The 71724-nt window shown below is 39.2% G+C and overlaps 4 protein-coding genes across 7 annotated transcripts in view; 2 read left to right on the top strand and 2 right to left on the bottom strand.

The window, feature by feature from the left end:
• NDHO (NAD(P)H:plastoquinone dehydrogenase complex subunit O) overlaps nucleotides 1-8466 on the top strand; it is a 16329-nt gene extending 7863 nt beyond the window's left edge. Inside the window, exons 5-7 of one of the 2 annotated variants that reach the window (XM_089162810.1) lie at nucleotides 6430-6471; nucleotides 6744-6803; nucleotides 7780-8465. In XM_089162810.1, the coding sequence (XP_089018936.1) occupies nucleotides 6430-6471; nucleotides 6744-6803; nucleotides 7780-7809 (132 nt within the window). In that variant the 3' untranslated portion in view covers nucleotides 7810-8465. Of the gene's footprint in view, nucleotides 1-6429; nucleotides 6472-6743; nucleotides 6804-7779 lie in introns of both variants that reach the window. The other variant, XM_089162812.1, reaches the window with a different exon arrangement.
• Nucleotides 8467-14400: 5934 nt separating this feature from the next.
• Nucleotides 14401-25425, bottom strand: LOC149027472 (mitogen-activated protein kinase kinase kinase 3-like). 2 transcript variants are annotated; one of them, XM_089162772.1, is made up of 11 exons: nucleotides 24831-25425; nucleotides 23608-23943; nucleotides 23339-23426; nucleotides 23080-23142; nucleotides 22567-22727; nucleotides 22350-22425; nucleotides 21938-21997; nucleotides 21741-21848; nucleotides 21406-21642; nucleotides 15553-15656; nucleotides 14402-15446 (listed from the first exon to the last, which is right to left on the bottom strand). In XM_089162772.1, exons 1-11 carry the CDS (start codon nucleotides 25265-25267, stop codon nucleotides 15182-15184), a joined length of 1935 nt encoding a protein of 644 aa, XP_089018898.1. In that variant the 5' UTR covers nucleotides 25268-25425; the 3' UTR covers nucleotides 14402-15181. The 2 variants fall into 2 exon arrangements, with proteins under 2 accessions (XP_089018901.1, XP_089018898.1); XM_089162775.1 differs by lacking the exon at nucleotides 23608-23943 and having other exon boundaries at nucleotides 14401-15446.
• An 8466-nt stretch (nucleotides 25426-33891) lies between these two features.
• Nucleotides 33892-35760, top strand: LOC149027471 (thioredoxin-like). Its single transcript, XM_089162765.1, has 2 exons — nucleotides 33892-34431; nucleotides 35252-35760. The coding sequence occupies exons 1-2, from the start codon at nucleotides 34158-34160 to the stop codon at nucleotides 35569-35571; spliced, it is 594 nt and encodes a 197-aa protein (XP_089018891.1). The 5' UTR covers nucleotides 33892-34157; the 3' UTR covers nucleotides 35572-35760.
• Nucleotides 35761-35993: 233 nt separating this feature from the next.
• Nucleotides 35994-66020, bottom strand: LOC149027470 (transcriptional corepressor SEUSS-like). Of its 2 annotated transcripts, none has more exons than XM_089162753.1 (10): nucleotides 65659-66020; nucleotides 63496-65109; nucleotides 63289-63408; nucleotides 62721-62769; nucleotides 62320-62534; nucleotides 61906-61974; nucleotides 54908-55005; nucleotides 44332-44425; nucleotides 41910-41979; nucleotides 35994-38184 (listed from the first exon to the last, which is right to left on the bottom strand). In XM_089162753.1, exons 2-10 carry the CDS (start codon nucleotides 64588-64590, stop codon nucleotides 37190-37192), a joined length of 2805 nt encoding a protein of 934 aa, XP_089018879.1. In that variant the 5' UTR covers nucleotides 64591-65109; nucleotides 65659-66020; the 3' UTR covers nucleotides 35994-37189. The 2 variants fall into 2 exon arrangements, with proteins under 2 accessions (XP_089018879.1, XP_089018886.1); XM_089162760.1 differs by having other exon boundaries at nucleotides 65682-66020.
• Nucleotides 66021-71724: the final 5704 nt, after the last annotated feature.

Here is a 71724-nt window from a genome sequence, read left to right as displayed (position 1 = left end):
AATGAATTAGGAACAAGGACAAGGATAGGGCCAATCAGGGCTAGGGATAGGGCTAATCAAGGCCAATCAGGGTGAGAATGGGGTTGGCTTGGTTTTGTAGGGCTTAGGTCCTTTGGCCTTGAATTAGGGTCGGGGCAAAATGGGCTTAGATTAGAATATATAGGGCCTTGGGATTGCAAAAGCCCGGCCCATCCTGACCCTGTTGCAGCCTTACCCACCCCTAAAGAGTTGATGACCACCTTCCTTTTTAAAGAGGAGGAGATGCAGCAATATATAGACAATATAAGACCCTTCTAGGATACATATGGATGGACCATTCCAGCTAGAAAGTCCATCAACTTTATGGTGTACTGTGGTAGGAGGACCATTTTATTGAAATCCATGGATGCTACTGGTCATACAAAATAACATAAATATATATTGGGTCTCCTACAGAATATGATAGATGAGATTAGGATGAAGAATGTGGTGCAAATTTTCATCGACAATGGCTCCAACTTTAAGAAGGTCGGTGAGGTGTTGATGAGTTCACCAGACTATCATCTTTTTCGGACACCCTGCGCAGCTCATTAAAGGACATTGAGAAAATCGACATTGTCCAAAACACAGTGGAAATGGCTAAACATGTAACTAATTTCATCTATAATCATAACATTGCTGGATATGATGAGGAGATCATGTAGAGGTGAGTTGTTGCAACTTGGTCTGACAAGGTTTGCAATGAATTGCATCACCTTGAGCAGTATCTGAGAGAAGTGGGGCTTCAGATCTATGTTTGCATCCTAGTAGTGGTTTGATTGGGTTGGATCCAAGTAAGATAACTATCTACTATTTCATTTTACAAATTATATTATGACTATCTTGTATATGTGCTATCTATTGACTTAATGTGTCTGTGATAATTCAATACGAACAATGGGCGCGAGGCACATAGCACAATATCATCTGATGAGTTTTGGAGAAATGTGATTGTGGTATTGTAGACCTATGAGCCCATTATATAGGTTTTGCGTATGGTGGACTCCTTTAGGGGACCCACTATGCCCCACCTACATGCAACCCTTGAGTGTATAAAGGTTGCCATAAAAAGAGCAAACCCTGAAGGGAGCTGGGATTTATTGGATATTGTGCATGAACGATGGACTGCTCATCTAATGCATCCCCTACATAGGGTTGGTAAGTAAATATGGTAGGTTGTTGACTTGTAGGTATTGGTAATTTATTCAATCCTCACTCTTAACTTCTAATTGTAAACTTTTTTAATTATACAACCTATTTTCTAAACCCTAGATATCAGTATAGTGATCATTTGGGGTTGGATACAAACTTGTTAGATGCCCTATTGCAGGTGATTTATGGGTTGGAGCTGGATCCAATGGTCCAATCATTTTGCCACAATGAGTTGAGATATCAAGGATTTTGAACGGTTAGAACTTGTATTTATTCTTTACAGAATTTAGTTAACCATCAATACAAATGATTGTAGATCAAGTTGTTTAGGGATGCATTTGGGTCCTTCAGTTCAGATGTTGCTAAACGGGGCAGAGAAAACTCTTATCCAGGTTAGATCTTAGATGCATAAATGCATCATTATTACAGGTAAGTTGATTTATGTTAAGTATTAAATTTCTAACTTAATGTATTTGTAATAATGCAGTTGAGTGGTGATATGTTAATGAGAATAGTGCATCCAACCTCCGGATCCTATCTCAGACTTGCTCTATCTCTAGGTGTGAGAGGAATTGGAGTACATTTAATATGATCCACTCTAAGAGGAGGAATTGGTTAGGAAGCCAACATTTAAATGATCTAGTGTTTTACCACAACAATATGACGTTGAAGATACAACACGTCAAAGAATAGACTAAGAGTAGTTGGCAGGATAGTAACATCAATGATATATTCGAGGTGGGTGCAAATGAGCAAGATCCCCTCACTTAGTGGATGTTGGATAGGGGTGAGCCGGTGTTGGACCAGCCAAGAGGGAGGCTTGACCCAGAGCTAGCTCGAGCTGCAAGGGTTGATGTGGATGAGTTTATGGCCTCTCAAGATGGGCAAGCACATGCACGTACACCAGAGGCAACTACTACTGTTGATGAGAATTGGATGGTGGCACCTGGCACACAGTACGACGATCTAGATGACACTCTCTCCCAGTCCGACTCAGAGGGCTGATGATGGTGGAGGACTTGAGGAGCATTTATAGGTTCCACTACCAGAGACATAGCAGTCCCCACTGAGATAGAGAGAAACAATTCATACATGCCACCCAGGATTAGAATCATGGTGGTGAGTAGTATCGTGGTCCTGATATGACCTACAACCGGAAGGGGAAGGGCCATAGGAAGTAGCACCACATAGAGGTGGTTATGATGATGTCACCTTTTTACACTAATCTCATGGATCTTACGAATCGTATGGTTCTTACATAAATCCTTTAGCTCTAGATCTGGCAGACGGCTTAGCGGGAGCGATGGGATATATGAGCTTGGATAAGTCTGTAGGCTCCACATCTGCTTATGGGTCTATTGGTCTTTGTGGTCCCTCTCCAACTTATAGACATTATGGTATAGGTATGAGTATCCCCTTCCAGTGGTTCGTATTATGGGCATGCACACAACGATAGTTATTATGAGTGTGGTCTCTCGAGGTCAAACTTAGTTGTGGAGTCCATATTTTGCTTATGGCAGATAGGCCACCATCTACACAGTCACTGGCACCAATAGTATCATCGCCACCCCTGCAGCACCTTCCTTGGTCCTATTCTCGCTTTCTTCACATGGGAGTTCTTTTGGAGGCAAACAATGATCACTATAGAACTACAGTTCAGGACTATCTGGACAACTATCAGTATCAAATGAGATGGGATCAGTATGTAGAATGGTTTGGGAACAGGATGCTTGCCACTATGGTTATGACGTCAAAGACTCAGGAGGAGATGGATCCACCTAGGCACAATACTTGGTATTGAGATTTGAGATGAGATGATTGGATAACTCTATCTACTTGCTTACTCTATTATACTTTTGTAATATCGTTGTATCTTATAATTGTATAATGAATTGTAGACTTTAGTACTTCTCTTCATTAGTTGTGTACTTGTGTTCTCTTTGCATGTTTACATTGGTTTAGATGAGTTTTCCAGACTTCCAATTTGGCCCACATACAGTTGGGCTTGTGCCGATTAGGAACATTAGTTTAGGTGATGTTTTGAGCCGAAATATTGCTCCCAGTGTTTTTATTGGCCTCAAATTAGGTTATACAACAAAATTCAGGCCAAAACGACCCTAAATACCCCCTGGGAAACCGGGGGTTGATATTTCACCAACTGCCAAATGTCAGCGGTGTCAACAGCCATCGACACCTAAAATGTCGGCGACATTTCAAACCTTGACTAAGACCTCCTTTACTTGATCTAATCATTTAAGGATTCCTTCAGTTCTAATGTCAGAGGCATCAATTTCAACAATTTTTAGAAGGTCATGATTTGCTAAGTTAAGGCAAGGAATAATTTTAACAAGTGGTTTTATGGCTTGGGATTTTTGTTGAGTCTAGAATATAATGGTTCATAAATTGGTAAGATTTGTGGGATGAAATCCTGGACATAATTTAAGGCTCCTAAAAACCTTTGGAGTTGGGTTTTGTCAAGTAGTTGGTGTGGGAATTTATCTACAAAGGCGAGCGATCTGTCAGTGGGCATTATAGTCCCTTGATAGATGATGTGGCCTAGAAATCTGATTCGGGTTTGGAATAACTCCATTTTTTTGGGGAGATGAGTAACCCATTGTTTTTCATTATCTGGTAGAATTTATTCAAATGGTTGATATATTCTTCAATGGATTTAGAGTAGACATGGTACATCATCTATACAGACTAAGGTCAAATGTTGATAAGGATTTAAAATATTGTTCAATATGTTTTGAAACTCACTGGGGACATTTTTTCAAACCAAAGTGCATCACATTCCATTCATAATGTCCAAAGGGGACAATAAAGTCAATTTTATACCTATTTTGTTCATGAATCTGGATTTGCCAAAAGCCAAATTTCATGTCAAATTTAGAAGAAAAAAATGTTGCTTTGTGAATTCTTTGTAAAAAAAATATTTTTATTAGGGATTGGATATCGAATCCATTCAAGGACTTCATTCAATGGTTTATAATTAATAACTAGACGTGGGGTTCTACGTTCAATTTCGGCACTTTTATTTACATAGAAGGCTGCACAACTCCAGGGGGATTTACTGGGGCGGATGAGCTTTTTATGCAATAGATCATCAAGTTCTTTTCTATAGATTTCTTGCAATGCTTGGGCGATAAGGACATTAGTGGGGAGTTCCATGTTTACCAGCGACACCGGCATAGAGATCATCCCCATCTATGTGGATAGACGACGAGTTCAGAGGTTATCAAATTGCTAGGGTCGTATGGTTCGATGAGGAGCATTGCTCATAGGCAAAGTGTCAAGTTACTTTCCTTAGTCTTAGTGGGTTGGGTAGCAGTTTGCTATAGAATTTTTTTATTTTATGTTTGATTCTTGGTGAGCTGGGCCTAAAGTGTATTTTGGCCCAATTTTGTATTAGTTTGGGTTTTGGGTTATATTTGCTAGTTAAGTTGGCGTTATTTTGGGAATTAAGCACGTAGGGTTGGGAGGGATTGATTCTATTATTTAAATATTGTATGGGACTCTTTTTGGCAACATGAATGAATGAAAACAAAAGAAGAAAAAAAAGCTTTCTTTCTCTCTCTTGCATAAATCTCCCTTGGTGTGAATCCTCACTCTCTCAAGTAAGTTCTCTTCTCTTCTCTTCTCCTACTTTCTCTCTTACATGAATTAGGCTTCTCTCCTTTTCTTTTCTTCTCTAGTTGCTATCTTCTCTCTTCTTTCTTTCGATCGTCTCTTTCTATTCTTCTCGCAGATTTCTTTCTTTTTTCTTTTCTCCTCTTGTCTCTTCTATTCTGTCCGTCAGAAATTCTTCTTTTATTTGCCGTACCCTTTCTTTCTATCTTCTTTTCTTTTTCTCCTTCTCTATTCTCACTTCTTGTACTGCAACCTTGCTGTATGTCTCCTTTCTAACCCTACTGTCCATTTTGGTGTTTCATCATTGCCCAGAAATTCTTTTTTTCTATTATTTATGTTCCTTAGTATTTTCTAAACCCTGTTTGCAGCCAGATCCAGCAGGTAATTTATTAAATATTTCCTTAAATATTTCTTGAATTATATTTCTTCCTTTTTGCAATAGTTTCTTTAAAACAGAGCTTCCAAGGTTTCCTTTTCATTGTTAATTGCTGAATTCTTCGTTTGAAATCTGATATTAACTAGGACCAGCTTTAATTTTCTTTAAGTTTCTTAATATTCTTGCATTCAATTTAGTATTATGATGTCAATATCCCCATCCCCTTGTTTCCCTATTGATTCTTGTTTAGTTGTGCTCATCAATTTGGACTTATTGTGCTTCTTTCTCTGTTTTAACTGTCTTACATGCATGCTTAATTAGAATCCAGGTGCTGCAATTCATTTTTTCTTTTATTACCTATCAAGGATAGGTGTCTCATTCTCAGAGTCTAGTAGCCCACTTTGTAGGTCCCCTAGTTTCTAGGGTTTCCCCTACATCATTTGGTCATTTGGATAGTGTGTGCTTTAGTTGGGATTTGGCTTTCAAAATATCCTTTAATATAAGGTAATTTGACAATGTGTTGTTTACGGTGCCAAAAGGCATCAGGAAACTCAGAGCACAAGTCTTTTTCAAATAAAATTTTAAAATGTTGAATTTTTGGTTTGGTTAGACGTTCTTCAGTGTGTTTATAACTTATTTCATCTTTCAGAAATTTATTTATATATACTTCTCACATTACCCAGATAGTATTGAGTTTCTGAGAGACTTGATAATTCTGTACAATGTGTACGTGTCAATTGAAATAGTCCACTTCTTCTAGTTTTGAGTACATCTGTAATAAGTGCCTTATTTTCAATCCTTGCTTCTTATTCTTCTTCACTATCTTCTCGAGTCTTTATAGTCTCTCTTTCTACCCTTTAGAATGATTTCACAGTTCCAACCATTTTTGGTGACTATTATTTCTGGGATCAGGGTCTGAGAAATAACATTAAGCAAGTTGGGAATCATCTTTTAAGTCTAGATCCAATTTTCATGACTTTGCTATCAATTGTCCATCGAGAACCTTACACCCATCTTCCCTTCTAGATCTTACCATGGGCTTGGGAGATACTGGATTTCTCTTATTTTTCATTGATGACATGGTGATTCTATTCCTTGTAGAGCTCTTCTATTTCAGTGAAATGACTTCTTCATGTTGGGTCCGCACTAATGTTGTTGTTTCACTTGTTTATATAAGTCAATTTTCAGAAGGGGTATTGTTATTTATTATTATATGTTTCTGCTTCTTATGTATTGTATGAAACTGTGGTTAGGTCTTGGACCTACGCATTTTTGAGACAGGAGAATACGCACTTGTAAGTTTCTTCCATTTCATGAGTTCACACACCCCCGGGGGCCGGGGGGGGGGGTGGTCAGTATCTTTTCCTCAAGTTGTATTGGTTAATAGATATTTGTACTACAAATTATTGGACAACAATATATTTATCTGGGAAGCGAATTTCCTTTAATTCGGCGGCTGAAATTTTAATTCCCGGGAGACCGTAGAAGAAGGCAGTAGCCTTTGAAAATGATACATTTATGCGAATGAGTGACTTGCCTACTTATTCTGATGATACTTTGCTTGCAGATTGCATGGGTTGGAATCCCAACTGCCCCGGCTTGGCTTCCAACAGACATGCTTATAAAGGTACCATGAAGAAGTTTCCACAATCATTGTGCAGAATAATTTTAGTTTCTTGCATAAATTGGTGAGGAAAATGATTTTGAAAGAATGTATATACAATAAATTTCACAAACATGTGCCTTTTAAATTACAAATGGGGGAGGTAGGGAGTTAAAGGTATCACGGCAATTGATCTCTGCAACAACTGCCTTGTACATGATGTATGTGTTCCTTCAGTTAGAATTTCAGCACCTGTAATCAGCCTAGGGACTGAAAGGACATTCAAAAAGAAGAAAAAGAAGGAAAAAGAAGTAGCAACAATGGGCTGTGATCCTAGCTTAGAACTCCTAGAATTGTTGCCTCTTATTTATAGACTTCAACTGTCTAGATTACAACTTGAGAAGCAAACCAACTTGCCTTCAAAAAAAGGAAATAATGCTTACATCTCGTGGACTCATGAATCTGTCCAAAATAGAAAGAACAAAAAGGAAAGTACCTGAAATTAGAAAGAACTTGAAAATGGAAACTAGACTTGCTAATTCTCCTAAACCTTGATCAATAAGGAACATTTTCTAAGGAAAGTATGTAACTCAATTCTCCAAAACTTGTGAACCAAGGTACCATCTCTAAAATTAGAAACTCAATAACCTGAGCACCAAGGCAGCACAATTCTCAACACCTTCTAATTGCTAGGTTGCAGCATCAAACAAACAATGTTTGGATCACTAATTCAAATCTCTCATGCATGCCAAGTTATATACATGTCCTATTTTGCTGATACCTGAGTCCTCTGTTTGCATTTATTTAACTTACAGCATTTGTTCAAATGGATGGTACCATCATTTTTCTACCACTTTCAGCTGATAGGACAGCTAAATTTTCCAGTTTGCTTACTATGAAATGTTGATTCTCATTTTATTGACAAGTCTTTGATTTTGTGGTAGATTTTAGGTTGCTCAGCATCTGATTTAATCTGACTGACTTCTGATATCATCTGCAGTCCGATAGGCTCAATTACGAGCGGATGTAATTTACACCCTGAAGGCAGAAACCCCTGAAACATCTTTTGGATGCTCTTAGCTCATGGCGTGCTGCAACTACTAGATTTTCTTGTGCTCCTTCATCGTATATCTCTGGTAAATGATCTGTAGTGAAATATTTAAATGATTATATCTCATGAGTGGTAGAATTTGAGGATCGCGTTATGAATCAGATAAGAATTGGATGGCTTGCCGTTGGTACTTTTGTCTTGTTCTCTTCTATTTTTAGACTACAATGCAGAACGGTGAGCTGACCATTGTGTTAGATGTTTTATTAATTATGAGTCCTAGAGAAAGATAGGTTGCTTTTAAATGCGTGTACACAGATTACTACTGAACAGACCAATAAAATGAAGCATTTTAAAACATGAGAAGAAAATGGTGATCTGCTCATCCATTCCAGTCTTCATTGAGGGTTTCTTTCTTTCTTGGTGGTCAGTAAGTCAATGAGCCAAAAGTTTGAATGCCTCCAATGTGGAGCTGCTGGGAAGATCTTCAGCATTTTTTCATTTGTTTTTTTTGGTAGAGGAAGATCTTCAGCATTCATACCTCACTTTTGTCAGTAAGGAAAATGCGGAGAGGTTATTTTTCCTAAAAATTGTTGTGAAGCAGGTTTCACATACGCCATGTAGAACATACAATTTAGTTTAAGAACATATATAATTCATTAATTGATTCCGTTGTTCATATCCAAGCCAAGAAGTTAACAGTGGGAGACGGCCACCGGGCCGGGTATACATTACACTAATCAATCCTTGGAAACAAATTAATATTGATACTTGAAGGTGGTTCTCGTATAATGTGAGCTTATTAGCTAGGGTTATATATTTTTTTATTCTGAAGATGAGCCTTCTGAAGTTAATTGGTATGACAGAGTTGGATGGTTCGACTTCCACAGTGGTGGTGGAGGTGGTACTGCTGGAGGTGGTGCTTCTTGAGGATTAGCCGCAGTACGGCAAATAGGGCATGTCGACTGTGATATGAGCCACATATCAATGCAGTCAGCGTGGAACAAGTGCAAACATTAGGGTAGAAGCCTAACCAGCTCCTCTTCTTCTAGGGTGCTGATGCAAATCCAACACTCGGACGTGCCGGTGCGGTGCCGGTGCCGAATCCGGTGTCTTCGAAAAGGTCAGGCTTTTTGTAGACGAAAGTCGGTAATGCAACAACAACGGATGGTTCTAGACCGGTCATAGCAGGGATACCAGTACTAACGAGGGAAATCGTGAGGATCCATGTCCATCGAGGGTCGTAATGACCAGATCCAAATGAGAGAAGGGTGGCGCACTCTGGGGAGTCCGGACCTCTCCCCAGACGACTATTAACCACAAATTACAGGGGAGCCATAGGATTAGGGTGATGGGTTTTTTCTTAAAAAAAAAAAAAAAAAAAAAAAAAAAAAAATTAAAACTTGTAGGACCCACATAGTTTGTGGTTGTAAAGGCGTCGAAGAAGCACACGTCAAGAAAGATGACCCACACTCCGCTCTGGACCGCCTTCTATAAAGTATATACATTGCGCCAACCTGGACACCATGGAATCATGCACCGGATGGTGTACTCGCACAGAACAAGTATGCTTCCAATAAAAAATTACAAGACGGTACTTCGTCCATATGATAGAGCAGGTATCATTATTATTATTATTATATTATATATTATGGAGCCGTTACCATTACAACTCATGTCTCTGCAGCTTGCTCGCTAGCTAGCTACCACCTTCATATCCAAATAGATCGATCAATTGGGTTAAGGTTAATTCTTTGATTAATGAACTGAGGAAACGGAATCAAAGGAGGGTTTCGTGTGCCATGATAATTATATCAACTCTTATGTTTATTAACCAGCTGTATCATGCTCTTGTTGTTTAATTTGACCAAATTAAGTAAGGTTCATATTGGCCTACTTCACGTACTTAACCAACCAACCAACCAACCTGTATCACGCTTCTTATCATGATTAAGTAGGGTTCATATTCTGGTTAATTATGTTTGATCTCTCCTTCCCAGTTCACACACACGCACCAACGAGTAAACTAGCACAACAAATGCACGTGTGAGGAAGACAAAAACTTTGAACGCTAGATATACATATCAGCATGATCGTTGATAAAATTAAATCTACACCACTGGGTCCATGCATTTTGAATAGACTAACATTAATCATTTTCTTTTCTTGCATGGAGACCGGTGGTTACCAGTTACCACATCATGTATTTAAGAAAGCGATTTTCGCCAAGAGAATTCAAGATTCAGCCACAAAATGAAGAATTCCATGCTAGCAGTCGGATTACAACTATGTCGGCCGGGTTATATAATTAGGAGGATGTAGATCAAAACTGGAAAACGGAAAACTTCAGTTATGGGTGAGGGATTTTGTTGGATAGAATATGTTAATACGGAATCCTGCTCGTCCTTCCCTATCATGTTCTTGCAAAACACGTTTTCAATCTTGGGTGGTCGAGGTGCGTCTCCGACGAGCAAGTCAGTATCAATGAGATATGATCACAACTACTCAATAGAGAATTCAAGTAATTGATCACACAGAATATGAATACTTACTTTCTTATGCCTACTTATGATGTTTTTATAGTACTCTAAAATGATAGAGTTAGATTCGGAATAACATAACTCTAACACGAGTTGTATTAGGAAAGTAACTCTACGAAGAGTTCTTTACCTAACTCATCCTTGTAGAAAGTCGATAGGTGATAGGAGTCTACCTAGATCGGGCTCCCTTAATATGGTGGCCGGACCGATCAACCACTATCACTATAGTCAAGATCGACAACAAGTATTGAACCCGCTGATCTGACTGGTTAGGGAAGAATGACTATTTTAGTCATTAACAGGATCCAAAGAGACAACTACTCTGTTCAGCATGATGCATGCTGAATAAAATGTACTACAAGAAAGAAAAAACATGAATACATGCATAAGGTGCTGGTAACAGATTACTACTGTTCGTGGCTGTATTTGCATGTCGAAAACTTGTTCAAATACTGTGTCGACGATAAATTCCCAAAGGTAATCGAAAAATGATCAGACTGGTGTCGGTTACAGAACATTATTCAATGGGGTTGGTTTGGGAATTGGGATGTCATTCGAAATTGACAAGAACATTCATATATATACATATATAGTCCATTAATTAATTAATTTATTTATAACCCAGACAATCAGACAAGAAACACTAGCTAGCTAGCTAGCTAAGTCAAAGTATATAAATTAATATGGGAAGACAAGACAATGACAATACGTACGTATAATAATCGATCCCTTAAAATAAAACAATGGATCGATCCAGGTGGTACGTACGTACGTTGTCATATGTGATATATATCGATCTCATCATCGATGCACGGATATAGAACTCTTGGCGTACGTGGGGTACTAAGATATACAAAGACAACACCAAGCTAGCTAGGGCAAAAGCAAAGGAATTGAAGTGTCAATTCAATTCATTTCATTTCCTCTCCAGTACTCTCCAGATCTTCCAGTACTAGTACTCCACCTGCTAGTTGGTGCAACGGCTGAACTCTCCTCTCTGATTTGTTCCCATGAAGTATCATCCTACGCAAAGAACTGGACCCGTGAGTTCGATGCATCCACCTTCGAAGCTTGTGCGAAAGTATGATCATCCGAAGATGCACCTCCCGAACTTGGTATCGCAGAGTTCAATGGTTCCACTGTAGGGGGAACTTCATGATCAACTGCGTCATGGGTTTGTGCCTCGGTCTCCTGCTCAGGCACCGGTGGTACTGGTGGTGGTGCTTCTTGAGGAATAGCCGCAGTACGGCAAATAGGACATGTGGACTGCGAGATGAGCCACATATCGATGCAGTCGGCATGGAACAAGTGCAAACAGTTGGGTAGAAGCATAACCAGGTCTTCTTCTTCTTCTAGAGTGCTCAGGCAAATGGAACACTCCGTGGTGGCGCCGGTGCCGGTGCCGGTGCCGGTGCTGTTGCTGTCAATATGGTCGGGCTTTTTGTAGATGAAGGTGGGTAGTGCAGCAATGACGGATGGTTCTAGCCCTAGCCCGGCCATAGGCAGTTCAAATGACGGAAATCGTGAAGCACCATTGATGGTAATGATCATATGATGAGAGAATGGAACGCGATCTAGATTCCCCCGCCTCCTATGGACATGGTGTCGCCCGATACACTTTGGAATTATGAAGCGGAGGGTGAAGTAGAAGATTACAACTGTAATGAAAACTACAAGTACGAAGAGGTTACTTTCGCCAAATGATACACCAGACATGGGGCTGCTGTTGCCATTGGAACTCATGGTGTACGTTGCTTAATTAGTTCATTGATGATCAGTAGTATAATAGAAAGAGAGCGAGAGAGAGAGAGAGAGAGAGAGAGAGAGAGCTGAATTCAATTGATTTGATTGTTGTGTGATTAATGAATGCAAGTGACGAAATCGAAACAAGGGTTTCGTGTGCCGCAAATATTCTTAGAGATCATCAACCTGCATCATGCACTAGCAAAGTTGGGTTACCCCGTTGGTTGGCCTAATCGCTACGTATCGTATATTCGTATGAATCAACCTGTATCATGCATGCCTCTTCTGGGGGTCGATACCCACTTGGGTACCCATCCCATCTTCCTTTATCAGCCTGCTCTCCTCGGCAGGCTTAACTGGTTTGTTCACCACGAGCGTTGACCAGGGGGTTGGGGTTATATTATATGATAACCTTTCTGTGTTTTGTTTCTTATGTTTTTTTATATTTTATTTTTTCAGAAAACACCAATTTGGTATTTCTCAACCCCCCTCTCCCCCAAAAAAAAAAAAAAAAAAAAAAAAAAACTTCTCTTGAAAACAACAAGTTTTCTCTTTTTTTCTTAGTTTTTTGTTACATTATTTCTTTTTTTTCTTTTTTTGTTATAATAACGTTTTTATTCTAGTATAATCATACATAATTCTACCAAAAAAATAGTAAAAAATAATGAAAATACATAGAAATGGAAAAATTATTCCTCATTAACGAAAAATGGGAACAGAAGACTACCATACAACTCAACTCTATATTTTTACTTTTTGTATGAACTGAGATTCAAATTTTGAAAAGCAAGTTTAATTTGCCCTCCCACACATTGTCGAAAGCAAAAATTTACAAGTCTCTTCTAAGCTTTTTGGAGACGAGAAAAAAAAGAAAAAATAAACAAATAATTATAAGCTTTTTGGAGACGGGAAAAAAAAAAGAAAAATAAACAAATAATTATCCGTTCCACGCTCCCATCTTCGACCCAATGTTTTCCATATGAAGAGAATATCAGATATGATATGTCCTTCGATCATCTTTGTAGGGGAAAAACAATTTTGTTTTCATAAATGGCCATCAACTCAAGCTTTCAATTACCTTCAAAAGAATTCTAGGTAAAACCTTTTGATTTCAAAATTGATTTTCATAAATCCAATCTTATGGGATTAATCTTATGGTAATCCCAGTATTTGTTTTATCCACCCTAAACAATAGAATTTGCACACACCAAGAAATCTGATACTGAGACAATTCATCCACGACCACTCATATATGGACCTTAAACTAGTCATTACATCATGTGTTTATTGTTAACCAGATCCAATTAAGGGTTCACCCGAAACATTTTCTGTTTTTTTCTCTAAAACTAACGTAGTGACTTTTTATTTTTAATTTACGAGAAAAGGAAATATATGTATTGCGTGATGGACAGCAGTTAAACCGTTGCCCCTAAAAAGAAAAAATGAATAGCAGTTACATATTCTATTAATATCCAGAGTAATACTATATCTTACAGATGAATTTGTAGCTAAATTTGGAACAGACCTTTTGAAGGTTGGGTTGCAATTAATTGTGATGGCTCCTTAGTAAGACAGCGTGGAGGGTACAGAACCTTAGGACGAAATTGTCATGGCGAAGTCCTTTTTGCCATAGCCGGAGGGCTTACCACTAATAGTGTGCTTCGAATGGAATTAACGGCGATTGTTGTGGGCCTCAGAGCTGCGTGCAAACGACAATATGTCGATGTGGAGGTACGCAATGACTACTCTTTGCAAGCAATTAATCACATTAATGATCCTTTTTATACAACATGGTTAGTTCATGATTTGTTGGAAGAGATTTGGGGGCTTCGTGTTGGATTCCGTCAATGTGTTTTCATTCATCAGTTGTGCGAAGTTAATGTTGCTGCTGATTATCTTGCAAGTCATGTTATGACTGAAATAGAGATCTCTTATTTGGTTTCCTACCTATCGAACAAGCTCAATGCGATCACTGATGCGTACCAGAATGGTCATATTTATTACCGTATTTAAACTTACAATGTGTTAGATATATTTCTAATTATAATATAAAGCGCATTTTACCAGGAAAAAAAATTTGTGGCTAAATTAGTAAACGATAGACTGTGTGTGCATACTGGATACTCAAGTGGCACATGTGATTTATGTCTTTAATACTTATAGATGCTTCTACTAAAAAGGAGAATTAAAATTTTAGTGGCCAAGCCGTGCTATTTGGTTGAACGTTTCTTTCTCATCTAAAACCAACCTAGTGAATTTGCTAACGATTTTTCTTCTTTTACCTGAAATCATTTTCACTTCTCTTTCGTCCTGCCCTTCCATATCCTTCCTACACCACTTGCATTTTGCAGCACAATACATACATAACAGAGGAGTATCATCAGCCAGTTAGATGGAGAAAGTAACCAGCGGACATGTATCTGTCACCGTGTTCCGTGTGAGTCGGAACACTGCAAAAATTTCGTCACAGAGGATTAACATTCTTTTATTTATTTATTCATTTTTATCCTTTTTGGGTGCAAACGGAGAGGATTCACATTTACAAGATAGAAAACAGCTGGGGCGAAGTGCTGCTTTCCAACCCTAATTGCATCAAGTCAACTTGCCTTTCTCAACCATTAAGAGAAGGAACTACAACTTGACCAGCTAGCCCGCCCTCCCCCAAAAAACAAAAAAAAAACCATACAAAAAAGGAATTTTGTTTATGATTTTTGCTTTTTCTACATAAATTTCAACGATAATTGAGCTACATACGTACAATGATCATTGCCGCTGAGAAGTTCTAACATGTAGAGAATGTAGAGATTTAAAGGCTATGAACCACTATTGCCCTGAAAACAAAGATCCATCCACCTCCTCCGTCTTTTTCCCTCCAAGTTCAACCATGTCTCTCACTCCTTATAGCTACCTCCATGGATGGGAATGAAGAAAATAGAAATCCACTAAATCCACTGCATCGTACCAGCACAGTTTCAAGGAGAAAAAAGGACGGTTATCTTAAAGACAATCTTCAATTCCAACCACAAAGGCACTCACTGTCTTCAGGAAATATGCCCTTTCCAAAGCATGGCTCAAATAGGTCTTGCTATTGGTGATCCACCAGGCGTTGGGGTTCTTGGTTGGAGGATGTCACCCCAATGATCAACGGCATAATTAGTGTCTGGTCTTTTAGGCAGCATCAAATAATCATTCCTGCCATACCCACTTTGTCCCACCAATTGATAAGCTGAATGAGGAGGAGACAGAAAGCAGCTCCTATGTGCTGTTGGTCCATATTGCCGCAACGGACTTGAACAGGGAGATACTGGCAATGACAGGTTCACTCTGTTGCTATCCCTGCAAATTATTACACAGCTTGAGTTACTACCAGATTAGCCTAAGTAAAGATGAATAAGTATGAAAAAAATGGTGGAGAATAGTGCAAACAGATCCAGGATATTACATAGTGCTCTTAAAGGCTCTTGAAGACGTTACTACTTGTGTTATCACATAATCTCTTTGCGGTATGGAGACATTTGTATTGTTGGGCCAGAACTCTGAGGTCGTCTGCTTGAGTGACAAATATGGAAAAGGTTAGTTGGAAACTGATGGTAGTTCCAATGTAAGAATACAAACTGGGAAATAAATAGACAAGGCGAAGCAGCCACAAAAGAAACCTCTGCAAACCAGTCATATATAAAGACATAAAGTAAATGTATTTTTTGATAGTGGTTCCATCAGATAAAAGCATACCATCCGTCTTTTCCCTTACTCCCCAGAATCGTTTCTTCATGAACCCAACAAGCAAGTTACGATTATGAATTTAAAGACCAAATTGTGCAGCAAGCAACCAAACGGATCAGATGGTCAACTATGGCATTCCGGTTAGAGGATAATAATTAAGGCTATAAATCATTTTTAGGTAAAGTTTTGACACTATGCACCTTGCATAAATGGAAATAAAAATATTTCACATTGAAGACCAGATGGGGTCCACATTTCATGGAACAAAAGACCCCAGTTCCTTGCTCACTCATCGAATTTTAACCAATAAAAGTCTTGAAAATCAAGGTTTTTTTTTTTTTTTTTTTTTTTTTGAACAAATGAAAATCAAGGACTAACGAGAGTTGGAGTACTTGTATAGATGTAATGGATGCATACCAATAACTAGAAGGGTATAACTGGACTGGGCTCTGAAATTTGACATGTTGGTTACTGCAGACCATGTACTCTCTTCTATTACTAAGTACTAGTATTACTACTACTATAAAATTATTTTCAAATGTCACATGGATGCTCATTCTGACCAATCCATAGACAGTACTGCACTGTCTTCCAATTATCAGTCTGAACATACAGTTTAGGATGGCTCATACATTGTTTTGTCATTTTTGAAAACATCACCTTTTGAAACTCTACAAATCCACCGTCAATCATTAAAAGAAGCCATAACCAGGAATTATGGAGAGAATAAGTAATATCTCTTCTGTGAAATTAATATGAAAGGTGACAACAGAATGACTTACAGAGCTCTAAAATGAGCTAGAGCTCAGCAAGAATGCCGGAATCCTCCCTAGCCCTGCCGGAATCTATACCTTTCCTCCCCACTGCCTCCCTTGAATCCCTCCCCCACCATGTCCTCTTCCATCCCTCATCACCCTCCCCCCCCCCCTCTCCACCTTCCTCCTCTCCACTGCCCCCAACCTCTGCCACCTAAAGCCTGGAATTACCTCTTCCCCTCTCCTCCCACCACCCACTCTACTTCTGACTGTAACCTCTCCTTCATCCCCCCCTCCCCTCAACTTGTCCCTGTCCCTGTTGCCCACTGCCCTTCCACTGCAACTAAAGCTAGCATCCATCACTGGCAATCAGCCATCATCAACCAATTCTTGGGCCCTATCCCTCCCCTTCATGTCATCAAAGCTTCTCTGTCAAAACATGTGTGAGATTGGGGTGAGGGAGAGGGGACCAAGAGCCATCTGAAATGAAGAAAGAGAGGGTAGACTTGCGGATACGGGTATCATAAACAGTGCAAGGTCCAAGGAAGGTAAAGGGGATGTCCATTGAATGCCATGGGTCAAGCCAAAAAGAGGTGGAGGAGCCAGTGGAGATCGCCGAAAAAGTGCGCAATCTCAAGAGGAGGAGCTTTCTCCAAACCCAGGACGGTTGGAGGGGGTGGGGGCAATCCAAAAAGAGTAAAACATAAAGAGGTAGGAGTGGACCCAATCAACCCAAATGGAGTCTTGCTTGGAGGCAATTTTCCAGATGATTTTGAGAAGGCAAGCGAGGTTGACATCAAGGATACGGCGAATGCCAAGGCCCCTTTCAAATTTTGGGCTGCAAATGGCCAACCAAATAACAGGATGGAGGAATCGCAAAGCTTCCTGACAAAGGAAGGCACAAAAGAGAGATTCCATAGCAAGAGTAGTAGACTTGGGAAGAGAGAATATACCACACCAATAGAGATAAGAGGAGTGGAGGACAACCGAATGAGCACAACTCTGCCAGCAAAAGAGAGAAGCTTACCCTTCAAGAGTTAGAGCTTCTTTCGGATGTGGTCGAGCATAAGGGAACAGTGGTGACGAGTGAGTCTACCAAAAGATGAGAGGAAGACCGAGGTAGATAATTGGGAAAGAGCCAAGGTTGAAACCAGTGAGATGGAGGAGAGTGGTACGCAGAGAGTCTGAGATGCCAGAGAGGAAAACGGTAGACTTATCAATATTGACCGGAGGCCAAAGAGAGAATCGTATAGAGAGAGTGTAGAAGGAATAGAGGAGACGGACTGATGATCAGCTTTGGAGAAGATCATTAAATGATCACCGAATGCAAGGTGAGTGAGGTTGAGGGACTTACATTTGGGAATGGGGGAGATGAGATGTTGATTGGTTTTTGATTGGAGAATATGGGAAAGCACCTCCAAGGCAAGGGAGAAGAGATAAGGAGAGAGGGGGCAACCTTGGTGGATACCAACTCAAGAAGGAAAATACACAACAGGGGAGCCATTAGTGATGATGGAGAAATGGGGGTGGAAATACAGATTTCAATCCAATGGATAAAGGAGCGCAGGAACCTTACGGACGAGAGGACGTCACTAATGAAGTCCAAGCAAATAGAATCAAAAGTTTTATGGAGGTCAACCTTGAAAAGAGCAATAGGGGAGTGGGGGGATCCATCAAAACCAAGGACAATCTCCACACATAAGAGAATGTTATCCCCAATACTGTGACCAGAGATGAAACCAGATTGGTTGGGACTCACCAATAAGGGCATAATTTTTTTTAGCCTATTCCCAAGAACTTTATAAATGAATTTGTAAAGGAGATTGTAGAGGGAGATAGCGTTGAAATCCGAGAGAGAAGATGCACTCGATTTTTTGAGGATTAGGCACAAGAAAGTTTGGTTAATGGAAGAAAGTTGAGAAGGGCTAAAAAAGAAACTGCGAATGGCTTTCACAAGGTCTTCCTCAATAATGTCCCAAGATGCGAGGAAGAAACCCACACTGAATCCATCAAGCCCTAGAGCTCGATTAGCTTCATGGGAACGAATGTCCAAAAGAATTTCCTCAGAGGAGGGAATAGCACAGAGGGAAGAATGAGAGGAGGGATTAAGGAATTTATTGAGGAGACCAGGGGGAAGAGGGGGACGAGGAGGGAGAGAGGGAGGGGAGAGGAGACTAAAGAAAATGGAAACAATTTCGGATTTGACGTTGGGGGGATCAGAGTTCCAAGAGCCATTACTAGAAAGGAGGATGTGGATGGAGTTGGAATTTAGGCAAGCTTTTAGGGACTGAAGAAAGTAAGCAGTATTGGAGTCCCTGAGCTCAAGCCATTTGACTCTAGCTTTCTGGAGTTAAAATTTTATTATTAGTTTCCTTTTTTTTCTCTTTCACATGTAAAATATCACTATTCCTCCCCCCCCCCCCCCAAAAAAAAACAAAAGGTAAAGATAACGGATATAAATGTCATTCTCAATAATTATCTAAGGCTTACAATTAAAATCCTATTTCAAAGGAAGAAACAGTTAAATTCCAATTAGAAGCTAACTCATAATCACCAAAATTTCTCCATCTTTATTCTCTCCTCTTTCCTTCCCTCTTTCTCAATTTATTTTTTTCCTCTCTCTTTCTCAATTTTTTTTTATCCATTTTATTTGATTTTATATTGTCTTTCTTTCTCGGTTTTTTTGTTTTTTTTATTTGATTAAATATTGCGAATGGAATATCTATATTTGTAAGGTAATTAACTACCATGATTCTTTCGGTTTGCATCTAACTTCTACTATTGCAATCATGTGGCTTTTTTTCTTTTTGTAGTGTTGATTTTGTAAGAGATTTTTTTGTTAGCTCGCCATGCTTTAATTTACATGTATTTTGTAAGGAAAAAGTATATCATTCACAATAATTTACCTATATTTTTAATATATATGGGTCCAACCCCACATGTGTCAGCCCAAGTCTAGATATAATAAAATAATACAAAAGTGGTATCCCCCAGTGGGTCTCACATATGCTCCCCTGACAGGGAGGTGACCCAGACTTCATTATTTGCCCCCCCCATGTTGAATCCTAGCTCCACCCCTAACCTCGACGGTCTACATGCGACGTCAACGGCAACCTACAACTAATCTAGGGACTGCTCTGGCAAGTTGTATCTTGGAACTAAATCCCCAATTGTCGCGATTCATGCGGAGATTCCCACTGTGACTCAGGCCGCGATTACCGCTGCCCTCGTTGCCAACCCTGTTGTTAACCCCTTCCCTTCCTCAATGCTAACCCTTCTGTTGGTCCCCTCTTCCCCCTCATTCTCTGCTTCTCCATTGTCTACGACTTGCAGTCACTCTGCCACTCCTTTGCCTGACTGAGAGTTCAGTTACCCTCTCTTCTTTCCCTTTCCAATTGTCTGCTAAAGCCGATAACCCTGTCATGCCAACTCCCCGTGTCCCCTCGTCCTAATCTCACTCTAATCCCCTGTAGTCCATGAACCCCATTTTTTCCCACTTTGTCAATTTGCCTCTGCTTTTATCCCTCTCTCCCCACTCTTCAAATCCCACTCCTCCCATTCCCTCCACCGCCCCTATTTCCCTCCTTGGGAATGGGCCCATCCTCGTTTCCCTGAGCATAGAAATTCCTCTAGAGCATTAACCCATTCCTCTTCTCCCTTTCCCAGGAATATTCCTCCTTATACCAATCTCCTAACCCCCCCCCCCCAAGTCAGCCCATGGGCCTACTGGCCCTTCCCACCTCTCCCCTCTCGCAATCCTACTCCTATTTTTGTCACTAGCCTCTTGGTCCAGTCCTCTCAGCCCAGCCCCTCTTCTGTCCTTGACCCTACTTCCTCTCCCTCCCCTTCGAGGCCCCCAAGCCCTCTCTCAGGTTCCTCTTGCAGGCAGCCCATCTCTTGCAACTCTAATCCTTTGATAAGCGACAAGGAATCCACTAAGATTGTCTCTGAGACTAACATCTCCTCCCCTGTGTACATCTCGTATCGCGATGGTTGCAGAAGAAGTATTCATGCCAACAAGGGGTGAAATCAAATTGGTGACAACTCATTGTTTACTTTAAGTCTTCAAGAAAGAAGAAGAAAAAAAACAAAGCAAAAAAATAGTATCCTCTGTCTAGAGTTCGCTCTATGTTCTAATTTGTTTAGCGCCTATGCATGAGCCTCTTTTGCCTCTCGATAGTTAGGGCTATGTCCTTTGTGCAATTGCACATTCCCTCCCCCTCTTTTCCTTTTGGTAATGAATTTATTTATTCAACCAAAAAAAAAAAAAGAAAGTTATGGAGGGGGAAATTCAAACCAAGTCACTACAGTAGCTTCTAATTGACCAGACAAATACCCATGAGGGTTTTTTGTTATTTTCAAGAGATCGAAATTCCAGGACAAGCACAATTAGCAAAATGAAAAGCCCATTTCATTGCATAAAGTAGTTATATAACAGACTTGAAAATGGAGTGCTAAGGACAGGCATCAGGCTTGGGGAGCAAAATCATTGTTTCACAGTAGAGATCAACTAATTGCCCTGACTAATAGACCTCATCCAATGCAGGTTAAGACCCCACCAATTTGAAGGTCCCCATTGACAAAACATGCTTATGCATGACCATCATCATAACAAAATAACCAGTATTATCACAGTTCCTTTCCCCTGTAAACATGAAAAACTGTTCAAATTTTCAAACCTCTCCAACTACTTTTTCCAATGCTAGGTAGTCCAGGGTATATACTGCATCTGCTTGAATGTTTGATTCAGCAGATTGAAGGATATGAAAAATCAAGATTGTATAACAAAAGAAAATTTAGAATCTTTTCAGTTTTACCGGTGAGTGGCTGCCATCAAAGGAATATCGGGGAACATCATTAGTTACACTAATGTTAGCAACTTTTGATGCAGCTTGATCTCGGATGAAAGGGTGATCCATTAACTGTACAGCTGTAGGACGTGCAGATGGATCCCTTTGCAAGCACAGCCTCAAAAAACTCTGAGCATCACTAGAAAGATGATTTGGAATTTCAGGAATGTCTTTGCTATTTCCAATTTTAAATATTGCAGCTACCTGCTTATTCCAATGAAAGAAAGCTATTCTTAGATCATGCAAGAAAGGTCCCAATATTAGCTGAAGAAAATCAACTAGAATATGAAATGTTATCAAACCCCTTCATATTGGCTCCAAGGTGGTTTCGATGTTGCCATTTCAAGAATTGTGCAACCCAAGCTCCAAATATCCACTGTTAGGCTATAGCCACTGGAGTTCATTACAACCTGGACAGAAAACAATTTGACGATGGAATAACAATGTTTAGAAACAATAAAGGATAAATAATAAACTAAGTTTTGTCAGGACTGATTACCTCAGGTGCCATCCAGTAAGGGCTTCCTTTGAAAGACAGCATTGAAGAAAAAGATGTAATCTGGAAGAAACCCCCAAAATGGATTATTTTTGTAGGTACATCAAGGAAAAATTAATTTGGCATGTATCTTGTGACTTTACCCTTTACATACTATTCTTTTGTAATTGGTTACTTAAACAGAGAAAGGGGGGGGGGGGGAGGGACTACACTCTGCATTGCATAGTGAAGAGGTAAAATTCACTATCTGCCACATAGCAGAACATGGTGGATTACATAACATGCCACTGCAAGTAGAGAATCTACAAGAACCCTTTTAAGAGGTTCAAAAAATGTATACAACTTCCCACCAGAAGCGAATTCCCATTATTTGTATTTCTGTAATTGGACGTCTTCACAGTGTTAAGAGACATACATGTTTAGCCATGCCAAAGTCCGCAAGCTTGACTTCACCAGTAGGACCAACTAGTATGTTTGCTCCTTTAATGTCCCTGTCGAATACATTTCACTTGAGTTCTTAAGGCAATAATGTCATTCTCCAACAGAAAAGGACGTGAAAACCAAGTACATTAAGCCCAAAAGAGGGAGTATGAAAGCATATGATTCCACAAACCAGCATAAGAAGGAAGCACCTGTGTACAGTATTCCTTCCATGTAAGTACATAAGCCCAGAAAGAATCTGTCTGGTGTAACTTTGGATGACTGGTTCCTTGAAGGGACCATATTCCCGAAGTAATTTGTGGATGGAACCTCCAGATACATACTCCAAGTAAACAGAAAGTGTCTCTTCCCCCTGTGAATATAAAATTTTCAAGATCATTCTGATTATAGAACTGAACATTTGAGGGAGTTCTGCACAACATATAATAGGTAAGCTTCAGTATTAGTTGAATTCTATATCTAGCTGCTCAAATAGCTCAGATGTTGATTAATTTCTGGTGTCAATGATGACTAAGAGAAAGGCTTTTAACCAGATCTGAGGCCTATTTTCACAAGGTCCCAGGATGAATGGACTGGATTAGACTCAGTCCTAACAATGCACCAAGCAATGGTAAATTTCATAAGATGCAAGGAAAATATTGGTGGCAGCCATGTCTTGAACTTTAAAAGCTTTTCTAGAGTTCACAAACTAAATTTAATCATACCAATTCACTGCCATAGTACTGAACGATGTTTGGGTGTGAGAGTTGACTAAGCAATGCTATCTCCTGTGGGCAAGCAAGAAAAGCTGGTTACAATCCATTCATCCAAAAAAAAAAAAAAAGCTGGTTACAATCCCAAATGTTCCATTTGATGAATAATTCAAAGCATGACTAGCAAGCCAAAATATCAGAAACTGAGTTTAGCAAAAAATAAGATGCAAAGTAAAACAATGCCTTAAAAGACAGACACGGGAAGAGATACCTGGTTCAGTTGCTTGAGACATTCTTTTGAGGTTTGATCATCAGAAATCACCTTGACTTCCTTTATCGCACACATTTGACCATTTTCACTGAAAAGTGGGGGGTTAAAAAAAAAGTAAAAAAAGAAATCCCATTAGTTTAATCAGTTCTTTTCGTGGAGTAGCACCCCCATCCCCCACCACAGAGAAAAAGAAGAAGAAGAAGAAGGAAAGCACCAGCAAAACAGTAGCACAAGATTTGAAAGAAATTGACACAAGGACTTACTGCTACCTGTTAAATCCAACATAAACATGGCCAAACGTCCCTCTTCCTAGGAGCTGTCCCTTCTTCCATTTTGATCTAAGGAAAGGCATGCTCTCATTGGCCCCACTACTTCTTGTACTGGGAGAGGTACAATGATTTGTAGGGGAACCTGGGGGAAGTGGCAATGGATGATAATGGCATAAATTTATGCCATCTTCTTTCTTTCCTGTTGGATGCTCGATACTGGTACCAAATAGCCTTGGATGTAAAGGTGATGAAGGACTGGTCGGACCCCTTGATCCTGGACCTGGGCTTCTTGACCGTGAGTTTAACCTGTTTTCTTCATGTGCTCTGGGTTCACCGCTGAAATTTGTATTTGGTTAGGTGAGAAATGGAAAACAAAGCATAGTGTCCTATGTAAGATGAAACCTTATTTTATTCCCATCAGCCAGTGTACCTAAGACACACCAAGAGACCTTTCCACTTTCTGCTTGTCATGATTTTATAATTATCCATGAAATGGATAAATAAAACATAGAACCCCCAGAATATCTAGGGGCAGCCCAAATTGAAGTAAGAATAGGGATCCTACAAAAACTGAAATCAAAGCAGCGTCCAAAATTGGGGCTTAGACATTTAAAAGGGAAAAAGTTTTGACCTTCTAGAGCTTTTCTTTAAAGATTCCAACTTCAGCTATTAAAGGCCTTTAATTAGCAATCGAAATTCGAGCAACAGAGAGCCCATAATTTTGAAAATAACTTAGATTAGTGAACTAAATACAATTCCTAAAATAGAAAAAGGAAAACAGAAGTGTGACAAAGCTCAGAATTGAAGGACACTCGGAACTCCAATAAAGCTTCTGCTTCTACAAAACAGAAACGAAATTCCTTTTTTTTTTTTTTTTTCCTTTTTTTTTGGGGGGGGGGGGGCGCAAACTTATTTGACAGAAAGGGGATAGCGATGCGGGAGATGGCGGCGAGGAAGCAAAACTACAGCAACCAAAGGTTTTCATATTAATCCACTGAATTAACTGATCATCTCTTCCATCTGAAACGATTAATCAATTAATTGGAAAAAGAATGAACAGAGAACAATTGGATTCAGAAACCAAGTCAAACATGAACATCTACCAGAAATGCCCAAAATTGAAATTCAACAGGAAGGTCCGGAAGCAATGAAACTTAAAACCCATAAATTACGAATCCATAAGAGTCAAAAAAGAGGAAATGAAATATAGACTGATGACCAACCCGGAATTGTAGAAGGAACCACGATCAGGGGGAGCGTCATCCGAAGACCCAGAGGAGCTGACACTGGAAACAGAAACGGACCCAGACCTGGACCCCGACACAACTCCATGATCGATCGACAGAGACGCCACCGACGAGACAGACGGGCGAGGCAAAGGAACCCCCATCTTCTCCGAAACTACATCAACAGAAGCGGTATTACCATCGGCATCGGAACCCCAGGACGAACCGAAATCCTTGCTAGTTCTGGGAGACTTACGGGAGATAAGAATCGCAGAAAAGGCATCGATGCTCTTGGGCTTCTCCTTGATCTTCTTCTTATCGTTCTTAACGAAAGAAGTTTTGTTGTAATCGTTATGGTGTTTCTCTTCTGCTGAGGCAGCGGACTTTTGTTCATGGTTGCTCTTGTGAGACTTCCTTCCCCACCAAGCAGGCATGCTTTCACCACTTTGAAGTCTTCCGACCAGAGCAGGATAGCAGATAGAGACGAGAACAAGAGAAGAGAGAAGAGAGAGAGTCTTTTCTCCTTTCCTTCTTTCTTCCTTTCTCTTTTCTTTTCTTTTTTTTTTTTTTTTTTTTTTCCTCCTTTTTTTTAATTATTCTCAATTTCAATGTATTGTATATTTGTATCATGGGAAGAGAAGATACAGTGGATTACAGCTCAGCTAATGGAGCCGGCGGGCGGTAGTTGGATTAAGGGCGCTGACATGGCTGGCTAGAGAAAGAAATACATCCTAATAATTGAGGAGAGAGAGAGAAGCGGACGCTGGAATGTGTTTCTAAGTTTTATAGTTTGTGCTAGCGCCGCCCCCCAGGCCCCCCCATCTGCATGTGCCCCCGTGTGTGTGTGCGTGCGTGCGTAGTAGTGTATTGTGATTTGTGTATACGTGTTTAGGAGGCATGTCAGGAATGCTCCTCTGCACACAGAATCTGCACCGATCTCTGTGCTCTACGGCACTTGCGAGAAGAGACCTAAACCCGGCCCGGCCGATCCGACCGGCACCCAAGTCCCGGCGACAGGGTTAGTCTGCCAATCCGGACTCATCCACCAAACTCGTGAGTAATCCACTAGCCAGCCAGACCACCAAAGTGTATATATGGGTTAGTGGCGTTAGCCTTGGTCTAACTTTTAGGTACGATTTGTTTGTTGATTCAGGTAGAAGAAAAAAAAATTGAAAAAAATTCAGTTTTTCATGAAATCTCAGAGTACATCATGTTAAATTTCTTTATGTAAAATGGGCAGAAGAGTGGATTGACAAACTTCTTTATGTATTGGTATGGTATGTTAAATTTTTCACTCTATCCCTTTTTAAAGTTTTATATATTTAATGAGACTTTGTAGAAAAATGAAGGATACAAACTTACGTTTGAAACTTTTCCATTAAATCATTTCATTTCATTTTCTATTCCCCTCTCCCATTATATATGGATCCCACACATGTTTATTTTTTTCACCCTACTTCCATGAACAAACACACTCTACTTCAATGAACAAACAATGTCTTAGCATTTGATTTAGCGTAATTCAAGGTTTTTGTGCGATGGGCATGGATCTCGGTGTGTGTGTGTGTTTTCATTTTTCCTTCTTGAAATTTTATCTATCATCTAGGGCATTGTTTGTTTGCAAGATAAACAAAGTATGGAAAAAAATTAAATATATGGGACCCACTTGCAAATGTGGATCCCATTTTATTTATATCTTTGACTTTCTCACAGAGTGACATTAATTATGTAGGACTTTTAAAATGAATGGCAATGAGGAAAGTGAGATGCCATACAGCAGACAAGCTCCAATTTTCTCCCTAGCCAGGAAGGCTCTCACCGTGATATCTCGGACTGAGTGGCCCCTTTCCTCCCCATGGTTGCATGAGGTGTTATCTGTATTCCCTGGGCTTTGCCCTATCATTCAATGAAAATCTTTTGTCCCCATGGTTGCATGAGGTGTTATCTGTATTACCTAGGCTTTGCCCTATCATTCAATGAAAATCTTTTCTACAAAAAATACAAAAAAAAAAAAAAAAAAAAAAAAAAAAAAAAACTTTTTCTCACGCCTCTTTTTCAAGTCTCAATCTCATGCCCACATGAAGACCAAAAGTTCCAATTCAAATGGTTGGAAGCTTGACACATGTCCAAACTAAAAACAAAATCTTCTCTTTTTCATATAGTTTTCTGAGATCACCATTTTCTCCTCCAACTGTGGAGTGCTTTACCTCCACCTTTCAGTATGTTTTACCTACCTGCAATTTTTCCAGCATCCGGTACTTCCACCATCATATGACATCATTTCTAATGGCCAGTACTTCCACGCCCAATCGCCATCCACCTCCACAACCACCACCTGCAACCACCAGAGGGCTTTGACGTTGATGATGAAGCTAACAGAACAATAATCTTCTCTCCGCAACTTACTCTTGTCGGTAAAGTCATCGCCTCTAAACGTTATCATACTCAGGTCATTTCATTAAGGTGGTTGCGTCTTTTTCTTGTTCATCCAACTCCATCGGTACAATTTTCGAACCTCGGGGGTCAACTCGAATGGTCTAGAGTTGCCTTCTACTAGATCTCTAGGTTCATGGACCTAAAACAATGGGTTATCAGGTTAGGATAGGGGATTTCACAAATGTTGTTTTAAATGAGCCCCAAAACCCCTCAAAAAGTGGGGATTCAATTTGAGCAAGGATGTAAGCTAAGAAGCTTTGCATCCTAGGGGCAACCAACAGGCCGGCCCTTCTTGGGTCATGTCAAGTGGTAATGTCTGATTCACGTCCCATTTGATTCCAAACCTTAATTCTAATATACTCTATATAATTGTTTGGATTTTAGTGATTATTTAACATTCTAATTGTGAACATTTTGGTTTCACTAGGGACACTAAAATCTTTGACAAGTGAGGGATACAATCTTATACATTTGTGTATTTGATTCATGTTATCATGCATTTTCTTGTATGTTTATGTGGTTTGATGTTGTAGGGTATGCATGCATGGGTAGCAACATGAACTTAAGTTAATTATGTTATTTTGTTATTTCATCTTCAATTATGATTATGATTATGATTATGATATGATGGGAAACAGGTGAATAATGCATACATGTGTATCTTACTCAGGTTTGTGGGTTCACCCATTGCCCTTAGTACGTTTGCACCTTCTATGAACTTTATGTGCATTACTTTAGGTGTTTAGATGCATGGCTAGGGACCACATTATCATGTCATTCCCCTTCGGCAAGTATATTGAAGCCAAGTGACCCATGATAGCGGTGTTGGGGTGTTAGGCGCCCATTAGCCTATTGGAGTAGGTAAGGAATACAAACATACCATGTGTCATTCATGGTAGGGTTGCATAAAATGAAAGGCTCATGGGCCGCCCAATAGCCTATTAGAGTAGGTGAGGGGACATGAGGTAGCCTGCCTATTGTATGTGGATGACCATAGGGTTAAGGGAGGCATAGTCCGAGTTGATTGCTGCATAAAATGTGGCATTTCCTATATTGGCAAGGATATCTGACCAAGTAGGTTGATGCAATAAAAAGGATATCTAAACACAGTATGACACGATTGAGTAGATAACCACTTGCATTAGGCTAGGAAGTTCCCTAGCAAGCACCAGTTCTCATACTAATGGTCGTGGTGAGAGAGTATGGCCTTAATCCCCAGCCATGGTCATTAATTGGACTACTATCCCTATACCTTGGTCTTGACGCCTAGTTTGGTTGGAGCCATTGTGGTTTGTCTAAGACTTCTAGAGGACACTAGTGTTGTATCGTAATGTGTATCTACCTAGATAGAGACTAGTATGGTTAGATTTATAGGAGAATATTTGTATATACATTACTCTATTACATTGCACTTGCATTTCATGGCTTATACGCTTGTTAAATGCATTGTATATGATATTTGTTGATCCATTGAGTTCGTTGGAACTCATCCCTCATGGATACCCTTTTTTTTTTAGATTTTTATACAGGTTATGAGGACCCTCGCTATCCCAGAGTATGTGGTGTAGTGGAGCCATACAACATATCGGCAGGCGAGGACATGGAGACCCATGGCGACTTGTGTGCATGCATGGAGTGTCCATACTCTATTCAGTCTTTTTTAACACCATGTGATTATATTTAGGGACGTGATGATTTGACTGGGATTGCATTCTTTTAATCTAAGAAATTGAAAATTCAACAAATTACACTCTTTAGCACTTTAACCATTTAATTTGATACTTTAAATATTTGACTTCCGCTAACTCTAACTTTTGGATAATTGTAATAACTATTTATACCTTTTAAATCTTGCTCCTTGATTATGTTATTGTGTGTGATTGATTTTAGGATTGAATGTAGACTTGGATCCTTGTGACTGTGGATCACATCCACAAGTATTCAGGTGAGTCTAGTTGGGTGGAGTGTGACAAAAACTATCTTTTTTTATGACGGTTTAGAAGATAGGATTTATATGCAGCTCCTTTTAGGGATTTTAGCAGCAGGTGATGAGATTAAGGCTTGCCTATTAAAGAAATCACTTTATGGACTTAAATAAGCACCTAGGCAATGGTATAAAAGATTTGACATCTTTTGTTGAGTATTGGTTTAAAAAGGAGTGTGTTTAACAATTGCCTCTATTTTATTTTTTTCAAATTCTATACTTCTATATATGTTGTTATATGTGGATGATATTTTAATTGCATGTGTTGATTCTTGTTTTATTCAAGAAATTAAATGTAAGTTGAAATATGATTTTGAAAAGAAAGAGCTTGATCTGCTAAGAAAATATTAAGGATTAAGATCTACAGAAGTGAGGGGTAGGGGACGATTTATGTTTGTCAAAGATCATACCTGCTTAGGATCATTGAGAAGTTTAATATATCAAATTCTAAGTCAAAATTAAAATCCCTTTAGCTACACATTTTCAAACTTTCTAATGACCAATGTCCTAAAACTAGCTTTGAAAAGGATAAGATGTCTAAGTTCCATTACTCTAGTCTTTTGGGGTCTCTTATTTATCTTATGATATGTATATACAAGCCCTGATATTGCTCATGCTATGAGTGTTCTTAGTAGATTTATCGTCAATCCTAGTAAAGAGCATTGGTTTGGTCTCAAGTGGCTTTCAAGGTATTTAAGAGGTTCTGTCAACAAAGGTCTTGTGGTTAGAAGTTCACCTAATGAATATACTCTTAAATGATATGGTGGCTCTGATTATACTAGTAATATGGATAACATGAAATTATTATATCTCTTCATATTATCTAGTAATTGCATCAGTTCAAATGTGCAACACTAATCTATGGTTGCCTTATCTATTACTAAGGTTGAGCTTGTTGTTACATCTAAGTGTGTGAATGAGTGGATTTGGTTACATGGTTTTGTATGTGAATTGGATGTTTTAAAAAGTAAGACTATTGTTTTTATTGATTATCAAAGTGTTATTCTTGTGTAAAATTCCAGTCTATCATGATAGAACCAAATATATTGATATCCGGTACTTCTTCCTTGGAGAGAAAATAATTGACGGTGTGCTTTTGATTGAGAAGTTAGCATTTAGCATAATCTTACAAGTTGTGGTACTAAATTGTTGCCCCTTTTTAAATAAATTCTTGCATTTTCTTCATTTATTGGGTGTTGGTGATGTTATTTGCTAAATTATTTACTTTTATGTAATTTGTAATTGTAAAACTTGTCCCTCCTCCCTAGGATAGTTTGCCCCATTGGCCTCCGTTCAGCAACAACCAGGGATTTACTTGGATATAGAGATAGAAAGTCTTCCGGTTCGTCAAACCTAGAAGTGGATTTTGATGTTGATTCATATAGTTTGGATGGGAAGACTATTTCGGAGAGTAGATTCACTAGCCTATTAAGTGGAGCCTTCGATACTTGACTCCATAGGGGATAAATGATTGAAAGTAGCCTATAGAAGGTTTGCACTCGCACTGGCACACCTTGCGTCATTCACAGTCTATACTATGTCGAGTTCTTATAAGAAGAAGACCGTGAGAAAATGTCCTTAAGTTAGGGAAAGTCATATGACTCATATCCACTTGCTAAAGGTGACCCGCCTTGATTTAGTCTCTCCTAATGGGGGGGGGGGGGGGCTTGTTCCCCCGAGGGATGGCTCTTGGCTTTGAAACTATAAACCAAGCCTTTCTTTCTTGTTTTTAGTCTTTGGAGAATGGCTAGTGGACTTTTTTTTTATTATTAAGTTTGCATTTGTTTTATTTATATGGAGATACTGCCCAATTTTTTTACAATTTTGATTCAAGGTTTTTATTTATCTCTAGTTTTGATATAGTTGCCTTGATAGTACATTAGTTGTTGTCTCTTGTTTTTTGTTAAATTTATGTTTTTGAGCTGGGTTTTGTGGTGCATCTATCTGTTGCATTTTGTTGCATATGTACCTACATTTTGTGCTTTCTTCTGGTATGGTCTAGGTTGTCTTTTCTAGGTGTATTGCATAGCATGTTGTTGCATTTATTGCATTAGGTGCTGCTCTTTTCTTTTACTTTTTTTTTTTTTTGCAGGTACATAGGCGATGACAGATGATGCTCAGTGCACTCTATTTGGAGAGCTAGATATCACAAATTAAGGGGGAGAATTTAGAGGGCTAATCTGTAATTTGCCACTCTATTAGTTGTTGTGAATTGTGGACCTATGCTTTGGTTCAATCTCATTTGAACCAGTACCCATGGTATATATACCCTTGAGTTGGTTCATTTGTGGTTTAAGTCATTTGTAATTTGGCGATTCTCATTTGTCTCTCTCTTCCTCTCGATGGCAATTAGGGTTCTTGAGAACCCATCTTCTCCTCTCGGTTTCTCTCTAGTTCTTAGCATATGATGGCTTATTATGAAGGATCTTTTCAATGCTTTGAGACTGTAGGATCGTGGTCTGCCTTCGATGTTGATCATTGTATGTATTTTGTAAGTTGAACATCTCCTTGATAAAGTGGATCGTGTTTCAATCATGAGCCCTCAAGACGTATATCAAATTGGTCGAACTCCATCATCAAATCCTCCATGTTCTTTGAGTTTCTCTACTTCTATCTTGTTTACAATCACATACTTATCACCAATAGGTTATAACACGTGTTCTTCTTTCGTAGAGTTGCAGGTGATCATGTCAACTTGGAGATCTGGGTGGGTCATGATCAAAATTTGCCGCAATCGAAAAAAAAATATATTTCAATCATCTTGTATTGTTATTAGAGTAGGGTATTTTTAATCGATCTATGTGATCTAACTAGATTTAATCTTACAATTATTTAACTAGATATTAGATTATACTTTCTGTTAGACAATCGAATACATCGTCATTATCCACCTGACATAATTAGGTGATAAAAAATTTTATATATATAATCAGGTAATCCATCATGATGAATTTATCCATGTTAATCTACAAGTATCTTGAATAAAGTAGGGGAAGAATTGGAACATTATTTAAGATTTTACTAGAAGATTTAAAATTAAAAGAGATCCAACGTTCTATCCATAACGACGTGTAGTTTCTTTTTGGTAAAACGATGTGTAGGTTACTCTAAAAGAAGAAAGTATTCTTATATTAAGGGTAATATATCTAGGATTTAAATTATAAGGAATGTAATAGTTATTTTCTTTGAAATCCGTTAAAGTTCTGATAAATAGAACGCATTTATATTGGAAAAACTTAATTGCTTTTGTAAGATTGTGGGGTTCACATTCTTTACAATTCTCACCTCCTACAATTCCTTGTAATTCCTATGTAGGATTGTGACACGTGGAAGTTATTTATCTAAGGTGAGAATTGTAGAGGATGTGAACTCAAGATGGGTTGTACGTCTTCATCAGCCAACTGCTTAGGCTTTGTTCCGTTCCCAAGTTGGTCATGTATGTTTGGACCTTTGGTGGTTTTTTTTTTTTCAATTAATTTCTGAAATCAAAATTTTTGACATTGGGGTGTGGCATGAGATCCACTTGAATCAACTCTAAAATGCTCTTGTGAGTCAACCTTTGTTTTTTTGATAAGAATGAAATGATTTATTGAAACAAGAAACCTCTATTATATCATGTTTTTAATAAGTCAAACAATAAAAGCTAGTAAATAAGGGGAGGGGGGAGTTTACACTTAAGAATGCATCTTGTGTGAGTGCATAGTCCTTTGCTAGGGTGTCGGCCATAATGTTAGCCTCACGAAGTACAAGTCTAAACGAGGTAAACTAAAAAGATTCTTTCAGATGCAAAATATTTGCAATTATTAGATATACCTTCCAGTGAGCCTTAGTAATAGGATTTTACAGATTATTAGTGATCGTCTAATTGTTCGATTCTACCACGATGTGAGCTAATTTGAAATCTCTAGTTTAGATCATTGCTTGTCGATTGGCTCTCTTGTGAGTCAATTACGTACTCTTAATTTATACTCTTTTCACGCAAGAAAGATGAAAATTGATATGAGGTTCTTCTTCCTACCCATTTTACCCATTTTGTAATTATGCATTTAACTCATCGTCACCAATTATCCCAGCAATAACACGTATCAGACCAATCAAACTATTCCAGATAAATGGGTTGATGATGATTTAGATCACTACTAGGAATGTCTCTTGAGAAAAAGTCTCAAGGACTCAAGGGAAGATTCTCTTTGCATTAGCTTCATTCATTAGTTTCCAAAAAAAATTTACTATTTTTACTGTGATATTTTTTTTGGGCTTGGATAATCATACCTTGATATTAAGCTCCCTGATTAGATTTACCAAAAAGGAATGAAACTCCCTGATTAGAATATACCTATAGAAGAGTGATAGTTGGAGAAAGATAGACAATGATGTGCTAATTCAGAACCAGAAAGCACGCTCATGCCTTGCGATCTGGTTTCCAAGTCTGCAGTGGTCCAGCAGAGTGAATCGTTAATGAGATGCCTTTTTTTTTTTTCTTTTTTTTTTTTTTTCTTTTTTTTTTTTTTTGGGTAATGGAATGAGATGCCTATTGAATAAGTGGACCATGAGAAGAGGAAATCGGAAATCAGAAATCAGAAATCTTATCCACACCATAGAACCCTAGCTACCCCTGGCACTTAAGCACCTCACAATATTCTCATGTAATATCCATACAATTTTTCTGTTTCATGTTTTTTTCGGTAACGCCCAGGATTGATTGAGGTCTTGAAGTGGGGGAAAAACACAATCAAAGGTACCGGTGTTCTTTGTAGCTCTTCGCCCGCCCTTGCTTCCTTCCTTGCTTCCTTCCTTCCCTCCCTCCTTCCTCCTTCCCCCTTCCTCCTTCGAGGATAAGCGCGTTCAAGTAATAAATCACATATCATCACAACAGCGAAGGGAATTGAACGAAATAGCTAGAAATGGCCTTGGAGACTTGTTTTCAAGTGAGCACCATGACTGCCACAACTAGAGCTTGTGTTCTAAATGCTCGCCAATCATTTGCCTCCAAGGATAATAAGTTCAATTTGCCCACATGTAAGCAATTCAAGCTCTCTGCAGTCTCTCGTTTCTCGTCGTCACCCTCCTCTTCTTCTTCTTCTTCTTCTTCTTCTTGGTCTTCCTCTTTATCTCCTGTGGATCACAGATGCCCCAGATCTCGCATTATCTGCAAAGCCCGAGAAGCCGTCGACGAAGGTAAGTTGTTCTCTCTAGATCTGTCCCTCTCTTCCATTTCAGGATTTCCTACGCCTGTGGCTGATGATTGCTTTGGGAAACCAGCTTCTTACAAACTCAGTAGTGCCCTAAATCGTTAGGATAGAATGGAACATTTGCAAAATCTAAGCTGATATATAGACATCAGAGACTAGTCGACCCTCTTTTCAAATAAGATCGAAAACTCTAAATTGCAAGTTATGTTATGTATGTCTAATTTCCCGACTAGGTTGATATATAACTATTATTTAATTTGCTCCTCAATTCCTGTTCTTGATATTAATTCTTCTCCCTCCAAAAGGGCTTGAATAAGGTAGATCGTATCGCCGTCTAGGCATTCCGGATCGAAACACCTTTAAATCCGGACTTTCTACCGTTGCATAAATCTGTTAGCAGAGACCACTCTAGGCCTAGGGTTATGAGGATTGACGCCTCTGGTTTGTCACAACCCTTTTGTTTTTTTTTTTTTTTTGGTACAGAGGTTTATCACGACCCTTAAGCCAACCAAAGGCATTAGGGCTGGATTCGCCTGAACATATTTTTTTTTTTAAGTGATACCAACAAGGTGACCAAGGATGTAATTGCTTCAGTCTTTCCCATTGCCGTCCAGCTAAAATTTTGACTGCCCAAAATTTCGCAGGATGGTAGACTGAAGCTTTTTCCTACCAACGACAACCATAAACAATGCTTGTGAGAAAAAGCAAAACGATTCTTTTCATTTAACTTTAATCAAGCTTGTAGCTTAATTTTTGGTGTTATCTAACCAACTTGTCCTTTGGAACCTATATATATATAAATATAGTTCTAGTGGTGACGGAAACAAGCTGGGACAATGAAGTCATTGCAAATGAGAGGCCAGCTCTGGTGGAGTTCTGGGCACCCTGGTGTGGACCGTGCCGGATGATTGCACCGGTGATTGAGGACTTGGCAAAGACATATGCCGGAAGGATTGTTTGCTACAAAGTCAACACCGATGATTGTCCCAACATTGCCACCAAGTACGGCATCCGAAGCATTCCGACCGTGTTGTTCTTCAAGAACGGAGAGAAGAAAGAGAGTGTTATCGGTGCAGTGCCCCTCTCAACCCTAACTGCTGCCATAGAGAAATATTTGGATTCATGAAGATGCATTGAAGACGTATGCTGGAAAACAAAATTATCAGATCATCAAGTATCAATGTAACTCATGATGATGATTCTCCTGTTTTTCTTTCCTGTATATCTGTAATTAAGAATTACGACTGAAACACTCCCTGACTCATGTGGGTGATTGATTATCTATGTTGGAAGAAAAGCTCCTTTCCAGGGTTAATTTTCGTCGTTAACTTATACATAATTTAGCTTTGGTGATGAAATATGCAATTGGCCTCCTGAGGCTTTCCCCCTTGGTGTCGGAATTTCCTCCCAGGACCGTCCTTCTGACGGTTTGATTAAGACTCAGCAGTCAGCACCACGGTGAGGGTGTCGCTCATCAGCAATTGTACGGTGGCTGCATTTTTCTTGTCATGGTAAACCACCGTTAGTGTGGCCGTTTCTTGGGCACTGGAGGAACTCGTCCAGGTAAAAGCCTTCGACATACCTCATCTACTTTCGTGGAATCACTACCTACTGTTCTTCACTTCTTTGTATTTGTTGAAAATGCGAAAGACAGACACCCTCCCCATCAAGGGTTATTGAAATTAGGAAACCTGGTCTCAAATCTCTAAAGTCGTCTCTTAGATCTAGAAACTCTGTGATCCTGTTGGACCTCAATCCTGGAATCTAGGGAAGCCTGGAGCAAGTACAAGTGTAACGGCCAATTTGATCCAACAACCCAAAAACTCTCCTCCCAAACTTCTTTCATTAACATAAAGCTAACTTGGGGGATAACGTCAAATTCACCTCAAGTTCAACTCACAGAAGAGAAGCGTCATCTCTAATCATCAGCTCACACACATCCATCGGTCATTCCCAACAGAGCCTTGGATCCTTGGAAATATTAAGATGTTACCTTAGGTTGTACAATAGCTACATTAGAACAGTCAAATAGAAATGATTCAATTATCAATTTCTGGGCTTTTTACCACCCCAAGGATCCATCATCTTGCAACAATATTAAGTTTTACCACGGTCCACGGCAGAGGCTTTTCTTAGGGAGGGAGAGGGGGGGAGGGGAAGAGAGAGGCCGCAGTGTCTGCAGAAACAGAGTAAAAGGCAGATGCTTTTTATCGTATAAGTTGAAACGACTCAAAGTGATACCATTCAACCGTTCCCACTGTACAGCCGACCTGGGATTCCTTTCCATAAGAAGCAAATCGAGGAGGCTCCAAGAAATTTCCGTCTTTGCTGTTCTGGGCAATTGAGGTACACGACCAACGCATATGAGCATGGAGTGAAAAATAACAATACCCATCACACCCCCCAAAGAATGTGATCCCTCTGATTCCCCCATTTTAGGGGTGTTAGCCGTGAAAGGCTTCTATATGGAACCGTAAAATACAACTTCACATCAGTAACCCTCGTCACATAAGCAGGTGACCCGAAATGGATGGGGTAAGAAAAATGAAAATAACGCCAAAGCTGATGTGGTGATGGTGGTTTACAATGTTTCAATGCTCACTACACTATACGTTTACCTTTTCCTGCAATTAGTACAGAAGTGGACGCTTTGTGGTGCTGAATACGATGCTAGTCATGCAGCCTGGTACATCCGGCCATTCTCCAGCAGCATCCAACTTGAACACACTATTCATAAAAGCCTTCTATGGAGATGACTTCCAACTGAATTGGAGATTATTGAAGCTGTTTACTGCACCAAGCCCACTCAACAGCCTATTCCCCAAATCCTGTTGTTGATAGTTCATGCCAGGGTCTTGAGACATTGATGCCATGCCAACTCGCCCATTCAACATCACGGAGTTAGTATTGCCCATCGCCGCTCTAATTCCACTAGCTGTTGCAGCTGAACTAATTCCACCACCCATGTTACCAAATCCCACACTGCCAATGCTTGAACTGTTGGTGATCCCGTTTCCAACCAAGCAGTTTCCACCACTGAGAGCTGTGTTGTTGCCTGTCTGTGTGGTCCCATTAATGTTCTTCATGTCGTTCCCCAAGGAACCTACACTACCCATACTACCTCCATTTAGCTGATGAGAAGACATCATCATTTCTTGAAAAAGCTGCTGAACAGAGCTCTGAGAATCATTTGGGTCAGCTTCAACAGACTGGTTTGACTGTTGCATTGCAATAGTCGCTGGTGAACTTGCAGCACTCATCTGGTTTGTTGCATTCACTGCTGCTGCTGGTGGGGGTAAGCCGCTATGAGAAGAATTCTGGGGATTGTTAGATGAAGGTGTTGGCGATGGGAATGGAGATGATGGGTTTGTCTGAGCTTGTGGTATTGCACTTGAGGAGCCCGTTGATGGGATCTGAACAGCACTAGCAGCATATGGACTGTTAGCACTAATCATCGGGTTTTCCTGCCTTGAATTCATGGAGTTCTGGTGAAGTAGCCCAACAATAGTGCTTGCCGATGTGGAAGTGGATGCGGAGTTGAGGGAATTATTTACACTAACCACCGTATTCTTAGCAGTAAGCTGAACACCAGTGGCCTGGACAGAGCTCTGATCATTGTTGGAGTTTTGCACCATAGTCTGCTGCAGCTGCTGCTGCTGCTGCTGCAGTTCAGCTTGATGAACTTGACTTTGGAGTCCTGATGATGAGCTGGTTCTCCGAGGGAAGTTGATCAAACTTGCTGAGGAAGAAAAGAGTCAAAAACTACCAATACCATAATGTATCTTATAATGAATTACAAAGATATCTACAAAAATTCATTCATTTTAAATAAGTCCCACGTGATACCACCCAACAAGTGATATGCTACCATGATTTATGGATTACCAGCTTCCACTTTACTGCACCCCCAATGAGGATATGCACATCCTCAAATGGATTCCCAAAGTTCATAACAAAGCAAAACATAAATTACCTTTTTAAGGACATTAATATTGATTACCACAGATTTTACCACCTAATAATTGTATTTCATTCTTCAAATCTTGATGGCTCCAATCAGGTGGGAAGTCCCGAGGTGACCATGTAATGACATAATGGACAGACTTCAAGCAGCTTCTATGAAGAAAGATAGGCTAGGCTAGTCAGCAGACCACAATGGAAGGCCAAGGGCAGGGGTCGGGAAGTGTACTGCTCATTGGTTTTTGGGGTTGAATAAACTTATTCTTAAAAGAAGGCATAAACGCCAACAAGGAAACCCCAAAAGTAGAGGTATCCCACTAGATATCCAAGCTAACTAAGTTAATCAAGTCAATCGATACTACTGTTTCTAAAGAGGAGACGTGATGCAGTTAAATCACTTAAATGGGCTAAGCTTTATTAAAACAAATTTTGGGTAGAGTCATGTACCTCTGTACCTTTGACCTAACAGGTTTCCTTCGTAATGGCCAAAAATAAGGGGTGATGCTTGCCTAATCATAGAGGATTAGTTAAATCCGTGCCTCAGTCATTTTACTAAGATTGGTTGGGACTATAAGTCCAGTCATGGATTTAATCAATTCCCAATTATTTTATTTTTAATCTGGTTTATGTAGTATAAACTAGTTAAGAGTAGACCTTTACTATTTAGTGTTTGGATCTTTTTTCAAATCTTCCGTATAAGTTTGTGAGGGCCAATAGTCTGGTACACACATTTTATCAATGAACAAAGGTAGCTGTTACTGCTCTTTTCTGTTGGAGATAGATTAATAGCTGCTTAATCAGTTTCTACCAGGTGGGATGAAACCAATATACATCAGTGTTTTGGGGTTGGGTTACCCTATGGCTTTTGAGCCTCTAATATTTGTTCTTCTTAATAAAAGGTTGACTGATACTATAAACTAGAATCTGTTGCTCAAGTGGCTTTTAATTGGGATCTCTTTTTTTATTTTTTCCTTTTTAGGGTGGCCGGTGGGGTGAGTTATTTCTGAACCTAGCATTCATCCTACCTACCCCCATATAACACAACTCAAAGTAACAATGCCTGGAGATCACTAGTCCAAAAATGGTAGTAATTGATTTACGTATATGGCATTTGATTATATTTACAAGTTTTGCAACGAAAAAGAAAAAGAAAACAAACCCACAAAAAAATTGTGGCTTGATGGTGAAGTATTTTTCATTTTTTACCAATGACATCCTGGTAGGACCAAGGTTCATAGTTCAACAGTTTTCAAGCATTGTTTCAGAATATATGTAACTTACAATCAAAACCTAATGAGACCTAACATCAGCAATCAGAATATTCATGGACTTATCAAAGCTTTTAAAGAGCTAGAAATTCTGATCTTGGGATGAGTATTTCAATCTCAATTGTCAATGTCAAATCATCTGACTCAAAATACAAAAAAACTGATCCTTCTTAACCAATTATGCACAAAAAATCAAATCCTTCAATACCATAAAACTAAATCATGAACCTGCAATGTGGCTAGACTAGCATCAGTTATATGCAAGATGACCCTGCACCCATGTAACTGGAAATTTCAGCACATAATGAATAAGAAAAGTGACCCAGGCTTGACCCACTGATGTAAACCTGAAAATTAGGGTTAAATTTTTAGGATCTTCTGAAGTAGGTCCAGAACTCAATTAGGGTTTCCAAGGGTAAACTTGGATTATTTGAGGTTTCGGCCAGGATTTTAGAGGCCAATAAGCTGTTGGGATTGTGATTTCGGGTCTGAAATTCAATAGGAATTCAAACTCAGATTTGGAAATTCCTGTCCTTGGCGAACTGGGACTCGGTTAGGGTTAGGGTTTTGGGAATGGGCTTCGATAGGGTTTAGGATGGGCCTAGGATTGCTGTTCAGACTTGCTGTGATTGAGTAACAGATCTGAAACAAAGTGATGTTTGAGGTTTAGGTTTGAAATTGGAATCCTAATGCAACTGGGATTGGGTTAGGGTTTTCAGAAGTTTTGGCCAGTGGGTTTTGGGCTCTGACTTTCTTTCTATGTTTCAGATTTAGGGCTCAGGGAAAAGGAAGGGTTAATGGGGTTTGGAAGGTCTAGTTTAGGGTTTTATGAAGCTTCTAAAAATTCTGCCGAAGTCCAAGGTTGACAAAGACTTGCAGAAAATTTTAGATTAGGGTAGAATAGGTTGGATAGGTTAATTGACTTAGGGAATGTGTCCCTAGGTTAGGTGCAATCCTAGGAAGGGTGTTGGAGTCTAGAGGGACTGGGGAACTGGGGTTTACACAAGGAGAGGTACTGCTGCTTGAACAGAAGTAGGGAGGGGCAGGAATTGGGATTTCCTACTCGGGTTAGGATTGAGATGTGTGGAGATAGAAGGCGGTTTGCGGCTACTTTGGGAGGGCTAGGGTGAGGCTGAAACTAAGGGAAGGGCTGAGGATGTTGGAGATGGTTCGAACTTACTTGTGAGTATCCGATGTCTGGCTGGAGTTGCAAAAGAATGCTTGAAGAAGATGCTGAAATCCCAGAATTGAAGTAAAGGGCTTCTAAGCCAGCCGCAGGTCACCTTCCCAGGGATCCCACAACTATACCAGTCTATTCTCGAACCTCAATTCATTCAATCAATTTATAGCCTTGCAAACCCAACTAAACTCAAATTGGTAACTTAGCCTCTAAGTAAACAATGCTTGCCAAATTAGGACTCAACTAAAACAACTCATACTAATACTTCGAAAGGAAATAACTCTTTCCTATTTTAGAACAACTCTACGACTCTAAAAACACTTAAAAGAGAATCAAATTACTATGAGATTCTAGCCCTTAGATTGGAATCTCTTACAAGCACTTACTTGTGACTCAACAAACAGTTAACTAAAATAGAACCACTTTAAGATAAGGTTTTTAAAATTAAGGAACCCTATCCTAACAACTCAACACAAACTTTAATGGACTATAACTCTTAACTGACTCATCAGAAATAAAAATAAATAAATAAATAATTATATCGCTAACCCTAGGATCGTGGGGAGCAAAACAAGACCCATATTGGGCCCAAAAGAGGGGTTGGGAAAATGGCCAGAATACCCCTAGGGTATTTGGCCAACCTTGGAACAATCTTTTGGGTCTGGTTTTGGGCCCAATTTTAGGAGGCCCATCCTATGATACATCACCCACAGTTTCAAATTAAAATTTTCTCATGATGAAATGAAAAAATAATATGATCCTCGTAATTTTGAGCCACTCCTAATCATTCTGAACTGAAATACACCAATCATCAGGGTATGGCGTCATCTATCACACAACACAACAGCAGCATGCCATGTAGCACCTTATGAAGAACAAAGACGTCACTAAGCATGGTGACATGCAGCCATTCCCTAATATTCATGCAACATGGATGAGTACTCCACAATAATTGGCAGCTCTTGCACCACTATATCTTCCAAGACAGAGGATCAAACGTTAATGAAACACAAAATGATAATGGAAGCACTAAGATAAAATAAGAGGAAGCTTTACCCATAGGTCCAGTCTTTGTTTCTCTACTATAATCAATCAAATCTTTCATGCTGTTAACGACTTCTGATATCTGCAATTTTTAACCCAGAAAGCATCATATAGATGAAAAGAAATTATGTGAAAGACCAAATTCATTTGATAGGAACACTTAAAATTTTATTTTATATGGATAGACCTGTGTAACAGAAAGCACCTATCATGATTATTACAACTTAAACATAGTTCACAAACTAAGATCTATAATCATCAAGCAGAAACTTGTAATAGAATACCATTACTTTTGACTCTAGACAAAAAATATCTGAGCCAACGATCAAGAAAGTTGTCTGCATGCTTAACTCTGTTTCTTTTCTTTTCTTATTTGTGTCTGCATACTTTATTGAAGTATAAATAACTTTGACACCCCAGAACTAACAGGTGACTCATCGGCCACCCAAACGACCTAATAAACAAACTATCCATTGAAAGTCCCTGATGAGGACATCAGTGGGCAGTTCCGAGTTTACCAGTGACCCCAACATAGAGATCATCCCACAACAGCATCATTGTGGATGGATGACGAGTTCGGAAGTTATCAGATTGCTAGGATCCTATGGTTCGAGGAGGAGCACTGCTCATAGGCAGTTTTGTCAATGTTATTTCCCTTAGTCTTAGTGGGTTGGGTAGTAGTTTGCTATTGAATTTTTTTAATTTTATGTTTGAGTCTTTATGGGCTGGGCCTTGAGTCTATTTAGGCCCAATTTTGAATTAGTTTGGGTTTGGGTTATATTTGCTACTTAAGTTGGGGTTATTTTGGGAATTAAGCATGTATGGTTGGAAAGGATCAATTCTTTTATTTAAATCTTGTATGGAATTCATATTTGGCAGCAATGAATGAATGAAAACAGAAGATTATCTCACTCTCTCACTTGCGCAGATCTCTCAAGCTTGGTTTTCTTTCTTTCTCTCTCTCTCTCTCTCGGGTAAGTCATCTCCTTTCCTCCTTTCTCTCTTGAGCGATCAGACCTCTTCTTCTTTTCTTCCCTGTCTAGGATAGTTGCTTTCTTCTTCCTTCTCTCTCTATCGATTCTCTCTATTCTTCTCAGTTTTCTTTTCCTTCTTTTTTTCTTTCTTCCTCTTTCCCTGCTATTCTATCCGTCAGAATTTTCTTCTTTCTCTGTGTACCTTTTTTTATTTCTTCTTTTCTCTCTCCTTCTCTATTATCACCTCTAGTACAGCAGTCTTGTTGTGGTTCTCCATTCTAACTCTACTATCCATTCCTGGGTTTCCCCATTACTTAGAAATATTTTTCTTTCAATTATTTCTATTCCTAGATGTTTTCTAACCCCTGTTTTGCAGCCAGCACCAGCAGGTAACTTTATTAAGCCTCTCTTTGAATATTTTTAATTTATCTTTCTTCCTTTGCAGTAGTTTCTTTAAAACAAAACTTCCACAGATTCCTTTGCATTGTTAATTGCAGAATTCATTGTCAGAAACCTGATTTTGAATAGGACAGTACTATTTTCTTTAGAATCTTGATATTCTTGCATTCAATTTAGAGTTATGGTGCCAATATCCCCATCCCTTTGTTTCCCCTATTGATTCTAGTTTAGTTGTGTTCATTAGTAAAGACTTAGTGTTTCTTTCTCTGCTTTAACTGTCTTATAAGCAAGCTTAATCAGAATTCAGGTGCTGCAATTCCTATTCTTTTATTACCTGTCAAGGATAAGTGTCTCATTCTAAGAGTCTAGTAGCCCACTTTGTAGGTCCCCTAGTTTCTAGGATTTCCCCTACATCGGTCCCATTATATCATGTAGATAGGAATCATGAATTCAACTTTTCTGAAGACTACAAAGATGCCAGAAAGTAATACAATCTGGATCATGAGTTTCCAAACAGCAAGGAATCACTGCAGATCACATTACCAACTTTGAGATTAAATACCCATTACTAACAGGAATTGAGACAATGTATAACCAGAATATTATTGTTGCATACCAATTGATTGGGTGGTAAGCCAACCCTATTCTGCAGTAATGGATTGGATGGGTGGTCATCTAATTTGAAAGCTGGAGAACTTGCCATTAACAAATACAGAATAAAAACTGAAAAACTACTCAACATGTGGACTCCCTCAGTCCAAAAAGCACATAAAATAAGACATGTATCACTATATACAACTTTAGCCAGATCTAAAGGTGTCAACTGAAAAGAAGTTCCAAGTATTACATCAAGCAGACAGATTTAGAAAAGTGACATCAAGAAGAAAGATTTAGAAAACTGAGAAGAATCAACAGCCACTCTGCTTTTAAAATGTTAGTGTACACACAACAAATTAGTTCTAGATGCAAAACACTCAACGATATTCAAGCTATCCTCCAAAGTTAATTCACAGATGAAAGTGAAATCATTTATGTATATTGATTGCAAAAAAGCACACTACCTGAAGACACCGAACGTATCTCTTCGTGTATCCTAGATCATTTACCAAAGGCACCTCCAGAGCTTTTGCTAATTGGCGAGCTGATGCGACAAACCTGAAACAGAATAACATTTACAAATCAATGTAGGTGATTTCAAAATACATATTGTATAAATAACATATAAAATGCATAGATAGATTAAAAAAATAAAAAACCTCAATTAGATCAAACACTAACTAATATTGTAGTCCCTAACTCTCAGTGCACACCATCGTTGATGGATATATATAATATTTCTAACTAGTAGGCCCAAATTTCCAATACCATTTTAATATAGAAACTCATCCCAAACTCCGACTCCCGAGTCATGTAGGACTTTAAACTGCAAAAATATACTGAAATTGACCTAAGACCAAGGTGTGATTTTTCGGCGAACTTCGCCATTTCGCCATTTGGCGAACCCAAAGAAACGGCAAATTTTGCCAAAATATCAGGCGAAATTCACCCTGTAAGGTCAGGTGTTCCGTAAGCAATCGAATATATTTTATTTAAAATTAGAAGGGGGGAAAAAAACAGAGAGAGAAAAAGTTGATGAGATCTCAGGGATGTACAAAAAATATCAAACGGTGGAGATTCAAAATACAAAAAGCTCGGTTGGGGTTTCCAAAAAGTGTTAATAATTATGGACCATGAGAGACAAAATCAAAACTAAGACTAATAGAAGACTAATGGGTCCCATTCAAGGTTGTCAAAGCGACCAAAGCAATGGAGGGCTTCCCAGGCACTAAAGCGACAAAGTGCCAATAAAGTGATGACTAAGCGGGCAAAGCATTCTAGTGTTAATTTTTTTATATTTGATCCATATATCAAAAGTAACATAAAATTCCTAGCATTTAAGTATGAAACATTTTGCAACCTTAATGAAAAGTTCATTCATATAATCAGTAGATAAGATTGGAAAATGTAACATAGTCATTAACTTCAAATATAACAACATCAAAGTCACAAATCAAACTTCAAAGTTTAACAACCAAATTACTAAAACAACTAAACCACCCTACTCAGAGACAAAAAGTAACTTAGACACTTGCTAAATAAATAACTTAGGCATTATGCATTCACTTCCAGTTGACAACCAGGAAAAGTAACATACAGAAAACCCAATATCAAAATCTTAAGAGAAAAAATGCTATTTCAAAATCACAAAGATGTGATATTGGGTTTATTGTCGGTAACCAAAGATGCGACATACAAATATTGGGTTTACCATAGAAGTATTATTTCAGAATCTCAAAGAAAAAAACAAAAACAAAAAATTAAAAAAGGCCAATAAAGTGGTGGCTAAGCAACCAAAGCATCCAGAGCACCCACTCGAATGCTTAAGCGATGCTTTAAGCGACAAAGCGACCACTTTATTGAATTATAAAAATAAATAAAATAAAAAAAGCGACGGTCACTTTGACTGGGCAAGGACCTCCCGGACAAGCGACGCATTGACAACTATGGTCCCACTAATAAGTAATGACACTCCTTCCTAGTTCCCACCCTCGTGAAAGCCATCATATAAGGACGTGCACATCACACGTGACGTCACACCCTAGAAACCATACCATACAACGACACATATCAAGTAGATTTAAAAAACATTGCAATATTTCGCGAGAAATTGTAAAATCAACAATATATTGCCCAATTTTTTGTAAATCTCGTTTTGGAGGGGTCTTTTGGTTCAATAAGTAGCAAAACGGAAAAATATCGCCATGTTTCGGCAATATTTCACCAAAAAATATTCCCACGCCTGATGACTCATGTATCCTCAAAGAAAAAGATAAGATTCGCAAGTTCTACAATGAAACATTAAAAAGAAGCAAGAATGAAACAACCCCAGGTCTGGGGCCAGTCCTTAGGACCCTCTCAAGTGAACCAGAAGTACAACTAGGGTTAAACCCTGCTGTATTATGTTAAATCTTAGTGGACAGCAGCTAATATGACCAATTAAGTCCTGCAGCAAGAGGGTTTTGGCTTTGAACTCCTGCGGCTAGCATTAAGGTTAGGATCGACCGTTAAGGGTGGGTTGGGGAAGGTAATCCTAAAAGGAATTAGGTTTTTGAGTGAAAGGTTTTATGGTTGAAACTATGTTAGGGTTTCTATGGTTTTTGGGAGTTTAGGGCAGCAAGGAATTTAGGGTTTGGACTTTGGACAAGGGATTGGTTGGTCTGATTGGGCTGAAACTAAGAGGGAAGGTCAACAGTCAGATTGGCGCAGATTTGACCTTGAATTTTAGGTCTCGAGTAAAGTCTGAAAGTCCCAGAAAAATCTGAAAAATGAAAGATATGGGGAGGTGAAGGGGTGCTGCTACAGGGTTAGGGGAAGAGATTAGGGTACAGTAGGGGAACTGGTCATCAGATGATGAAGGGGAAGATTACGCTAGAATTTGCAGAAAACAGTACACCACGACTCCACTAGGTCTTCCTTCAATTCTTTTCTTTATTCATTCAAAACTGCCTTGCTTACAATATGAATGGCTCATTTACAGCCATTACGTGAAGGATATCCTAATAGGACTCCACAAACAAAGACTAATTAGGACACAAGAAGGAATTCAATTTAAAGTGGAATTCCTTGTCATACTAAGATTCTACTCACATAACCAAAAAAAGGAATTCTAACTAGAACTCCTAACTAAACAGACCTGCAAACTTAAACTTCCTACTCTAATAAGCAATCCAATTGCCAAGTAGGACTTCTAATTGGATAAGTACTCTATTATAACTTGCTAAACAGGGACTCTCAAGCATAAAACAAAAATAGATAGAGATTCCTAAAATTAGGTGAACCTAACTAGACCACTTCAACTTCAAGGAAGGGGCAGTAAAATGACCAAAATACCCCTGAAGCGATTAACCAGGCCTCGGTGCTGCATGCTTTGTGGGCTGATGTGAGCCAAACTACGGGCTGCACCATGGTTGTCTGTCCTGGTTACATCACAGAATCACCCAAAACAAGACAAAACTTGCCTTTCTATTTCTTACACGAAATATGGTATGATGCAGGTGCATTCCCATGGTTCAACCTAAATCCTTATGAGAATTCAAACCAAGATTAACTGGGTCCCAATATTGTTCTGGTTCAGTAAGATACCTATGATTTATTCTCTTCAGGAAAGATATGTATCCTTTATTTCGGAGAGGTATTATACACGAAAGGAAAATTCCAACTTTTGTTTTATTAACTTTCTAAGTTACCTAAATTAAAGGTATAGGAAGGTAAGAGTATGGGTTTGCTGGAGAATGTTACGTAGAGCTAGGGGTAAGTTACGACCTCATTCTCAAGGTAGATTAGGGCTTTTCATAAAAGGGCATTGAACCCATCAATCTGGGATGTAATTGTTGGAGCTGAATGAAAGTGCTTTTTGTGTTCCAGCCAGCCCGCTGAGGCAGGCCTTTCTCCCTTTTCCAAACTCCTCTCCTGTTTCAGTGAACTGATAATTGAGGTACTGAATAGGGGATTGCATTAAATGGGTATCAAGGAGAACTTTTAGCAGCCATCGACCATGACAGGTCACAATATAACAAATTGTGAGTTGCACATATGTCAGAAGTCTGCAGAAGACTAATACCAAACTTGAGAGGAATGAAGCAAGGTACAAGAAGTTCATGGAAGAGATTTGGAGCACCATCACTTATATTCTAGCTTTTATGCAAAGGATAAAGCAAGTAGGAGCAAGAATGCCTTGAAGAACCAAAGAAGGCCTAGGGTTGCTGCCCAGCACCCTGCGGCCCTGCCATCAGCATAGGAAATTTTGGCCCAGCATGAAGGGCAAGTTGGTAATTTTGGCAGTCATAGTCAAGCCCAATTATGTCCAGTTAAATTCTGAATTTCATTAGGACTCTAATCCTAGTTTTATCTTGTTATTTGAGTCAATCTAGGTTGAGATAAGTTAGAATCCTAATTCAAGTAGGAGTCCTATTTAAAATAGAATTCCCTTTTTTCTTTCTCTTTCAAAGTTGAATGCTAGGAGTTCTACAGCAAAGGCTATAAATACATAATGCTTGTAACCAAATCAGTTTCTGATGAATAAAATATTGCAGAGAGAGTTACAGCAGAGATTGAGGTTTTGGCAAGGGTTTCTGGAAATCCCCAGTGCAGGAACGACCTACGGCAGCAATCCTTTGGTGATTTTTTTCAGAATCTCGTCATCTTCAACCTCCTACAATCAGTAAGTGCTCATTCCTACCCTTCCCCACCTCTAACCACCATTGCAACTGCTTTTCTCTTTCCATCTTTCCTTGTCTGCGGCACCCCTTCTTTTTCCCTAAAACCCTAATTTCTAGATCTCCCAATCCCCATCACAGAAATCCCTTTCCGAATATCATCCCCTCCCTCCCCTAGACCTCGACTTCAAGTAGCAGCCCTGATTTCCACCTGAAACCATAGAAATTGAGACCCTAGTTCTCCCAGAACCCTAACCCTAGGAATTTTGAATCCAAAACTTCAAAAAAAGAAAGAAGAAGAAGGATCAAATTTAAGTTCAAGCATCCTAACCATATAACCTTCTGACCGAACCCTACATAGCTACCCTTTCAACCCCCTCAAACCCTAGGAAACCCCAATCGCAGGGTTTAGAAACCCTAAATTTTCTGCTGTTCCCCTACTAAATCCTAGATATTGAATCTCATTTCTTTGGGGTCTAAATCAAGTGGTATAAAAGCTATGGATGAATCAGCAGGAGCTAGAGCATTCGAGAATATACAACAAACTCCAGCAAATACACTAGCATAGATACAAAGGTTTGTCAACTAGGATGGCTCACCTAGAGCAAACTTGTAGAGAAGAAGAGCTACCCACCCCTCCTCCATGGGTAAATTCTTCGATAGATATCCCCGCTAGGGGAGAAATTAGTGAAGATCTCAAACACAGAGAAGATCCTCCAATAGGTGAAACGAACAGAGAAGACAGAGAACGGAATGGTCACACCAAGGAACCATGTATGATAGATATGAAGGTGATGGAAAACCTCCCCAAAGAAGACCATGTCAAACCCCATTCACTTTAGAAGAGCACATCAAATCCTAGTCTAATGGAGGATAGGACCAAAGAAGAAGCGCAGACCTTCACAAAGCCAAGCTCGAACTCAAGGAATTCAATGGGCCTTTAGAACCCCCGGCATTCAACGACTCAAGAGCTACCCTAGATGACTATTTTGATTAATATGACTAGTTGGATGATGGGAAGTTGAGGTTAGCTTGAACTAAGTAAGTAGCTGCAGCCCGAGATTGGTGAAACACAATTAAGCAAGAATTTTTATAAAAGTAGGTAACTCACTATTTGGAACCGAATGAGAAGGGAATTGACTGAGAAGTATCTAACCAAACGCTACAGAACCAGGTTATAGTAGAAGTTCCACACCCTAAAGCAAGGTACTACGTTCGTGGTATGCAACAATTTGACTCCCTAGCATCTAGAATAGGGACTAGAGAGAGCAAGCTTCAGACTATGACCTGATTCAAATTTGGCCTAAGATCCAAATGGCACATGGAGTGACTGATGTACATGACCTTTGGGATATATTTGATAAGGTCCTATAAGTTGAGACCTTGTTAAGCCAAAAGAGATACAACCACCAAAGTGATAACTGCAAGACAGAGCCAACCACCCCTAAAACCTCCCACCCGCCACCACCTCCCCAGTTCCTCTATTAGGAGCAACCCCCCTTAGAGCAGAGTAAGGGGAAGGGGCCCCAACAACACCAGCAACCCAGAGGCTTCTACTGTCATGAGATGGACCACTTTGCTAGACAGTACCCTCAAAGAAGGGGAATTACAGTCCTTGACGCCAACCTGGAGCCATGAGGAATTTCTTTGCCTCCACTGGAAGCATATCCAAAAAACTACTATGATGAAAAATACCTGGACCAAGACCCTCACATGAATGTGATGTCCAAGATCTTGGTGACAGAGTTTGACAAAGAAGACTAGAGGAGCAATATCTTCTACACCAGGCTTAAGGTGGGGGGAGCATCTAGCTTAGACAATGGTGGCTAGTGGCAACAGTGTCAATGTGTGTCAAAGCATTTTGTCAAAAAAGCTGGTCTTAAGACTGAAAAGCACCCCGAGCCTTACAAAAGATCCCTACAAAACAAATCCAAGCTAGAGGTTTCTTCAATACTGAGGCCACCATTGCAAGTAGGGAGAATAAATGCATCTTCAACCACAAAGGTCAAAAATTGTACCAAACCTATCAGAAGAAGCCAAGAAGAAACAAGCTCTCCAAACAAATCAGAGAAATTCAAACACCAAACACCAGTTCTCAGTGGTTCCACCTAAAGAAATTGAGGGAAACTCAAGGCATATGTTGCAGCTACCTCCATTCAAGCTCCCCATTGAATATCTCAAAGGGACTAACCAAGGGTCGTATGAGAGGTAAACGGATTTCACCCATTCATCGGAGACTAATGTTATCAAGAAGGGGAGAGCCGATGTAGGACCACATGGCCACCCCAGGGAGGCCTAAAGAAGGCCTAGGGTTGCTCCAAGAACCTTGCAGCCCTACAACTGTATGCAATACAATTGGTTCAATTTGACAAAGCTTTTATTTCTAGGTACCTCTCACGTATACTAACACATTCATGATAACTTTTAACTGCTTTTTAAGTAAAATAAATGAGCCATTGTGATTTTTATGCTTTAAATGAGGTAGTATGCCAGAAATTATGCCAAAAACCCCTATATATAGCGCCAAAACTTGCTGTCGAAACTACCAGAGAAAATTTTCAATTTTCAACCGAAATTTCGGTATGAAATTTCGCAAGTTTCAACCATAACTCACCTTGCTGTGAATTAAAATTCAGTAAGGTTAGGAAAATTAGGGCTTCTAGGGGGTAAGGGTTACGGTTGAGGGTGAAAAAGGGGTTGGGGATGATGACTCTAAAAGGAAATGGATTTGGTTTAAGTGTTTGAAAGATCTAAGTAAAAGAAGGTTAGGGTTTCTAGGGGTTTTGGGAATTTGGGGAAGCGAAGGAAATTCGGGTTAAACTAGGATATGGTTAGTCCGACTGGGCCAAAATTAAAAGGAAAGGTCACTAGGGTAGGGAGGATGAGGTTGCTAAAGTTTGGGACAGATCTAATGGTTGGATTGCCGTAGATCTGACCTTGAATGTTGCGTCTTAGAAGAGTCTGAAATTTCCAGAAAATCAAAAAAGGATATGGGGCCTGCAGTTCAGGGGGAAGAAGGGATTCAATCTTCCTAGGGTTAGGGGGGATCGGTAGGAGTGTAGGACTATGGTTGCGATCGAAAGCAAGGGTAAGGGAGGGGAATGAGGTTTCCTAAAGGGATTGGGATTATGAAAGGTAGGGTTTGGGGATGGGAAGGGGTTGCCACACGCTAGGGGAAGGGGAAGAAGGGGCTGTGAAGGTGAGGGAAGAAGATGAAGGTAGGGACCGGGGTTGAGTCTTTGTATTTAGTTGAAGAAGGGAATGGGAGCTTTGAAGATCTTCCATTGCAGAAAATTATACACACACGCACAGCCGCAAGTCTGCCCTCCTAGGAAAACCCACGACTCCTCTCTTGGCACCTTCCAATTCTAAAATTTTATAATTTCATCCAATCTCCCTTTACAAGCTAGAGAGGCTTTATTTATAACCTTACATGAATGACACTAGGACTCAAAGTTACATGGTCATTCTAACAAGGACTCTCATTCCAACAAGGATTCTATCATAACTCAACCTTGACTTATCCAAATTCCACAGTAAGAGTAAATATAGACTCCTTGTAAGATGTCGATTGTAACTAAGGGAATCCCTCACTAACTGAGCCTCTTACCTCAATTGGGAGGGCAAATCCAAAGTCAAAAACAAAGTAGATTTTGGTGTCTCAGAAGAAATCTGTTTTCAAGAAGATTCCATTAGTTGTTTTGTTTAAATTGATGTCTTTAATTGTGTGGCTGAGACATATCGAAGGAATATTTAATGGCGGTACTGCAGAACACATACGAGCTCCCGCTAATCAGAAAATCAAATTCAATGATGCTTTGGTTCATCCCACACGTACACGTCATGGACATCCTGGCTTTCTATGTTATATAGACCTGTAAATAGATTTGAGTCTTTAGTAGGCTATAAATAGCCTAGTCTTTTCATTGTAAAGTTAAGTCTGATTATTGAATAAGAATTGAGTTTGAGTAAAGGATTGTGGCCTTGTTGAGGAGGCCACACTTGAGTAGAATTTAAGAATTCTTCTTCGAGATCAGCACCTTCTTCAAGCTTTTAGCACTCTTCTTCCAGCCTCCAGCAACTACAAGCCATTACAACAGCTTCCAAGTAAGTACTGCAGCCCTCCATCCCCTCCCACACCCTCCTAAACCCATCACGCCAACGCCAGCCCCCTTCCCCTTTTTGCACAAACCCTAAACCACCCCTCCCCCCTTACTGCCGCACCCATGGCAGCATCTTCCCCAACCCCCGACAGCCCCTAAAACCCCCTCCCCACCCCCTGCAGATCCTTTCTAGCCCCTACCCTGCGGCTCTTTTATTCCCCTTCTTTTCTCCACTGCACCCCTCCCAACCCCTCTTTCTGACTTGTGGCAATCTGATAAACAGAAAAAGAAGAGAGAGACAAAATTAAAAAGAAAGAATTGAAAGATTGCCCGATGTCTTTAAAAACCCTATCCAAGATCCCTTCCTAAAACTCTAAAATCTTCTTTATCGTTTGTTTCATTCAGGAATCATCCCCACAATCTTCCCTAGACCTTCCCATATCGATCCCATTATTATTCTTAGGATAATTTTCTTATCTTCCAAATCATCCCAGGGGAATTTGGTGACACCCTTAGTTTTCCCTATCAACCCATATTACTCCTAAGGGATTCCCACAACTTCCTTAGAAACCCATATACATTCCATACAATCTTAGATTTATTTGCTGGAAGATATTGGGAGAACCCTCAATTTTAGGGACCACCCTAGGAACCCTAACCCTAAGATCAGGTTTCCATCATTAGGACTCCTAGCTAGACCAGGACTCCTTCATAACTTAACAAACAAAAAATCAAATTCAAAAATAGGACTCAAATTCAAAAATAGAGTATATCTAAACTCCTAATAGGACTCCGAATCAAACTATGTTAGATTGGGTTTGACTAAGGGACCCAAAATGACCAAAACAACCCTATGCTAGCCGGAATTCCCTGGGTTGCTGGCAAGGCTGCAGGGTGCTAGTAACCTCCCTGGGCCTTCTTCGGGTGGTCCCAGATCTAGTTCACATCATGACCTTTCAAGGATGTTCATCCCAATGAATCAATGATGACGATGATGAAGTTGAAGCCCAGTCCACTAGCGCTGTACCATTTTCAAATGGACATTTCCAGTACAGGTCTCCTGTATTTAAACAAAAAAAAAAAAAAAAAAAAAGTTTGAAAAACTGTTTACAAGTCAACTACCAACACAAGGAGTAGCTCCTCCTTCCACGGCACTCAACACCACCGACTTAAAAAAAGAACACCCCGCACCTGACTTTCACCAAAATCTGAAAGGTTTTTGCAGGGCATCCCTTTCCAGCTTGTTAGAATTGTTGCTAAAGAAGCTTCTATGGACTGTGAAGCCAGATCCCAAGCTGCTGAAGATGCTAGATAATCAGCTACAGGATTCGCCTTCCAAAAATGGGGTAATGTTGTACATACAGTGCAGATTCCACGGATATTCACACAGTGATTGATACTAAAGCAGAACCCAACTTCATCACTATAGCAGTTGTTCAAGCACATAACCTTTCAGAAAAGCAATTTTTCCAGAAAATTCATGTGTTAGGTTTTGGACCTACAACTCGAGTAGAGACAATTGCAGTGGTTTAGACACTTGCAATTCAGGTCATTACAGTACCAAGTTTCCTGCCTAGTCAGCACTCACCTCGCTGACGCACTGTGACCTTAGTAACAGCATGCTAGTACTCTCTATGATGGTGTACAATGTCTAATGTCAGAACATTACTCTTTCTTGTTTTCTACACTTTAAGAATTTCTTCTTTCATCAGGATAACCTGGATTGTGATTATTTTTTCCACCATACTATACTGAAGCTCAGTAGATCCAACCAGTATCTAATCCAAATCTTTCAACAACGAGTTCCAGCTGTCGAATTCCCGAAAGACTACCTACACAGCTTTTTCAGAAATTGAAGCTCATCTCACAGAAACATCACATTACAATCACCAATAAATAGTATCCCTGGTTGGTTATCCCCCACACCTCAGTTGTTGATTCCCCAAGGAACAGGCTCATTGTTGTTACCTGGGGTCTAGCTTCTTTTGAGCCTAGTTCTTAAAAGTTGTTCTCCTCCTCCCCACCCTCCTTCCCTCTGTGCATTCTCTCCTTTCTTGCCGTTCAGGGTTTTTTGGTAATGATAGTTTATTCATCCAAAAAATAATAATAATACTCCTGTGCAGATCAAGTACAATATTATTACAGGCTTACATCATAATAATATGCAAGTAACTAGAGACATAAACAACAATAACAATGTGCATGCATGCGTGAGAGAGGATAACTAACCTATCACACACAAAAAAAAGTGCACAGATAATATAGAATAATTAGCTTACATATTACAGTTACTTTGTAGCTCCTGAGAAGAAAGGTTGGCTGATCCATTTTGAGTAGCAGCTTGGTATTTTTGAGCTGCTGCTCCAAGCTGACTAACCTACACGAGTATGACAACAATGGTCAATGCAGAAACTAAATCCATAATACTGTCACAGCTGCCACAACCAACTTTCAAGAGAAATTCCCAAAAACGCAATAAAATGTCCAGCTAAAAAGCCAACAGATATACGACATGAAAACTATGAATTGTGGAAACAAAAAGATACTGGCAATGCAATAAAAGTGCATATGCAATCCAGCACTCAACTTTAACACCCAAATGGGGGGGAAAATCAAAAGATAAAGGGTTTTATCTCAAAGCAAGAAAAGGTGAAAGGGGTCTTGACTTCCGTTGAAAAAAGGCAGAAGGGTTTCTTCATCTCCAGCTTTTCGTCAGGTCTGGATGGGCTTCCTCATCTCCAATTTATTATTTTTTCTTTTTAATTTGTTGATGGTTGCTAGTTAGCCACTAACTTCCTATTCCCTCCTCCTCTATCTCTTCTTCTAATTTTTGTCTGAGCCAGTGTGATGCAGATCCAGCGCCAAATTAGGCTGTTTTCCCTAGGAATAAAGCCAGGACTGGGACATATACATATTGGGCCTTCATTGGATGTGTTCCCTTTGTAACTGGCCAATTTAATAGACCTAAATCATGGGTTCATGAGTTGAGCACGAATATTCCCTTACTTGAGTGTTTTTTTTTCCCTGTCCCATTCTAGTTAGACTTGATGCATATTATTTCATTACTCCTTATTAGAGCTGATGAGTGTTGTTTGTAATGCATGCTATTTAATTAGTCCTTACATTGTTGATATAGAGTCCTCGTAAAGGTTGAACTAAAAACTGAACATGGTCATTAGAGATGATGGCAGCTGATTTACTACTTTTTTGTCGACTTCTCATATCCACAGTAGGTAAATCCGAACCCCTATGCCATAACAGCAAGGCTCATTCACACCTGCCTTGTTCGTTTTCAGTAAAGTAGCCTACCACCCCTTGAACATCGCACCTTGCTCATTGGCCGGTTCATCTGTGCTTGTGATCTCCTAAAACATGGGATCCCAAACCTCCCACTTGTTATAAGGTAAGGTGTTAGAGGACAAAGGGGATGGCTATTTTATTAGAAACTAGAGTTTGTCAAAGCTATAAATTGCCACTCATTGCATGTAATAGCTACAAGTTCAGAACAATAATGAAATCAGCTATTGCAGCTTATGTGATTGTTGTTCTCAGAGGAAAAGATGCTCTAGCAATGCTATGGTATCCCCAGGTACTCACGTGAAAGGGTCACTAGGGAAATCAACCTAAGACTCCTACATGGCTGTGGGTTCAGTCTGCCTTCAGATCAATTCACCACCTCCACAGCATTAAACAAGGCTCCTACATCCATGTAAATGGCATCCAGCATATCCCATTCCCTACCATCTCACCCTTTTATTTTACTTTTTCTTGAATTTATGGATTCCGATGGGCAACAAATTCCCAAGTCATATGACTCATAGCTACACCAACCTGGCTGGGATTGACTCAAACCTAGAGAAACCTTTCCCCCATATTAGGTCTACGTTCCCCCAAGTTACAGCTCCATTCAAGTCCTCTAAACCAACTAAATATAGAAGTTCTATCAAGATTCAAACTCCTACCAAATTTAGGACTCTCGAACTAGCCATCAGATTTAACTGATTTTCACACCATATCCTCTTTAGGACCTCGATGTCAATCCCTTAAAGTTAAATTAAGTCCAACCACTGCAAATACTAAAAAAACCGCTCTACAGCCTAGTATTAAGACCTATTCATTGATGATCTCAGAAGTCTGATCCTCATTCAATTGAGTCTACATCATGTTTGTTCATCGTTACCAGTATGTGAACCAGGATCTAGGGTTTAATTTTTTTATGCAAGCCCTAAGTCTAGACACACCCTCAGGATCCTCTTCAAGTGGATCAGCTATCTAGCGTTTACAACACCCTACAGTTGGGGAGATTGGGCTGGATAAAGGGTTCTAGGATTGGGAATGGGGTAGGGTTAGGTTTGTCTAGGGTTTAGAAGCTAGGTTCTAAAAAGCAAGTTTGAAACCTTACTGTAATTTTTTTTCTCAGAATAGAATTTCAAGTCTAGGGTTTGAACAGGGTTAGGGTTAGAGTCAAGTGTCTCTCAGGGTTATGGAAAGATTCTCATAAAAGGGGTTTGGGTTAGATGAGAGATTGAGGTGATCTTGGCTTTTCAAGTTTTTAGAGTTTTAGGGTTTCTAATGAAGAGGATGATGGTTAACGATTTTTAGGGATTAGGGGGTCAGGAAAACTCCTAAGCAGCCGCAAGCCAAAGGAAGAAGAAGGGCTGGAAAGGGGAGAGTGTTAGGGATTTAGGACTGATGGAGGGGACAGGGGGCTGCTGCAGGGTAGGGGAAAGGGCTGTACTAGTAGCAGAAAGGGTTTGGGAGGGATGGGGGAAGTCGGCGGATGGGACAGATGAGAGAGTAGAGGATTTTTTTTTTTTTTTTTTTTTTGGGGGGGGGGGTGTGGGAGTTGTCTGGCTTACTCGAAGGATGCAAGGATTCAATGATGTCTTCAAAATTCTGTAGACTTCTTCACTCTAAAGCAGCCACAAGTCCCCCATAGGAAACCCACTACCCCAACTCTATTCTTCCCAATCTCAGCTTTATTTCATTAATCATAATCTGAATTTTACAACCCAGTGAGGCTTATTTATAGCCATTACAAGGAACTCACAGTAGGACTAACTTTAGAACTTAAATCAAACTAGGACTAAAAACTCATACTCATACAAGGACTCTATCACAACTTACCCTAGAAAGATCCCAATTGAAGAATAAAAGTAGATATGGAATCCTTGTAGGAAGTAGACTGTAACTAGGGGAATCCCTTACTACTTGGGAATCAAAACCTAACTAGGACTCTTCAATAACTTGACAAACAATAGCTCAAGTTCAGAAATAAAAGTAGATCTAAAATCCTAACAGGACTCTAAATCAAACAAGGTCAGATTGGGTTTATGATTTAACCAAGGTTGGACCCCCTAAAATTGGGCCCAAGAACCTGACCCAAAAGGCCACTTAAAGCTGGCCGAATACCCCAGGGGTATTTTGATCATTTTCCAAGCCCCCTTTGGGGCTCAATATGGGTCTTCACAAAATCCCCTCAATTCAAGGGTCATGGATCTACTTTTGTTTTCTGTTTGAGTCTATAGTATGAAGTTACAGTCATTTTAAAATTATGTTTAGTTAATTGTGGATAAGATTCCTTATCTAGAAGGGGATCTTATCTTTTAGAGTTTGCTTCTATTTAGCAGTCACTTATTTAAGTCTCTTATCTCTTCAAGAAGTTATTTCTGAAATTTGAGTTCTTATTTAGTAAGAATTGCTAACTCAAAGTCCAACTTAGGACTTGTTGGATCCCCATTAGATAGTGAATCCCAAGTCGAGTCAAATTTTCTTGTATTTGGCTATAAATAGCCTCTTTATTTCTGAATAAAGCAGATCGGATATTTTGAATTAAGGCTTGGACCGTGGGGAAGGAAACCCTTGCGGCCTGGGCTGGAGAGTTGAGTAATTCTCAAATTTCAGAATTTCCAGCAAACAACTTCATCTTCTTCAAGTAATCAAGCATCCAGTCAAAGCATTCAAGTACAGCCACTTACAAGCATTCAACCAGCAGGCTTCACCCTTTCCCAGCAGTCCCAAGTAGGTGCAGACCTTCCCTCACCCTCTTCCCCCACTCGCAAGCATCCCCAACCCCAATCCCTGCTGCTGTAGACCAGCAGCCCCCCACACCCCCGCAAACGCTAGAAACCCCTTCCCCCTTTGCTGTTTCAGACCTTTAGCGCCCCCCCTACGGCTCTACCAGTCCTTTGTCCCTTCCTGTCCAGCCTTGTAGTCAACCCCCTAATTCCCCTTTCCCATTCGGTTCGCTGTTGGCAGAAGTCTGAGAAGCTGAAAATTCCAGAATTTCTCCGACTTTACACCTTGAAGCCTGAAAATCCTTAGAATAAAGACCTGAACCCTCAGAGGTAGCAAGCTTAAGACCTTGTTCTACGCTAACCAAAACACCTAGAAACCATGGTTTTGTGTCGGTTCCTATCTAGAGTATCCTTACTAGGGGACCCTAAATGACCAAAATGCCCCCATGCTGGCTGAAATTCCCTGGGTTGTTGGAAAGAGTGCAGGGTACTGGTAACCACCCCAAACCTTCTGTGGGTGGTCCTAGATCTGGTTCACATCATACCATCTCACGCTCTTACCATCACTACCTTACCTGTTGTAAAGGTCATGAGAGTTGCAACTTGGAAGACGCAAGTTACATGTAATGCGACCTTCTTTTTCCAAGCTTTCTAGTTGTTCTTCTAAGGAAGATGTGCATGACAAGGAGGATGTTAAAGATGACTGATGTGAACTAGGACCTAGGGTTTGGCTGATTGAGGTAGTCCCCTAGATTTAGGCTCACTCTGAGGTCTTCTTCAATAGAACCAGCAGTCAATTAGGGTTTAGAATACCTTACAGATGAAGGGAATGAGTTGGTTGTGGGATTCTAGGGTTATGAAAGGTCTAGAGTTTGACCGATTGAGGTAATCCCCATGATTTAGGCTCACTACGGGATCCTCTTCGATAGTATCAGCAATCAATTAAGGTTTAGAATATCTTATGGACAAAGGGAATGGATTGATTGTGGGATTGATCGTGGGATTCTAGGGTTACCAAAGGTCTAGGGTTAGGTTCGGCTAAGATTTTGGGAATTTTAAGGGATATGGGGTTCCTAATGGTATGGGTTATGAAGGGATGATTTAATAGGGAAAAGGTTAGTTTAATGTTTGTAGTTAGGTATGTTCTTTTATAGATTCAAAGATACGAAACCCATCCCATGGGAGATAAGGGATAAATTCTTTGAGATGGAACAACTGGGGTTAGGATGTATGTAAATATATGGGGATATGATCCTCCAAGTTTGGTCGGGTTTGGGATGGCTAAATTAAAAGATAATAAGGTACCTGTTTTAAGGGCTCCCCATAAAATAATTATATCTTGAAATCAGACAGTCAAAATGGGGTCAAATTGGGATTCAAAGTCACTAGGGTTGGGGGATGAGGTTCCCAGAGTTTGTAACAGATCTAACCATTAGATTGGTGTAGATCTGACCTTGAACTTTGGGTGTCTAGAAAAGTCCGAAAATTCAAGAACATAAGAAAAAAAAGGGTACGAAAGACGGGGAAGAAAAGGGAAGGCTAGGGATGGGGTTGGGGATGTAGTACTTACTTGTAGGGGAAGGGAGAAGATCTTCAGCAAACTCAGCCTCACAAGCCCATAGCAGGCTACTCACCAAGGGAGCCCAAAATCAACTGCTCTTCCTTTAATTCTTAACTTTATTCAAAAATTCAAATATGATCTGTTACAACCCAGAGTTGCTTACTTATAGCCTACATGAAGGAAAACATTAAAGGACTCAACTTCTAAAAAGAAAACAGACTTGGACTTTAACTTGCAAGCCAATCCTATGTAAAACTCTTACTTGGCCAAAGACTTTAAGTCAAACGAGGATTCTGCCATATCTCACTCTAGAAGGATCCAATTTTGGAATCTAATAGATATAGAATCCTAACAAGACATAGACACCAGCATATTAAAAAAAAATGTAGATCTAGGGTCCTAATAGCAAGCTGGACCCAATGGCACCCTAACCTTGGACTCCACGAAAATTGTCAAAATGACCAAAAATGTAGATCTAGGGGCTGTAGGGCTTGGGGAAAGTAACCCCAGTCCAGGCCCTAGGCTGCTCCTGGAACCAGTTTACATCAATGATGTTGATGTAAGGGCAAGGATTGATTCTCCTAGATCAGGTTTACAAACTATGGATCAGTATGCTAATAATTATTGATGACATGATGTTAATTAAACGATATGTATTTGGATTTGGAACTGTCGATAGGTGAGTGGCAAATTTGATACCTTGATGTTTACACTTTGAATATTAAAGATGTTTTCAAACATCGATGTGGTTCAAATGCTCAATGCCATCGCTTGTGTATCTGTAAGGCCTTGTTTATATGTGTATGGCTAGTGTGAAATGTTTCACAACTATATGCTACAAATCAATTATATAGCTTTTACTACACTACGAGCCAGATATAAGATTATAAGAAAAAAGAATACTAGAACACCTTGAGCACCTAGGCTGCCCCTTATCATCTAAGCACTTAGGAAGGCCCTAAAACTCCTTTGCACCATGACTAAAATGAAGAAAATAAATAGAGGTAACTAAGACCCCCAAAAAATATAAACAAAACACAGCGATCATAGGGGAGAGAATAGAAGAAAAAAAAATTAAAACATACCCCCCCCCCCCCAAAAAAAAAAAATCTTTACACTGTCGAAGAAAATTGAACAAGTACGTAGATGAAATATTAAGATCAGAATATACACAAATTAAGGTTATGGATATAAAGAATCAGTTTCTAGCAACATGAAAATCAAAGAGCAGAACATATTCAAGCAAACCTGTGGGGGGAAAAAATGAAGATACAAATTAAAACCAGTAAGTTGAATTTTCAATTGGGAGACTTAAAAAAAATCTAAATGACCATCATATTCCACAATAATTTTGACTAAAATGCTATAGTTAATTTTTGTTTTAGAAATAGCATTAGAAGCTCAGGATAAAGCAAAAGAAAGCAAATACCTTTCAAGGTAGCTGTAGAAAAGTAAAGGTATAGGCTACTCTATCAGCTAATCAGCTAATTATTTATTCACCCTTCATCTACTTATTTATTAGAGACTAGCAACATACTCAACTACCAACAAAGTAACAGGTCAAGATTCCATTCGTTTCTTGGGCAAGACAATACAGATGAGAAAAAGTATAAGGATATAATATTACTATACAAATGATGACACGGACAAAGCAATCAGGCTTCCATTTACATAATGGATCTATTTTCAAATTGCTTACTTGAGGAATAATCAACCTCCGAGGGATGAGCTCCTCATGACGCCGAGCACAAAACTCCCAAGAACAAATCTAGAGAAGGAAGTTCACAAACAAAAGGAAATCCCACTCAGTAACAAAACAGGAATCAAAAACTACTTCTATATAAAACAAACTAATCACGCACTAGGCCTTTGGCTCTGGTTTGCTTTGCTTAGGGCTTTGTTGGCTTCAGTTGGACTTTGCCCTCAGCCTTCTGTAACCCCCCCCTTCTTTTTTTCCTATTTGGTAATGAATTGTTTATTCATCCAAACCCCCCCCCCCCCAAAAAAAAAAAAAAAAAGAAGAGGAAGAGAAACTAATCACACACTGGTCTTTATATAATCTATCTTTCAACCAACAACAACAACCGGAAAAAAAACAAACAAAAGCACTGACCTTTATATCAGGTGAAAAAACAATTCTTAGCTGACCATCACGAACAACACGGAGTTGCTCAAATACACTTTCTTGTATTGCTTTAGCATAGTCTAGAACTATTTGTCCAGCTGCATTCTGATATTCACGAGGCATATCAACATAGAGAAGTTCTTCCAGAGTACCACTATCATACTTGATTTTGCAAAGCCTGGGTAAGACTTCAACTGTTGCTTCTGAAATAATGGAGGCAACTATCAAGTAAAATCCTTAAAGGTGAAAAACGGTATTGACCATAATAATCTAGAATGGCTACATTTGGCAAGTATAATTATGAGATTGGGGATAACATTAATGGCAATATGAAAAACAAGATGCCAGCACATTAACATTTCTCAGAACCAAGAAAACTGAAAACATACCAAAACCTCGACCAGGCTTGCGATTACATATTTCACAGTGCCATACATCCTGCACATGTTATATTAAGAATCATTTCAAGCTCATAAATAAGTATACGAGGAACAATCCAATTGGCACTTCATGTTAGTATGTAAACAAACATCAACTACATAATAAATATAATTGGAAATTTTTCATCAAAAGATTTAGGCATTCACCCTCTTGGTTCAATATTCAAAAAGGAATGCAACAGTCCATATTGAGTTGGGATCCTCTAACCACGAGGGTAGAGGAGATTGCCCCCCTCACACCTCTCCACCACATATTTAGGAGGGTGCCCACCTCTGGTCCTCCTTTTCAGTACTCAGAGGTGGCACCTCCTCCTAAATGTGCGGTGGAGAGGTGTAAGGTGATCATAGTCCTCTACCCACAAGGGTAGAGGATCCAAACTCGTCCATATATCTACATATGATAAAGGGTCACCTAGTATTTACAGGTAAGCAGAATCACCTACAACCAGGCTACCTGGATTGAATCTCCTCAATGAGACATAAAATCAAGGGCTATGGGTTTTCTCCAGCAACAAACCTGTGGGAAAACACCAGTTGTTTGCCGACCACTTCCATAGAGAGAGACACACCACCTCTTCTTGGCATTGGGAGCAAAATACTCACCAACAAATTTCCTCCAGAACTCAATGTTGTTGTCCTGTATTAAAGATGATCATAAGCAGACAGAAGTTGTAGAAGGATCGTGCATTAGCTGACAAAAGATTTTACTCAAATGAGATCTCACAGCAGGCCTGTGTTGTTGGTGATACATATAATGTGTCAAACGCCGAGCACATGTTCCTGGTTCATAGGCAGGTTTAACCGGAGACCTCACAGACAAATTCTGCTGTTGGAACTGAGGTGGTAACTGTGACCGCTGCTGAGGAAGTCCCTTCAAGAGTTGCTGCTGCTGTTGCTGTTGTTGTTGTTGCTGCTGCTGCTGCTGCTGCTGCTGTTGCATCTGCAGCATACGCTGCTGTTGCAAGAGACTAATCTGAGCAGCAGCCTGAGAAGACTGCCTGGTCATTTGGAGGTATTGCTGTTGATGTTGCTGTTGTTGCTGAAGAAACAATGACTGATCTGAATGTTGTGGTTCCAGTTTGACAGACCCTAAACTTCTCAAAGTCTGGAATTGTTGATGTTCCAATTTCACTTGCCCCAGACTTCGCAAGGACTGCAACTGTTGCTGCTGCCCATTTTGGTCGTTAGTCATCTGCTGTTCCAATTTAACAGGGCCAACATTCCCCAACCCTCCACGAATTGGCTGAAATTGTTGTTGTTGCTGCTGCTGCTGCTGCTGTTGTTGTTGCTGCTGCTGGTGGCTGCGAGGAACAGAGTACTGCTGCAGCGGCTGCTGAACATGCTGGAAGTTTTGCTGCTCAAGATGTTGAGATTGCTGCTGGTCAGGCACCAGTTGGTTCCCAGATGGATTCGAGAATTGCGGCCCCTGACCTTGACCAGAAGAGCCAACGCTCGCAGTGTTAGATTGTGCAAATGGCATAGGTGAAGGAGTGAAGTTCATCCCATTACCAGCAATAGACATTGGATCAGACTCAGCCCCTGTATCAATGCCACCACGTTGGATACTCCCTGAACCAGAAAGGCCAGAGTTCGAACCACCATTCCCAATGGATTGGTTGAGGAGAGAGGAAACATTTGGGATGTTACCAAGCAAGTTCATGCTATTAAACTGAGTGCGTGGAGATACATGTGAAGGAAACCCAGTTGGTGAAGGAATTGCACCACCTTGTGCTCCCAAAAGACCAGAGTTTGATCGCATGAGTGAGGACGTGACAGATTGGGCACCACCGACAGGGGTCGGAGGTCCCGAAGGCATCATCTTTCCAATAGCACAAGGTACAAGCTATTTGCTAAAGTTGACAGAATTCAGCTAATAACAGCATGAAATACAAACTCAACACCACGAGATCCAACGTAACCACACCTAAGCATCAATGCCCAGACTATGGATCTCACTCAATCCATAAGATATATCACTCTTAAATCCAGAGCTCAACACCACAGAGTTCTCATTTGCACCCAACAAGTCGAAAAAAGTAATCCTTCCAAAAAAATGTTTAGCAGTGACTACCAGCGAATGAAGAAATGGGAAGAGTAAAATCAGGAAACAAGCCTTGATTCTGAGCATTCTTGCATTCGACAAGTTTTCAGAAGAAACAGATACTAGTCAGCAATTGCCAAAGACGATGTTCAGAAAAAAAGAGCAATTGCTAAAGATTCTGTCTTTTTAAAATCTTGGATCAGTAAATTTCCGTCACAACACATAAATGCATCCTTGCTTTCGAAGACTAGCAAAAGGAACTTAGTCTTCCACATCACCCAATCTGGTTTCTACCGACTATCACAAGAAACCAAAAGGAAACAATCACAATAAGGAATAGTGGAAAAAGAAAAAGAAAAAACACTGTACTTGGATGTCACAACTTACAAAAACATTTAAATTAAATTAAATTTGATTGATATCAAACGGTCTCAACCTTGTTCAATCAGCTAAAACCGCCAACTGAGACCGTATTAGGGGAGGTTGAGTCCCAGAACCGAAGGTAAATTCAGAAATAAGTAAAATAGACTTCCTATTCAAAACCCAAAGTTTAAAGTGGGATCTTCACAACAAAACCGGAATAAGAGTGAAACTAAAGATCGTGTTAACATGGTCTACCAGGAAGTCTCCACGATTTCTCTCAAACATTGATGAAACAACAATTACGTGGAAATAGAAAAAACTAAAAACAACTTCATCAATACCGAATTCAATAAATCGAAGCTGAAATTAACGATCTAAGTCTTTGTCTGAGTGAAATCCCTAGGGTTTTGAAGTCAAAACATGAACTAAACAAATGGGGGAAAAAGAAAAAAACTAAACCCTAATTATGGAAAGCAAACTTACGGGAGTTAAAATTCAGCACTGACCCTCTGAAGCCTGAACATTTCGATCAAACAGAACCACAAACGAACTCCTGAAATACAAAAATTATTCTTCCCTCTGTCTTCTTCTTCGTCGACTTCTTCAGTAACTTTAAATTAATTTTCCCTTTTCTTTTTTCTAGGGTTCGTCTTCTTATTCTTCTTGTTCTATATATCCTTCATTGAAATAGTCTTTTCTTTTTTCTCTTTTCATGCCTCAGTATCCAATCCAACTCCAATCCAGCTCTGGAGCTTCTGCCCGCCTTTCTTTCTTGCTTTTGTTTTCTGTTCTACTGCGTGCGAGAGAGTCCTTGCGGACGTCAAAGATACTTTTGATCTAATTGAATTTACAACCTTTTCCAAATAAGTCAAATCTTCTCCCTCTCTCCTTACCACATGCGCCATCCATGACCCCATGACCTCATGTCATCAATTTACATACACCATCGATGATGATGGTAACGGGGATGATCATCCATCTAACTTTTTCATTTTGATAATGTATACAGAGATATATGTTATGCTTGTCTGTTTTTATCCAAAAAAATGCTTGTCTATCTTATTCTTTTTTTGTGTTGAGAAAGGGGATGCAGTAGCGGACTTGCGCCCCTATTGAGCCCCACCAAATGCCTAGTATAATCCATAGAGCACACAACTATCCAACGTAATAAACAAAATAGCGTATGAAATTCAAATATGTGACATTGGGACTATCAGACCACTTGAAAGTAAGCTTGAAACCATTAGACCACCACCTTCGATGGTTTGTTTATCTCTATAATTGCTTCTACAGTAAGTTTACATTATTCGCCCTATTCTTTATTTTTGTGTGCATATGTATATGATAATAATAGATCAAGTTAAATATACACATTCTTTTTTTTTCCTTTTTTTTTGATATGAGGTTCATCCGGGCCAGCTTGCGCGCACCACAATTTTTTTATTATATTAATGCCACCGAGTGGGTGTGAACCCAAGACCTCCCCTAGGAAAGTTGAATCTTTAACCGCTTTAACATACCACCTTTGGCAAATATACACATTCTTGGGTTTTAAAGTTGTTGCTCTTACCCCTCTTTGAATTTTATCATGTTTACACCCATATGTTTTACATAACATATCAACTATATCTCCACTTCATACTAATGGAATAAAAATGACTTAAGATCTATTTTATTTTCAAAATTCTCATATTGTCCAACTTTATGTCTTTAGAATTTAAAGTTTTTTTTTAATAGATTTAATCTAAGAAAAATTATAATGTGGCATTGTGCAATTTAGTTACTCTTAGATTTTTATTTATTTTTCTTTAGTAACAAGAAGATTCAATAACGACTATGTATTATTTTTCTATTTACAACTAGCCGCGTTCACAAGGAGTCATTTGGAATAGACAAAAAATTAGAAGGAAGTATGTTGTAAATATGTTTAAAACTTATTTTATATAAAAATCTGTTTTAATTGTGCCTTTTATCCATGGTTTTATTTAGTCCCACATCAAGTTGAAAGGATCTGATTATATGGTTATATATAGTAAGGGCTCATCTATTATTAATTTGTGCGACACGAACCGAGCTTGAATCTTGTTGTGACCCTGCCATGACTATATAGATATATATTAATATTAATATATTGTTGCTGGGTGATTACATGGAGATGCCATTAGGGAGGCACTCTCAGCTGGATAGGTACCTTATTGAAGGAAGTTGAGCTGAAATGTACCCTCACAAAGAGAGGAGGGTGGAGATGCCATTAGAGAGGCGGTGGAGATGCCATTAGAGAGGCACTCTCAGCTGGATAGGTACCTTATTGAAGGAAGTTGAGCTGAAATGTACCCTCACAAAGAGAGGAGGGTGGACATGCCATTAGAGAGGCACTCTCCTATAGGTAAGGAGGTCAGCTGGATAGGTATTTCTTGAAAGAAGTTGAGCTGAAAGGTATCCTCACGAAAGAGAGGAGGACATAATTTCCTCCTCCTCTTTCTTTCTCTCTCTAAATTGTGTTTGGTTGGCAGAAATCATAATAAAACGAATCCTATTTACTTTTAGATTGAAATGATTTATGTATTAATTATTATGATGTTTAGAAAAGAAAAAAATGGTAAATTACATAATTAGTTACTTTTAACAAAAAAAAAAATCACTCTCAATAAAAATAGGCTGAATAAAAACAAGTTTTGATTTACAAAAGTAATCAAATGAGTGTCTCTTCCATTTTTTTTACATTTTCACTCTCAGCCATAGGTGTGCCTTTCACCCATCATTTACAACCAATCCATCTTTCTTCCACGCATGATTTACCCATTGTATCAGCCATTTCCTTTATTGTAAGAGTTTTCAAATTTAAATTCTCTTAAATCTTCGGAGAATGGAAGTAAATTTTTCCATATGAATTCCGAAGTTGAATTTCCAAATGAAAGCAAGAGGAATTTGCATAATGCTCAAAAGCTATTATAGTATTACCAAAAAAAAAAAAAAAAAAAAAAAAAGCTTTTATAGGAATCCCTAATTTTTGCCACTTTTGGGTATGGATTTATTGAACGGTTCGAAGGTCAAATCACCATATTTTTGAATCATATAGGAGTGTATACAACCAGCCACGACCAACAATTAAAAGCCTCTTATAGTTCCAGGCCTCGCTTGAAATCCCTTGTCGTAGCCTTGGTTTGGGTGGATAATAGTTGTGATTTGTCATTTATTTGAGAATTTCAAAACATAGAGGTGGATGGTAAATGATTATAGTCATGTAATGAAACCCTCGATCCAGAAAACGTAGTTGGTGGTGTTATCTTTGACCTTTGGAGCTTCGAGGACAATGTTCCTCTTTCAGGCATAATAGAAAATGATTGGGTTTCTCCACTCGGTTGAAGCAATGTTGATGATGGACAATAAGGGCTATTCAAGTGGTGCTATAGGATTATTGGGACTGATGATCGGCATTGAGAGGATTTTGTGGTCTTAGGGGTAAAGATGTTTAAAAGGTGGAGGCCTTGATGCAGGTATAGAATGGGCCGTAAAGTTAGATATTCAACGTTTATGTATAGAATGCGATTTAGTGGCAGTTGTGATTTTAATTCAACTGTACGGTTTTTCTTGCAGCACTAGAGAGGCGTTGGCTTTTTTATTGCTAGCCGTCATTGGAAAATTTCGCGTTGTTATAGGGAAAACAATCATGCGGCTTATTTCTTGGCAAATCAGGCGGTAAGACGGGATTCTTCAGCTGTTAATATACCCTAGACAACATTGATAATGATTGAACTTGATTTAAAGGCTTCTGGTCGTTCTCGTTTCAAATTTTGATTCGTTGTTTATGATTATGTGACTTGGATCCAGTGATGTTTGGTGTATTTGGGAGCAACTGATATTAAGGGTTTGAGGAATGGCTCTTGTATGTTTGTAATTTTTATTTTCGTTTTTTAATACAAATTATCATTTTAGCGGAAAAAAATTGGAAGCACTCTTTTGGTTATTATTATTATTATTTTTTTTTAGGAAATTTTTTTAGTTAGTTTTGTGAACGCAAATTTGATTTTTATTACCTAAAACATAATAAGCTAGGAAGCTACTTTTAAATTGAAGACCCTAAGAATCTTGAGTCATGTAATTTTCTCCTAAAAAAAACAACTTTATCGAAAGAAAATATTTTGATAATTTATGAATTTCTTTTTTCTTTTTCTTTTTTTGTGATTTTTTTTTCTAGTAGTGAAATGTCATGTATGAAATAATTATTATTTTTTAAATGTTAGTTTTATATTTTTTATTATTAATTTTTGTTTTTTTGTATTCGACAAATTTATATTTATATTACGAGGGAAATATTACTAATATAGGTGTGAACCCAAGACTTCTAATTGGAGTTTGAACTTTTAACCGCTCAGCTAATCCACCTTTGGCACACACAACAAACAAACAAACAAACAAAAAATAAATAAAATTAAAGTTAGTTTTAAGTTTGCAACAAATCATATCTCTTTTTTTTTTTTTTTTTTGAGGCTCATCGGGCTAGCTTGCACGCACTCGATTACATCCTCATAGGGAGTTTTGTCGTCCATAAGGGTCGAACCCACGACCTCTCCATGAAGAAGTACGGACTACTCTACCAACCCTGCATTGACTAACAAATCTTATATTTTCTTGATCAATAAAACGTAGTTGGTGGTAAGATCAATACTTCTTAATGGAGAGGTAATGGGTTCGACCATTGTAGTCGACAAAGCTCTCTCTGATGATGTAATTGGCACGCAAGCTGGCCTGGATGAACCTAGACAAACAAAATATATATATATATATATATATATATATATATATATTTTCTTCCGACTTAAACTTGTTCATAGATTATAAATAATCATGGCTCCCACTATCTCTTGGTAAACCAAATCAAATATATAAATATCAAAGAAATTAAGGTGTGGGTCCACTTAGTACAAAAATTTGCTTTATAAGTCTCAAAGTAACTAACAACAAAAGATTTTGAAATAAGAGAGATGTGGAGCAATCTACAAGGACTACAAACTCTCTTACCAAAGCCAACTTCAACGATATGGCCTCTAACTCAAATACCTATGTTAATGAATGTTGCTAAGGCAACATAGACAATTAAGTTTGATAATTTCTTTGATTTTTATTTGTGGCAACCGTGGTTGGCGGCTGCCGCCAACTGTCCGGATTCTCTCATGATTAAAAAAAAAAATCTGACGGCTAGGATTAAGAAAGGGGGGTATAATTGTGAATAGAATTTTCATTTTTTACCTTAAAAAGTTTTCTATTTATAAATTTACAAATCAAAACCATGATTCATCGGACTGCTTCACCGTCAATAAGCCCTGATTTTTACCTCCGTTTAAGCTTTTGACAAGAATCAGATATACAATCGATTGCAAACGAATCACACAATCGCAACTAACCTCTTCAGCTCTTTGGTTTCGTGAAGTTGACGGATCTCTTCAACTCCGCCCATGTATCTGCCGAGATGAAAACCCTAGGTAGAGTAAGATCGTTGTTTCTCAACGCCTGGGAGAGAGATCGAGATTGGCGGTACCGGATTTGATTGTGATGGAGTTAGAGGCGATGGAGCGATTGGAGGGAGTGATTGGTACTAGGACGAGATAATGAACAAAGCTGCAGTGGCGATGCAAATCCATTAGAAGATGGATTTTTTTTTGGGTTTTGGTTATTTGTCTTCTTTGCATACATTTTGAAAGTCTTTTGAATGAAGATCAAGCGAAAAGCTGGAAGTTGTGTGATGGACTTTGACCTGGAGATTTTACCCATGGTAGCCACATTAGCAATTCAAGAGACAATACATGCAGACAAGAGATTCAAGCAATGAAGGACAGAAATCAAAAAAACCCATGGGGAAAGATAAGATGATAAGATTGGGGCTTCTTTCACTTCACTTGAATCACTTCCTCTGTTTTTCTTTGCTTTGGGCAGATGGGTGTGGGGCTATGAAGATGGGGTTTTGCGTAAAGTGGATGTTTTGGTGGGATGAGAACAGTGGAGTTGCGATCTGCAAAAGAAGGTAGAAGTTGCAATGCCATCGGACCTATTAAACGGAGGTAAAAATCAAGGCTTATTGACGGTGAAGCAGTTCGGTGAATCAGGGTTTGATTGTAAATTTATAAAATAGAAAATCTTTTAAGGTAAAAAATGAAAATTCTATTTACATTTTTTACCCCCATTTCTTAATCCTAACCGTTTGATCTTCTTTTTCAATCATGAAAGAATCCGGACCGTTGGCGGCAGCCAACCGCGGCTGCCGCAAATAAAAATTATAATTTCTCATCCCCAATGGTAAAATCTTGGTTTGAAAAAATTAGCTAGAACAACTACTAGATATATTTCTTATTATTCACAAAAAAGAAAAAAAAATATATATATATTTCTTATTATAATATAAAGAGCATTTTACCGAAAAAAAAAACTACTACTCTAATGGAAGTATTTAATGGATCTCAACTCTATGGTTGTAAGTGTTTTAATTAATTTAATGACTTTTCTTTCTTTTATCGAAAAAAGAAAGAAAAAAAACTCAAAGTAACTAACATA

Source organism: Hakea prostrata, chromosome 1, assembly GCF_041222555.1.
Source record: "Hakea prostrata isolate BN-2017 chromosome 1, UWA_Hpros_2, whole genome shotgun sequence".
In the NCBI taxonomy this organism is placed as follows: domain Eukaryota; kingdom Viridiplantae; phylum Streptophyta; class Magnoliopsida; order Proteales; family Proteaceae; genus Hakea; species Hakea prostrata.
The sequence above is the reverse complement of the archived record's forward strand: the minus strand, read 5'-3'. Positions and strand labels throughout refer to the sequence as shown.

Excerpts from the sequence above, each read along its gene's own strand:
- LOC149027472 (XM_089162772.1), bottom strand. The coding sequence starts at position 25,267 with ATGCCTGCTTGGTGGGGAAGGAAGTCTCACAAGAGCAACCATGAACAA. Across the intron at positions 23,427-23,607 it reads GTTTATGTTGGATTTAACAG|TGAAAATGGTCAAATGTGTG; the intron begins GTAGCAGTAAGT and ends CCCACTTTTCAG. Across the intron at positions 15,447-15,552 it reads AGAGCCTTTAAGAGCACTAT|GGATAGCAACAGAGTGAACC; the intron begins GTAATATCCTGG and ends AATAATTTGCAG.
- LOC149027471 (XM_089162765.1), top strand. The coding sequence starts at position 34,158 with ATGGCCTTGGAGACTTGTTTTCAAGTGAGCACCATGACTGCCACAACT. Across the intron at positions 34,432-35,251 it reads CCGAGAAGCCGTCGACGAAG|TTCTAGTGGTGACGGAAACA; the intron begins GTAAGTTGTTCT and ends ATATAAATATAG.
- LOC149027470 (XM_089162753.1), bottom strand. The coding sequence starts at position 64,590 with ATGATGCCTTCGGGACCTCCGACCCCTGTCGGTGGTGCCCAATCTGTC. Across the intron at positions 62,535-62,720 it reads CAAGCCTGGTCGAGGTTTTG|AAGCAACAGTTGAAGTCTTA; the intron begins GTATGTTTTCAG and ends CCATTATTTCAG. Across the intron at positions 41,980-44,331 it reads GATACGTTCGGTGTCTTCAG|ATATCAGAAGTCGTTAACAG; the intron begins GTAGTGTGCTTT and ends TAAAAATTGCAG.